At 37.4% G+C, this 72089-nt stretch overlaps 1 protein-coding gene and 1 pseudogene across 2 annotated transcripts; one reads left to right on the forward strand and one right to left on the reverse strand.

The window, feature by feature from the left end:
* Positions 1-16862: 16862 nt before the first annotated feature.
* On the forward strand, positions 16863-58092 carry LOC145266552 (uncharacterized). Of its 2 annotated transcripts, XM_080122334.1 has the most exons (12): positions 16863-17063; positions 21579-21623; positions 23420-23464; positions 24689-24760; positions 38673-38753; positions 45831-46062; positions 47185-47259; positions 49837-49968; positions 51847-51994; positions 54324-54602; positions 55498-55655; positions 57803-58092. In XM_080122334.1, the coding sequence occupies exons 1-12, from the start codon at positions 17034-17036 to the stop codon at positions 57949-57951; spliced, it is 1446 nt and encodes a 481-aa protein (XP_079978460.1). In that variant the 5' UTR covers positions 16863-17033; the 3' UTR covers positions 57952-58092. The 2 variants fall into 2 exon arrangements, with proteins under 2 accessions (XP_079978460.1, XP_079978461.1); XM_080122335.1 differs by lacking the exon at positions 23420-23464 and having other exon boundaries at positions 16907-17063.
* On the reverse strand, positions 48565-48696 carry LOC145266829 (U2 spliceosomal RNA; annotated as a pseudogene).
* Positions 58093-72089: the final 13997 nt, after the last annotated feature.

Here is a 72089-nt window from a genome sequence, read left to right on the forward strand (position 1 = left end):
TGTTGATGCTTGCTGCTGGAGCAGTATTATTATTGACACACTGTTTACTTTCTTCACTATTGCTGTCACTCAGTGAATCATCGTCTGATATATCTTCAAATGATGTTTTATTTTCTGTTACTTGAAAATGAGTCTTTAGATTGAAAGATGAATCTACTGCAGTTGGCGAGTTCACTCTGCTTATCACCGATTTTGTGGGCTTTTCTAGTCAAAGGTGAGAAGGATGTACTCTGACATGTGCTACCATGTATCACCAAAATTTGCTGACCATCCTGACCCAAAACAGTAGCCGGCCCCCTCCACCTCATTCTGTCCAAACGTTTATAACATACAATGTCACCAGTGAAGTACTTGATGTCTCCTGAAGTTCTAACATTGTGTCTAAGCGCTCTCTTCAGTTTTTCTGAATTTTCCGTAGCAATAAATGCTTTCCTAGCTGAATGCAATGCATTTAAATTCTCTCTAATGACATCACTGGAAACCTCTGGGTTCAGTGCAGGGGGTTTATTTGTTAATAGAGATGGTAGTGTAGGATTCCGAGAAAAAACAAGCTGGAATGGGCTGAAACCATGAACATTTATCAGACTGTTCTTTGCACAGAGACACCACATAACAGCAAATTCAAGTGAACAGCCAGAATCAGCAACTGTTTTCCGAATCATTTCCCCCATGATACGATTGTGTCTTTCTACTAAGCCATTTGACCAGGCAGATTCAGCCGCTGTTGTTTTTACATTAATATTCAATTGTTCGCAGAACTCCAAAACTTCTGCATTTGCAAATTCCCCTCCATTGTCAGTAAGTAAACTACAGGGAGTACCATAAATTGAAATCCAAACTTTGAAGAGCTCTCTGACAACTGTAGATGGAGATTTATTTCTTATTACTGTTCCTCCAGAAAGTCTGGTAGCATGGTCAAACAGATGCAACAGATAAACCTTCCCAAATTGTTTGAGGTCCACAGCTACACACTCCTTGAACCTAGTTGCCATGGGTAATCCAACAATTGGCCTTGGAGGAGCTCTTTGATATTCTTTGCAGATCTTACAATTCTTCAATATCTTATAGATTTCATTAATAATTTCTTGATTATCATTTCCCTCACTCTGTAGCAGTTCAATGATTTTCCTCGGAGGACAGTGAGAAAACTGACGGTGCATTTTCGGGGCAGCATCCTTTGGAGACATATGCTTATTACAAAATGTAACCTGGACCTTTGGATTTCTACTTGCGTGAACAAGAATTTGCTTTTGTTTAGACAAAGGAAGACAGTAGTGACCACTACTAGCAAAAAGTTTTTGTCCCATAATTATAGCGGTATCATTTTCACAATCAATTTTTGCTTTTGTAGATTTCAACTCATCTTGAGCCAGCAAAAGGGGAATGTCTGCATCTATAATATCAGTGATGATAGAGGTTTCAATCTTGTCAATAGTGACCGGTATACAGGCAGTCTTTGAAGCAGGAATCCAGTTGCCATCACCAAACTTGAATTTGTTATGGCTATCTTTATATTGTACACTCTTTCTATCATTTTCTGATAAGGAATCTAAATAACATGAGAACCACACTTGTCCACAAACTGTTTTTGTGGCACCACAGTCAAGAACAGCACTATTCATAGCTTCACCAACCAGAGCCTTCATATCTTCAGAGCTGGAAAATACATCCTGAAACAAGGTTATTTCATGATAAGTGTCCTCACTAGGATGATCTTGATAATCACAATCATCAACAACTGATGTTTCTGTTGTGTATGACGTATTTCTGACACTTGAGATTTTATCTGGACAGTTTTGTACCCAGTGATTCTTTGAGACGTCTAGTGATCTGACCATATTGATCTAGGGGATTTTTGAAATGTCTTCTCTCTGTTACTTTATGATGACGACCAACGGAGAAAGAAGAGTCACTTTTAAAATTCTGTGGAGGCCATCTGCCTCTTCCACGTTGGCCTCTACTTCTGCTTTGAAAGTTTCTACCAAAAAATGTACCATGTACAGTGGGTTCTTCTGTGAAATCAGTTTCTACTTTGATATTGAACTTTGAGTCTTGAGGGGCAGTTCCAAATATTTTTTTCATTTGTTCACATATCTTATCATAATTTAATTCAGTGACTGTGGCTCTCTTTAGCTGTTCTTGATGTTGAGGTAAGTTTGCCGATTTCAGCAAATGATAAGCAAGTATATCTGTTGACATAGTCATGCCATGTGTTTTTGCCTTATTCCATCTAAGTTCAAATTCTGTTATATAATTTGGAATAGTAAGAGACTGTGGTCTTTTGTAGAGTTCAAAATTTTCAAAAGCGCTGATAGTTTTGTTGTTTTCAAAGAGTTTAGACAATTCTAAAATAACTTTATCTGAACCTGTATCTGTAGTAATATCAGTATTTCCTTCTTTTTTTTTTTTTTTTTTTTTTTTTTTTTACACGGTGGTCACCACTTATCAAGGCCCGGAAGCCGCTCAGGGATATGGGTTATTGCAAGTACAGTACGTTAGTGTGAAGATTTGATGAAGTGTTTACTTAAGGGAGCGGTTCATTAGGAATTTGTTAACGTTGAACTTGAAGACATCCAAGTTGTAGTCAGGTGGGAAGCAGGCAGATGGAACAGAGTTCCACAGGCGTGCAGTTCTAAGAAAGAAGCTTTGTTCATGGAATCCACGTTTTGATTTAGGCACAGATAAAGAGTGGGGGAAATTTTTCACAGTGGATTCAGCTAGACGGGTGTTTTTCATGAAAGATTGGCGAGGGGGGACCAGAGATTGGAGTTCAGATGAGCACCTGCCATGGAAATAACGATAAAACAAGGATAGGCTCGCAACGTCTCTTCTGTGGGAAAGAGGTTGCTGGGTAGAGAAAAGGGCATCCCTCACTAAGCCAAAAAGTCTATTTTGTACTCTATCAAGGCAAGATAGGCTGTTTTTAGCAGCTCCTGCCCAGATATGGCAGCAGTATTCCATCCTTGGACGTACTTGGCTTTTATATAGATAGAGAATTGCATCAGTAGTGAGATATCTTCTGGAGCGGTAGAAGGATCCCACCATCTTTCCAGCGACCTTGGCAATAGACTTGATGTACGTGTTCCATTTCAGATCAGGAGCAAAGGTCAAACCCAGAAGCTTGTCAAAACACGGGGCCTCTCCCAGACGAGAGCCATCCATCTCAATTGATGCCAGATGGGGATCAGAGCGTTGATGATGTAAGGATAGGAGTTTGGTTTTAGATGCATTAAAGGTAACCCCAGCCACGTCTTCCCCCACTGAACCACGCGCTCGAGATCAGAGGAGAGAGAATCAGAGAGAACTTTGTCATTTACAGCCTTTGATGTGTTGCTGTAGATGGTCGTGTCATCAGCATAGATGTCAACGAATGATTTAAGTATGTATTTAGGGAGATCATTGATGTAGATCAGGAAGATAGTTGGGCCCAGGATTGACCCTTGAGGGACTCCAGCATTAATACTGCAGGCCTCTGATTTTTTTCCATCGACCACTACTCTTATGAGCCTATCGGAGAGAAATGATTTAATGATTGAGAAAACATTTCCAGTTATACCGTAGCTGGAAATCTTGTGAAGTAGACCCTTATGCCATACCTTGTCGAAGGCCTTTGATATGTCAAGAGCAATTGCCCTAGAAAGGAAGCCTAAGACTTTATCTTGAGTCGCTTCATCTAGGCATAAAATCAGCAATCCACCATGTTTCTTTTTGTCGACATCTGTAATTGATTATTAAATATTAAATTTCTTCAACCATTTTTGGTAATCATCCTTCTCTTTATCAAAAGGTGGAGGTGCTTTATCAGTGAATACATGTGCTTGGGCCATTTTTTTTTTTTTTGATCGCTGCTCTGCTACCACTCTTAGACACCTTAGTTCCTTCACTGAGTAAGCAACTGGAATGCTCAGAGACTTCTTCTGTTAACCTCTTGTGATTAAGTTATGTCTTGGAAGAGGCCCACCTGTGCTTCTACACACAAAGCATCTGCAACAAAAGAGAGAATTAGAGACACTTTAACAACCTGAAGCTAACACTTGAACTCTATACGAGATACATAGATATTCGAATGTTCCATTAAAGTTCTTTTTCTCTCAAACACTGAGTTAGTAAAGAAATTGAGAACATAATTTTTCTCTCCCCAATTAACCATTTTCATACTTTGTAGTATATCTTTCATTTTGGTCTCTTGGTCTTACTGGATTCCAGGACAAGAATTTATCTAGTCTGGTGGAGTATCCAGCTTCGTGCTATTACTTGAGGTAATGTCACTTGGAGAAGGTGCACCATTCCTCCTAAAAGCTAATGTGAGTTAGCCATAGTGAGGAGATCTTATTTGTGCAGTGAATACAAAATGTGATTTTGAATATTTGGTCAGGATTTACTTCTATGGAAAAAGTATCGTCATGCCAGGTTGTTCTGACAAACTCCTGTACAGAGAGACCTTAGACACTCGAGGATAGTGTCTAGTAGGCATTCAAGTTCTCTCCAGTAGGCATTCGTGTGCACTGACATTAGTAGTACTTTTGCTCATGGAATTATCAAATACAAGGTGGAACAATAAAATTGTCACCCTAGAAAAGATATGATTTCATTTCCGTTTGATGGAAGGAGATTACATCCTCAGGAGCTTGAGGGGGCATCCTATTTTTTTTTTTTTTTTTTTTTTTTGTAGTAGTAGGGCAAAGAGACCGCTCCTGCTAAGTCAAATACTTTTGTAAGATCAATGCAAGCGAGGTACAGTGATTTCCTCTGCTCTCGACACTTCTGCTGTAGTTATAAATACCATGTCGATAGTTGACCTTTCTGCTCTAAAGTCACATGTCGCCTCTGGGTAAACTCTTTCTGCAAGTGACTGGAGTCTGTTCAATACTACACAAGTGAAAACTTTTCCGATAATGCTGAGCAGGGAGATGCCACGGTAATTATTACAATCGCCGCGATCACTCCCCCCCCCCCCGAAACCGAACCGAACCCTCCTCCCTGCACTGGAGCAGAAGTTGATAGAGATGATCAAGGAGAACTATTTTTGCTACTCTTGATGATTTCAGGTGGTAATGCCACCACCTCCTGGAGCTTTACTGCTAGTGAGAGTGTCAATAGCTTCAGTGAGTTCGTCAGGAGAGGGTGGGTTATCCAGCTGATCAATGGCTGGCGGGGGTGAGATGCCTTCAATTTTTGTGTTAATGACGATATTCTTGTGTGAGTATAGCTGTTGATAGTGCTCAACCCATCTCTCCATTTGCTTTCTGCAGTTTCTGATGATGTTGCCTGATTCTAGCTTCAGTGGTGCAGTCTTAACTACATCTTGTGCAGTCAGCAGAAAGTTCAACCCATATTTGTTGGTGCAGCGTTTTGCAGTCTTCTGGGCATCGCTTTTGGGACAGAGGCTGAAGCTTAGATGCCAGTTCAGGGCCTATCAGATTGGCGAGTCTTTTTTGAATCTTGTCTAGGAGCGAGAGACTAGTAGTAGACGCATGGTTGAAAACTATGTATCTGTGTGCCCCTAATATGGTCTACTTGGAAAGGAAAAGGGAAGAGTAAGCTTAAGAATGAGAAAGAAAGAGGGTAGTAATAGCTATAAAACCATTTTATCAGGTCACATTTGACTAAATTTTTCTTTTTTTGCAAGTATGGACTTCAAAAATTGTATTTGGCCTTTTATTATTATTGGACTATTATTTATAGAATTAAAATAATTGTTTAAGTTTTCAGTTTTCCATTATATTTTTTTCATTTCAATAAATATTCGATTAATAATAATAATAATAATAATATATATATATATATATATATATATATATATGGCTGAGTGCAGAAGAAGGGTCTCTCTTGTACTCAAGCAGCAAAACGCATTTAGCTAAGATAACTGCTTCTAGTTCAGTGATCCCTGCCTCAAACCAGTCTGGATTCTTCTGCTTGCAAAAGGTGTGCATAGCAGAGTTGTAGATGGCCTCACAAACGTGTCCCCCCATCTCTCTTCTGATGTATTGGTCAGTCTTCTAAGGCTTCCTCAAGTCAGTCTGTAAAGCGTGTGCATGTGTTGGCAAAAGAAATGCGGGGTCGTCCTTTTTGCTTGGCATTGTGGATTCTCTTAAGTTCGATACAGACTTTAACTGCAACTTGCGTGTAGTCAGTATCGCAGTCTGTACTGTGGTAGCTCCAAGTATTCCAGACACAATTTAGTGAGTCTCTTCTGGTAATGAGATCCATAAGATAGTATAATTGGATCAGTATCAATGCTTTGGTTTTGATTCAAGCTGATGCACCCAATTCATATAGATATATTTTTTTAGTCTTGAAATTACAAATTCATAATGTATAAGAATGTATAAGAATTGAAAGAAAATTAACTCTATAATAATATATACGAAATCTGCATAAATTAAAATATCATATTTAAGCGTATTTTGTGACTAGGCTACACCAGGTGACCCTGCTAGCTTAGATAAATACTTTTGCATTTTTAACAAAAGAGCTACAATAATATCAGTTAGAATATTCGGTGTGCCTTATATAATATGGGACTAAATTCTTTGCCTGCCAATGTTTCGACTTGACAACGCCGGTTATATACAAGTTACAGCGGGAGCTCTAAAGATAGCTGACTGGAAGAACATGTTTGTCATGTGTTCTGGATAGCTGAGAGTTGAAATTCGGACTTAGAACAGAACGGTTGGGTTGAAGGTTGTCTCTCTACCCCCCCCCTTGGGACGGAGCTGACATGTCTCAAAATGGAGACCTTACATTAACCACCCAAGCAAAGAAATTCACTTCTCATTCTTCTGCAATCAACACCTGGGAAGTAATAAAAACTATGTAAAAACCAACCATCGTCTTGGAGTTGAAATGCGTTCATCCACAGGTTCCAGCTTCCATCCAAGAACAGATGAAATTTCCAGGTGGGCTAAAAGACCAACGACGCAGTTGAAAAGTTGACGAGGTATGTCGAAATACATGCATGTGTTTGTTATGCATGACACACACACGCGCACGCAAAACATTTAGGTGATAACAGAACGTAAATAGATTGCAACACGATAACTTAGGATTCAAATAGTGAGGTAAGCCGATACATTTATATTAACACCACCCCCCACAACGTAACAATTGAACTATCTAAATGTGAACTTACATAGATTTGTTGTTTTTTTGTTTTGTTTTTTTCAACGATAATACGGTTAACTTAGCATCTTCACCTTGAAGATCTTGTTATTAGGAAATCGCCCATATTATTATTTCGACGTAAACAAATATTTTCATTTATAATAAAATAAATATATTGATTGAGATTGTCGGACTGACTTCCTCATCTTGGTTGTTATAGTCACAACGTCTCGGCTGTCCTAGTGACATATGGCCGAGTGGTCCTAGACGTATCAAAGTTTACAGTTACCCAAAGGTGCTGAGTTCAATCCTGAACGAAGGCAGTGAAAAGTAACATTCAAAACAGAATCAGCAACTATGTCCCAGAGCCTAGCTGGAGTTCAAACACGGTACCCGCGTAATAATAATAAAGGGTTGGGCTCGAGACTCCTAACAAACGGTTCCCCAGTTCGATACAAAACACCTGATGAAGGCCGGAGGGCAAAACGGCCAAAATGTTATGACTATAACAACCAAGATGAGGAAGTCAGTCCGACAATCTCAATCAATGAAAACACCATATCTCAAAAATACAGACAATTAAAATAATATAATGAACTCTCCCATCGTGTTTGACGCATGAGAGCCAAAAATTTGCTCTGTTTCACTCTGCCTTCAAGGCTTGTGCCGCATGTGTGACATGAGGCCAGCTCTGCTCCCACAAACCAAGCCGCACGACTCACAGGATACAGGCTGAGAAGGTTCTGTTCCTACTCTTGCTTTATGAAGATTTGTTTGACTTGATAGCCGTGTGTCAATGTATGTGTTAATGCCCGCAAAACATTTTTCCCTCCACAATTTTCTATCCGCAGCATCTTCTTCAAAGGTTTTTGGGTTCAGGTCTGCGTGCTTAAGATTGTCTTTCAGCTTATCCCTGTACCTCAGAAATGGACGACCCACATTTCGATTACCCTCTTTCAATTGACTGTATGCTAGTTGCTTAGGAAGACGGTTTTCATCCATGCGAACAAGGTGACCAGCCCACCGAAGCTAAGACTTCATCAGGAAGGCGTCAATACTTAAAATGTCGCACCTAGCAAACAATCCCGAGTTAGGGGCCTTGTCTTTCCATGTTAATCCACATATACTGCGAAGGTAATGCTTATGGAATGTATCCAGTTGCTCAATCTGCCTACGGTATGGGTTCAGGCTTCCTCTCTCTCTCTCTCTCTCTCTCTCTATATATATATATATATATATATATATATATATACTTTCATTCAAAGTGGCAACATGCCTTGTTTTCACGTTACATTTTATTTCCATTTCTTCGTAAAAAGTCATTTTTTTCTCTTTATTGTTACCTATCCGACTTCATAAAAACCTTGCAGTTAAACATCACGTGGACTCTTCATCTAACTTTCTTCCACCCAACCGGCCCTGTCGGTGGGGCATTAGAATACGCCGACTGCCCCACTGCAGAGGGTAAAAGTCTCTCAATGGGGGTCCTGGATATGACCTTAAACTATATCCAGTGGTGAGGCCCCAGCTTGTGGGCTTTGGGGAGTGTGGAGCCACCCTTTAATTACCATTGCTTCCAGGTCCACTCTGACCCGGAGTGGTAGTACCTGTTAGGGTCCCAACTATGGGTTGAATAGAAACCGATGTGAAAACAACAAATATATTCTATTAAAAAAAATTTTTCTTCAAAATCTTTGGATTCGGCATTAAATAACCCGAAAAGGGTTGATATGCCGTAAAACAAAAACAACCAACCAATCCACCCAACATCATAGCGAAGAAAAAGAGGGTAAAAAAACACAAAAGATTGACAAGGGAGTTTTACTCCGAAATATATTTCTTAAAAAAATAAACACTCGTTTATTTGATAAATTTCGTGTTGCAATTTTTTGGCTTCAAACGTATTTAATACATATTTATTCTTTATATATATATATATATATATATATATATATATATATATATATATATATATATATAGATTTGTTGTTGATTTTTTTTAAATGATAATATGGTTAACTTAGCGTCTTCACCTTCAAGATCTTGTTTCTTAAGAAATCGTCCATATTTTTATTTGGACGTAAACAAATAATATTTTTATTTATTTATTATTAAAACAGTAATCTACGGACATGCATGTTTCGAAGCCCTACTTTTCTTCAGTGTAGCTTGACTGTTTCTAGGATTCAAACTCCGGACCTTATGTATTACAGTCCAGCACATAATCCATTATATCACGAAGCCATTGATAATCTTACTGTTCATTTTTATAGTTTATATATTCACATAGATTTTTTGTTGATTTTTTTTTAAACGCTAATACAGTTAACTTAGTGTCTTCATCTTCAAGATCTTGTTTCTTAGGAAATCGCCCATATTATTATTTGGATGTAAACCAATAATATTCAGCTAGACGGGTGTTTTTCGTGAAAGATTGGCGAGGGGGGACCAGAGATTGGAGTTCAGATGAGCACCTGCCATAGAAATAACGATAAAACAAGGATAGGCTCGCAACGTCTCTTCTGTGGGAGAGAGGTTGCAGGGTAGAGAAAAGGGCATCCCCCACTAAGCCACAAAGTCTATTTTGTACTCTGTCAAGGCAGGATAGACTGTTTTTAGCAGCTCCTGCCCAGATATGGCAGCAGTATTCTATCCTTGGATTTTTAATCTTCTAAAATAAAAAATGCTCTTAAATCTTTATAAATTTTAATTGATCGAAATGTTCTGCACATTGTAGCGGTAGAAGGATCCCACCATCTTACATTATATTCTTCTTATAAACTATGATACCTTTATGTAAATAGAACTGTAATATATCTCCATGTGATAACCTCTCTTATAAAACATGACACAGTTTCTACGTATATATCATATCCTCTTGGCTGATAGCATACGCCTTGAGTTGAAAGCCATATTTAGTTTCAGAACAGTTTCCGACGGTTAGTTGTTCTATACAAGTCCTGGAGGTGACTGGTTCTCAGTAGACAGTTCTTTTGTTCAGGTTGCTGACTTTATAATTTTTGTAGCCACAGAGCAAAAGATTCTTCCCATGTTGATATGCAGAAAACACATGCAAGGTTGCTAAAGAAAGAGGTATAATTTTTATCGAGCAATTCTGATTTCTGATTGGTTGGTAGGAAAACGTGAATTGATTTGTCAGTTCCTAGTAGCAGCGTTTATAAATAGAATCTTCCAACTGTACGGGATCATACCCCTATTATGGATAAAAAATATTGCAATAATACATTCAGTTTATACGTTTATCTAGTGCTGTTCGGTGAACAATATATCATCTTCTTAACAATGTAACAATATTTTGTATGACCTTAAACTATATCCAATGGTGAGGCCCAGCTTGCAGGCTTTGGGGAGTGTGGAGCCACCACTTAATTGCCATTGCTCCCAGGTCCACCCTGACCTGGAGTGGTAGTACCTGTTAGGGTCCCAACTATGAGTTAAATAGAAACCGACTTGGAAAAAAAAACAAATGTATTCTATTAAAAAGTTTTTCTTCAAAATCATTGGATTCGGCATTAAATAACCTGAAAAGGGTTGATATGCTGTAAAATAACCAACCAACCAAAGTAACACAAACACATTAATGCTTATCATTGGAGTTGGATCATAGTAACCTGTAAAGTTTATCTACGTTTGTTATGGTTTGGTATTAGTCACAATGAAAAAATGTACTCACACTTTGAATGAGAATCAAATGGAATAGTTTCAAATACGGAAGACATATTATTATGGTTTGGTATTAGTCACAATGAAAAAATGTACTCACACTTTGAATGAGAATCAAATGGAATAGTTTCAAATACGGAAGACATATTATTATGGTTTGGTATTAGCCACAATGAAAACAGAACAACGGTGTAAGTTTAGACATGTATGAACAAAAGACAAACAAAACGTTACAGCATGAAAAAAGTGTTTTGCGTTCCTCAAGCAGGTGCAGTTAACTCCAGAACTAGAGCCCTATCTGGGATCGTTAAGCATTTCGGTATATAAGAATGGTGGTTGAGTCCATTCAGAGGGTGGTTCCCCACAACATATACATAATTAAATAATCTAAGGACTGCGTAGAAAATGCAAAACTGTTGTATGATCATATGCTTCCAAGACAGGCATAGAAGAAGAAAAATAAAAAAATGCTGTTTCAAACTTTATCACGAGTCCGATCTACCTACAAACATAAAATCTGTTAATGAGTTGTAAATATCTATCTATTTTTCTTCCTGGGTTTTCTCCTTCATCTCCCATTTAGTACTGACCAGGTTCAACGTTGCTTAACTTCGGTGATCCAGCGGGAAATGGTGTGTCAACATAATTATGCCGTATAGTCTTGAAAAGTAAGCCACTAACTTATTGTTAAAAGTGCAATGTAACTCTTCGTGTTTAGTACTTCACTTTGTGTTTAGTACTTCACTTTGTGTTTAGTACTTCACTTCATGTTTAGTACTTCACTTCGTGTTTAGTACTTCACTTCGTGTTTAGTACTTCACTTCGTGTTTAGTACTTCACTTCGTGTTTAGTACTTCACTTTGTGTTTAGTACTTCACTTCATGTTTAGTACTTCACTTCGTGTTTAGTACTTCACTTCGTGTTTAGTACTTCACTTTGTGTTTAGTACTTCACTTCGTGTTAAGTACTTCACTTCGTGTTTAGTACTTCACTTCATGTTTAGTACTTCACTTCATGTTTAGTACTTCACTTCGTGTTTAGTACTTCACTTTGTGTTTAGTACTTCACTTCGTGTTTAGTACTTCACTTCGTGTTTAGTACTTCACTTTGTGTTTAGTACTTCACTTCGTGTTTAGTACTTCACTTCGTGTTAAGTACTTCACTTCGTGTTTAGTACTTCACTTTGTGTTTAGTACTTCACTTCGTGTTAAGTACTTCACTTCGTGTTTAGTACTTCACTTCATGTTTAGTACTTCACTTCATGTTTAGTACTTCACTTCGTGTTTAGTACTTCACTTTGTGTTTAGTACTTCACTTCGTGTTTAGTACTTCACTTCGTGTTTAGTACTTCACTTTGTGTTTAGTACTTCACTTCGTGTTAAGTACTTCACTTCGTGTTTAGTACTTCACTTCATGTTTAGTACTTCACTCCTTACTTTAATGTACGAATTTTATCTTGAATGTATAGTCTCTTAATTTCTGAAATGCAATGTGTCTCAAAAAATGTACTCACACTTCGAATAACAATAAGATCTTTATGGACATAGAGTCAAATGGAATAGTTTCAAATACGGAAGACATATTGTTATGGTTTGGTATTAGCCAGAAAAAACAGAAGAATGGTGTAAGTTTAGATGTGTATGAACAAAATACAAACAAAACGTTACAGCATGAAAAAAGCGTTTTTCGTTCCACCAAGCACGTGAGGTTAACTCCGGAACTAGAGCCCTATCTGGGATCGTTAAGCATTCCGGTGAACAAGGATAGTGCATGAGTCCAATCAGAAGATGGTTCCTCATAGCACATATGTAATTAAAAAATCTAAGGACTGCGTAAAAAATGCGAAACTGTTGTATGGTCATATGCTTCCGAGACACGCATAGAAGAAGAAAAACAAAAAACTTTATCACGAGTCCGATCTACCTACAAACAGATAAAATCTCTCAATGAAATGTAAATATCTATCTTTCTTCCTTGGTTTCCCTCTTCCTCTCCAGTCACCCTCTTCCTTCAGTCCTGGATATGACCTTAAACTATATCCGATGGTGAGGCTCCAGCTTGTAGGCTTTGGGGAGCGTAGAGCCACCCTTTAATTGCCATTGCTCCTAGGTCCACTGTTAGGGTCCCAACTATGGGTTAAATACAAACCGACTTGAAAAAAAATATTTTGTTTTAAAATGTTTTTTTCTTAAATCACTGGATTCTCCCTCTCAGTACAGACCAATAAGTCTCTTGTGTGTCATGAGTAAGTTGCTGGAATTCATCTCTATATAAATAAAATGAACTCAGTTTTTCCCGTCTGATTTTGACATTAATAGGATTAAAAATCAAGATATTTCATGCAAATATAATATGCACAAACGGCAGAACAATATCTGAGGTGTGTTATAGGCTTATTATTTCTCAAATTCCTCGATAATCTTAGATTTCTATACTTTTTCTGCTGAGAAGTCATGGCCAAAATCGGTTAAGATCAATGGAAGTGGTAAAATATTTTCTCTCTAATAAATTCCTCCTCCCCCTGCCACCACTTAACACCGTTTGGGAATCATTCACAAGGAACAGTTGAGAAGAGAACACCGGTTTGGCTTCGTAGTTCTTTCATGTGAAGTTATTTAAAATCACTAAACTAAGCTGCAGTGCTCTGTGGCGTAGTGGTTAGCGTGCTGGACAATTCACATTATATTTTCACGTTCGCGCCGACCTACCGTAGTCGTTTTTTTTTTTTTTCCTAAACAACTGGAATGGACTTTTCTTGGTGGCCGAACTGTTAACGTTGCAGATGTTTTTTTGTTTTTTTTTACACTTTATTTTCCTACTTTTACTCATGACTCCGGGTTTGATCCTTCCTACTTACCTACCATAACATTTTTTAAAACTCCCCCCCCCCGTCCCGGAAACAAACACTCGGGCAACGCCAGGTACCCCTGCTAGTATTAAATAAAGTAGTCAACCACCTAAACAGAAACAACCTTCTTAGTGACATGCAATATGGTTTCCGCTCTGCAGGATCTACAGCAGATGTGCTAACGGTTATATCACATAGGATTAGTGAATCTCTTGACAAAGGTTTCCTTTCCAGGGCAATTGCTCTTGACATATCCGAAGGCCTTCGATAAGGTATGGCATAAGGACCTACTTCACAAGATTTCCAGCTATGGTATTACTGGAAATGTTTTCTCAGTCATTAAATCATTTCTCTCTGATAGGTTCATAAGAGTAGTGGTTGATGGGCAGAAATCAGAGGCCCACAGTATTAATGCTGGAGTCCCCCAGGGGTCCATCCTGGGCCCAACTCTCTCCCTGATCTACATCAATGATCTCCCAAAACACATACTTAAATCATTCGTTGACATCTATGCTGATGACACGACCATCTATGGCAACACATCAAAGGCCGTAAATGACAAAGTTCTCTCTAATTCTCTCTACTCTGATCTTGAGCGCGTGGTGCAATGGGGGAAGAGGTGGCTGGTCACTTTTAATGCATCCAAAACCAAGCTTCTATCTTTACATCATCAACGCTCTGATCCCCTTCTGGCATCAACTGAAATGGATGGCTCTTGTGTTAGGGAGGCTCCATGTTTTGACAAGCTTCTGGGTTTGACAGGTAAGCTTCGTTGTTAACTGAGAGATATTACGATTTATATGTGATATAAAAAGTTTTAAGAAGTTGTGAACCGACCGACCGCTTCTCTGAAAAAACCCTTTTGTTGACATACAGAAAAAGCGAACACACATACAAACATGCATACATTTTCGTTTTTATATTTATAGATAATAACATAAGTTCGGGTGCTTGTTTGCATTGGTGATTTATTTTTAAACCAACAAATTTCAGGCGAAAACATTGTTACATAATCACGTATCATGGTGAAATTTGTATAAATTCCAAAAAGATTACGAAAAATGATCCCGTACTAAAAATAATTACAATAAAAATAGAATGGTACTTGTGTAAATTAGTGATCTTTTAAGCCAACACATTTCAGGTGAAAACATTATTACGTACTTACATGTCATGACAAAATTAGTGTAAATCTCCCAAATTATGAAAAATGATCAACTAGAAAAATAATTACAAGTAAAAATAGAATTGATGGACTTATCGAGTTTTATTGTATTTTTTTTATTTTTAGAAAGGAGTCACCACTTATCAAGGCCCAGAGGCCACTTGAGGACACATGTTAATAAGTGTACAGTGGTCAATAGGACAATGTCATAGTAATTGTTAGTGGTGGAAATTTGGTAAATTGGATTACTTAAGAGGAATGACTCATCAAGAACTTGTTTACATTGAACTTGAAAACGACCATATTATAGTCAGCCAGAAAGCAGGCTAATGGAAGAGAGTTGCACAGGTGTGCGGTTCTAAGAAAGAAGCTTTGTTCATGGAATCTACGTTTAGGTTTAGGCACAGATAAAGAGTGGGGGAAATTATTTATAGTGTTTTCAGCTAGACGGGTGTTTTTCGTGAAAGTTTGGTGAGGGGGGGACCACAGACTGGAGCTCAGACGAGCACTTGCCATGAAAGTAATGATAAAACAGAGTCAGCCGGAAAGCAGCCCCATGATACTCTGTTCCATAGACAGACAGTTCTAGGAAAGAAACTTTGGTCATGGAAGTTCAGCTTAATTCTAGTGAGAAAATATCCTCTTCTTTGCCCTGCTCTTCAGCCACTCTCTCACAGAATAGACGGTATGAGTATTTCTCTATTCTGTCATTATTTTCATCACAGGTGCTCGACTAAGCTTCAGTCTATGCCCCCTCCTAAAATATTCACAACAAAACTCATCTAGCTACAGCCACTATCAATAAATTCCTTTTCTTTCCCTCTCTACCTAGAATTAAGCTGAACTTCCATGACCAAAGTGTCTTTCCTAGAACTGTCTGACTATGGAACACAGTACCATGGGGCTGCTTTCCGGCTGACTATACAGCCACTATTAATAAATTCCTTTTCTTTCTTTCTCTACCTAGAATCAAGCTGAACTTCCATGACCAAAGTTTCTTTCCCAGAACTGTCTGACTATGGAACACAGTACCATGGGGTTGCTCCCGGCTGACTATAACATTGCTGTTTTCAAATCCAATGTAAACAAGTTCTTGCTGAGTCATGCTCTTAAATAGTCAATTTCTAACCAGTTCTCTGTGTTTCATCATTTATTGATCAAAATCAATAACTCTTATCCTCGAGTGGCATGTGGGCCTTGATAAGTAGTGACTAGTTTGTAAAGAAACAAAATTGGGTGCAGTCATTGATTGAGTACAAAAATAGTCAAGGACAAACTAGTTGGTATTCTCTGATAGGGAAGCTCTGGCGATGGGCAAAAAAACAACCCCAACTCCTAAAGGAGGAGATAATGGCTGGGAGGGAGGCAGAATTTGCTTGTGGCGAGTAACTGGCCGGAATTCTCATTTTACATAGCTCTCCCTAAAGGGCAGAGTTAGACACAAGGCCGGTTTTTAATGTGGTGAAAATTCCACAGCTACCTTGAAAGAAGCACTTTGAACTGGATAAAAATAAAAAATTTTTTTAGTCTAGAAAGATTTCTGGTTCACTGACTGAGTGAGAAATGTGACACAAGGGTCGGAAAATGAGAGTGAAAAATCAGTGCCCCCGAGGTGGGGATGGCATTATGACCCTGCAAAAGATGCATGGACAGTCCGTCGGTATTCCCTGGTAGAGGCGCCTTAGGCGATTAGCAATAAACTAATCCCTTTTCAAAGAGAGAAGGCAAAACCAGGAATAGTGGACCTCCTAGAACTGCACCGGGCCAGCAACATATCGCAATTAATAGTGAAAATGTCTTTTCAGAAATTACCTACACAGACACCATGGCTGTCTTGTCTAGACTTTGTTGATTTGGCTGACGAAGGAAAAAATCACGAGAATGATACTGTAATTTCGTCGCAGCTAAAAGGTCGAGTTTTGATCAATTCACTTAAAGAAGAAAAAAACACATTTCGTTCTGTTTTGTTTTGTTTTAAAATTAATTTTATTTTATTTTCATTTTTTTTTTTTGATTCATTATTTATTCTATAAAGCAAGGGGAGATAATTCGTTGCTTTCCGTTACTTGTGCCTTTTGGGTTTTTGAATTTGATGACGTGTCAAGCTGTGGTTGGTCAATTTAACTCTTCTGTCACGCCACCTACCGTCGATCGGCCATTTTTTCACGATTTGTTTAAAAAGCACGTGTCACCAATTTATTCCTGTTATTCGCTTGCTTAAAACGGACAGACATGGATTCGGTCAAGAGTAAAAAAGCAAAGGTAATTTCGATTTTACTTCCTTCTATTTATTATTTCTCATCTCATCATTTATTTGTTCAGCATCTTAGAATATTTTAAGTATCTTGTTGCCCGTTGTAACCAGAAATAGTATTTCATTTCCGTCTTTGCCATCTTCAAACATTCTAGCTTAGATAAAGACATTAAAAACTTTTTTTTATTTATTATTCGTCGGTTAATTTTTTTTAATGTCGATCGTCTATTTAAGTTTGAAATCTTTTAATGTTCCTAATCTGATTTTTTTTTTTTTTTTTTTTTTGCCTTTTGCCTTTTGCTACCTTTTTTATTTAATGTAATTAATACCTGTTTTGTTTGATCGTAAACCTATGATTTTTGAAATTGGAACCCAAGGTCCTTATTTAGAATTACACTTAAAAAGAAAAGTAAATAAATAAAATAAACGTTATGCTGTGCGCACTCGTCACGGCACGAAAACCTCATATTCCAAAAATCACCTAAATTGTTCGAGCATTTTTTTTAAACTAAGAATCAAATTTTTAATCAATCATGATTCATGATCCATTTAAATAATTGTTGAAATAAGACCTCTTCGTTCCGTGACTATTATGTACAAAGAATTATTTGTTTGCTTATTTTGAATTACACGATCTTTAATTTCCAGAAGTAGATTCTCTTTAGACCAACAAGTGGTGCAATAAATGTGAGGTTTGCGCACGTCATTTTGACGATACAACGCAATATAACTCCTGACATTCATTAAAACGAAAAAAAAAACAAAAAAATGTGGGCTTCAAGATACTCCTTTTTACCCTTGTAACACGATCTCTTTTTACTTACCGACAAAGTACTCAATTATGTTAATCGCTTGGATAGCAGAATGACCCGTTATCCTGAACGAGTGTTTTAGTCTAAAGAACCCTAATGATTTCATCGGAGGCCAATCTTTTTTTTTTTTTACTAAATACGTAATGTAAAAAAAAATATTTCCCATTCAATCTCGAGCAACGTCGAGTATCCATGCTAGTTGTGTGTATGGACACACATGCACATATATAGCATGTCTGTATTAAACCCCATAATCGATAAAAAGAATTGATTCTCGTTCAATCAGTGCAATCACGTGTGATTTTTTTTTTTTTTTTTAATAAAACAATTTGCCTTTAATTTATTTTGTCCATATCTAGAGTGCCCCTTTTGGGGAGCCGGATTTTCCCCACATTAAAAACCGATCTTTTGTCTAACTTTACCTCGTGGGGAAAAAAGTAAATAAGAACAATACCCCCCCCCCCGAAAAGTAGTTACTTTAAGAGGACCGCACTCCGCACTCCATGTGTAATGTTTTAGTTGGCCGACCACGTGGTTCTGTTTAATTCGAATTTTCACAGTTTGTTCCATCTATTTCTCTTTCGCTTGAGATTCGATAAATAATGGGTAGAACTATAAAAAAATATATCTGATACCTTAAAGAACATTTATATATTTTTATCTGAAATTTTCTTAAATTTAACGCCAATACGAGTTAAATGCGATTTTCCGTTCCCATTTTCCCCCTCCGTACTGGTGATGTTCCATGCGAGTTCTATTTAAGGTGTAATTTTTAAATTACATTTCAAATATTTAAAAATTAACTTTTTAGCTTATTAAATTACAAGTTATGAATATTTTACTTTGATATTTGATTTTAAAACGAAAAATCGTTACATTGAATTTGAAGTATTTTTAAAAGAATTTGGGACGCTGAAAACGTACGTTAATCTTTTCGACCCGCCTTCCTTCCTCCAATCCAATGGATGGCGTTTTCTATCATTTGCATCCCTCGTATTAAATTAAAGTTTTGGTACTTAGGTGAAATACGAACTGTAATATTTTACTTAGTTGGGATTTTCAACTCAATTTTTACGACCTTTAAGTTGTCTGAAAGTACAGAGCGATTAAGAAAAGCTCCCTTCCCCATGTTAAGAATGGGTTTCTAATTTATAGACGGCCCGGCCCGTATTGTACCAAAATATTTTATTCAGATTAAAATCCAGATGTATTAAAAAAAAAAAGAAAAAAAGGGGGGGGGTGCGATTTTGTTTAAAACAAAAATTGACCTAAATTTAATATTAAAAAAAACAAACTTTATGTTGATGGCAGCTTTGCATAATAAATTGGCCATTTAATTCAATAACTATTTTTATGGGTGCTTAATTATTTCTAATTTTAAATGTTTTCACAAGAAATATCTTCAAATAATTTAACACGTGGTGGGTGAGCGAACAGCAGCAGAACGGAAGTAATGTTAGTTTTAACCACGTGGCGTCATTTTTCCTCAATATATTCCAAATGTGGGACAAGATCACAGTGTAGTATCTGTTCTTCAGATGCTGCACTTCAATTTCTTGTTCTGTCAGTGGAGAAATCCTTCACGACTGAGACAAATTTTATTTTTGTTCCTTTTCTCCACGTTAAAAAACGACCCTGGTGTCTAACTCTGTCCCGTGGGGAGGCATTGTAAATAGGAACAATAAAAACTTATCCAGTTAGGTAGAAAAGTAACTTATCTTTCCTTTGATGGGATTTGACAACTTTTCCAAATCTGTATAGTAAATCAAACCGGTTTTCGGGTATGCTTACAACGGATACACCCCCAACCTCCCCCATGTTAAAAAAACGGATTTCGGAATAGACACCCCAAACCTGGTCAGCATACCCGGAAGCCTATAAAAGTTGACATATCGAATGTAAACGGTGAGTTGGACGTAATGTAAAAATGTACCAAATTTAAAACGGAACGAAATTTAAATTTCCGTTCCATTTTTAAAACAACCGGAAAACAGCATTCTCCGCAAGTTTTACCCTTTTTGGTACTAGTGCAGGGAGTGCCGGACGTAAAATGTTATTTAAAAAGCCATTCTTAACATGGGGAGGGTGTTTGGTACCTATTCTATACTTCAACCTTAAACATCAAAACTTTAATTAAACTTGGAAATACGGTTTAAAAAAAATAGCGCGGATCACTCTCGGCACCCCCTTATGTACTTTCACCTAACAATTTGATAAAAAGATCGTAAAATTTCGATTTAACTTAAATGCTGTTTTTAAAAATAGGGTATTGGGGTTTGTATTACTGTACACATAGATTCGAAAAAGTGGTCAAAAAACAAATATATAACAAATAAATGTTATCAAAGGCAAGATAAGTTACTTTTCTACCAAACTGGATATATTTTTCGTGTTTTTATTCAATGTAACATGTTTATTCAGTTCGAAAAGCATACAATGTTTACCGATGTATTGGAAAATTCAAAATGGCGCCCGACTCTCTTTAGCACGGTAAGTTTGGGAAAAGGTGTTATAAATAATAAACTAGACAAAATACTGTTAGAAATTCGCTCAATATATGTTGCGTGACATAAGTTGACATATATTCGGCGTTTTTTAAATAGTATTTGGCTAGTTTATTATTTATAACACCTTTTCCCAAACTTACCGTGTTAAAGAGTGTCGGGCGTCATTTTGAATTTTCCAATACATCGGTAAACGCTGCAGCTGCATGTTTTTCGAGCTGAATAAACATGTTACATTATATATAAACACAAATATATCCAGTTAGGTAGAAAAGTAACTTATCTTGCCTTTGATAACATTTATTTGTTATATATTTGTTTTTTTGACCACTTTTTCGAATCTGTGTACAGTAATCCAAACCCGGGTATTGTTTTTAGTTTCCCGACCCCTAGGTATTCACCTTTAATTTGTCGACTTCTAAGTTTTCGGGTACGTTGAAAACAAATATCGGGGTTTGTAGTACTGTACACATAGATTCGAAAAAATTGTCAAACAAATATATAACAAATAAATGTTATCAAAGGCAAGGTAAGTTACTTTTCTACCTAACTTGATATGTTTTTAGGGTTTTTATTCAATGTAACATGTTTATTCAGCTCGAAAAACAGTGTTTACCTATGTATTGGAAAATTCAAAATGGCGCCTCACTCCCTCTTTTAACACAGTAAGTTTGGGAAAAGGTGTTACAAATAAAAAACTAGACAAAATACTATTAAAAACCCGCCGAATATGTCAACCTATGTCACGGTAACATATTGAGCGGGTTTTTAACAGTATTTTATCCAGTTTTTTATTTATAACACCTTTTCCTAAACTAACCGTGTTAAAGAGGGAGTCAGACGGCACGCCATCTTGAATTTTTCAATACATCGGTAAACACTGTATGGTTTTCGAGCTGAATAACGTGTTACATTGAATAAAAACGCGAAAAATATATCCAGTTTGGTAGAAAAGTAACTTATCTTGCCTTTGATAACATTTGTTATATATTTGTTTTTTGACAACTTTTTCGAATCTGTGTACAGTAATACAAACCCAAATATCGGTTGGGTCGCCATAAGTTTACTTTTTTTCTGCTAAAACTGTTAAAATAAAATGCTAAAACCAATTTACATTAAATAATTTACGTGACTGAAATAGAAAATAACTATTCTCGCTCATAAAATTTATCAAAAACTGAAGATTTCTCAATTTTTCTCTTTCCAGACCCCAGTGGTACAGAAAACTCCCAAATCAGCCAAGAAAAATGACGTGAGTATTTTTTTTTTTTTTTTTGTAAACGTTAATATTCTGAAGCACTTTTTGGGTTTGTTTTACTGTACACATAGATTCGAAAAAGTTGTCACAAAACAAATATAGAACATGTTATCAAAGGCAAGATAAGTTACTTTTCTACCCAACTGGATATGTTTTTAGTGTTTATATTTAATGTAACATGTTTGTTCAGCTCGAAAAAAATGCAGTGTTTACCTATGTATTGGAAAATTCAAAATGGCGGCCGTCTCTCTTTGAAACGGTAAGTTTGGGAAAAGGAGTTATAAATAAAAACCAGTCAAAATGCTGTTAAAAACACTCCAACTATATATCAGCCTATGTCACGGTAACGTATATTGAGCGAGTTTCTAACAGTATTTTGTCTGTATGTTTATAACTCCTTTTCCCATACTTACCGCCTCAAAGAGAGTCGGCTGCCATTTTAAATTTTCCAATGCATCGATAAACACTGCATGTTTTTCGAGCTGAATAAACATGTTAGATTGAATAAAGACACGAAAAATATATCCAGTTTGGTAGAAAAGTAACTTATCTTGCCTTTGATAACATTTATTTGTTATATATTTGTTTTTTTGACAACTTTTTTGAATCTGTGTACAGTAATACAAACCCAAATATCGCATTTTTTTTTTTTTTTTTTTTTTTTTTTTGCTCAAACAAGTAGTTATCCATAAGGCCGAAATGTTTCCGCTTCTCGATATCGAAACGGACAATTTTTTTTTTTTTTTTTCACTGAATTAATTTTTCTCACTTTCTTAATGAACTGTGCGCAAGCGCGTAGTCACTTGACGTTTCACAAGGTGCATGAATACATGGCGGATATTTTAAATGACAAATATTTTTATAAAATAAAGTTTTCACCTCATTGCTGTCAGTAAGTTTGCACGAGCGGCCGGTTCACAAAAGCATGTTTTTCGTTCTTTTTTGGGGGGTATTCAATTATAGAACTTGTGTAGTTTAACAGGTGCTTCTGCAGTTTAATTAAGCATTTTTCCATAAGTAACGCGCCGACAAAAATTCCGTATTTACATGTGGAGGGGCGGCGTCGGGTGTGTTGTGGTCGATGCAGCAAAGGATTTGGCCGAATTTAACCTCGCTCTCTCCACATAAATTCATAAAGACACGAACGAATTCGTTCTGTTTCACTTGATCTTGGTTTTTAATCCGCAAGGTCAAGGTTGCTCTTTGATCTGACAATTGCAAGTAGCAACCAAATAACCATGTTGACTTTTTAAGAAAAACCCCTTTTTAATGCCTTATTTCTCTCATGCCCCCCACAACCCCTATTTAGAGACCTTATTGAATAAAGGTAGCGTAAAACTTGCTCAATTAAAATAAGTCTAATCTGGATGATAGCTCCAAAATTGAAAAAAATACTGAAGAAACTTTTTCAATAAACGCAACCAAATCATGTGAAAATGATCTATCAGTACTTAATTTTAAGATTACTGAAGATCCATATATGGCTGTAACGAAATCATTGTATTTCCATTTTAAAGTGAATAAACGCTTTAAAATAAGTCAAAACAAAACTTGGTTCTTCTGTAGCTGTTATCTCCCTGATTCTACCTTCGCTTATCGCTCGCATGTTCCTATTCTGAATTTGTGGTAGTGAGTTGGGTCGCCATAAGTTTACTTTTTTTCTGCTAAAACTGTTGAAATAAAATGCTAAAACCAATTTACATTAATTTACGTGACTGAAATAGAAAATAACTATTCTCGCTCACAAAATTTATCAAAAACTGAAGATTTCTCAATTTTTCTCTTTCCAGACCCCAGTGGTACAGAAAACTCCCAAATCAGCCCAGAAAAATGACGTGAGTATTTTTTTTTTTTTTTTTTTTTTTTTTTTGTAAACGTTAATATTCTGAAGCACTTTTTGGGTTTGTTTTACTGTACACATAGATTCGAAAAAGTTGTCACAAAACAAACATAGAACATGTTATCAAAGGCAAGATAAGTTACTTTTCTACCCAACTGGATATGTTTTTAGTGTTTATATTTAATGTAACATGTTTGTTCAGCTCGAAAAACATGCAGTGTTTACCTATGTATTGGAAAATTCAAAATGGCGGCCGTCTCTCTTTGAAACGGTAAGTTTGGGAAAAGGAGTTATAAATAAAAACCAGTCAAAATGCTGTTAAAAACACTCCAACTATATATCAGCCTATGTCACGGTAACGTATATTGAGCGAGTTTCTAACAGTATTTTGTCTGTATGTTTATTTATAACTCATTTTCCCAAACTTACCGCCTCAAAGAGTCAGCTGCCATTTTAAATTTTTCAATACATCGATAAATACTGCATGTTTTTCGAGCTGAATAAACATGTTACATTAAATATATACACTAAAAACATATCCAGTTGGGTAGAAAAGTAACTTATCTTGCATTTGATAACATTTGTTTTTTGACAACTTTTTAGAATCTGTGTACAGTGAAACAAACCCCAATTTAAAAAATTTTTTCATGGTAAATATAGGGTTACATAAAAGAATGCCGACCGCTCTAATTTGTTTTTTAGGGATAATAGAGGTAATTTAATTTTTTTTTTTTTTTTTTTCCTCCTGGAACATAGAATTTTCAAAAAGTAACGCACTGACATTTACTGATTAGAAATCGCCTGTTCCTTTCATCGTATTTTTTTTTTTTTTTTTTTTTTTTTTCGATTATCGATAGTTGAAGATATTCTGATACAAAACCAATCTAAGAACACTGCCAGATACAAATACATTTGTGCATAATTTCATAAAAATTGCCTCCTGTTTTGGAGTCCAGAGGGAACGAACTTGGGTGCGCACACGAACTATTCCTGATGTGATAGATGGTGATTACCCCCTCCCCCCTCGTTCTTTTCATCGACATTTTGTGCACAATGGCTGAAATGAATTTGATTTTAGCCCCCAAAAGTTAAATGTTAGTTTTAAAATTCGAAACCAAGAGAAAAATGTTGCTCTAAAAATAAGATCTAGGGTTTTAGAACTTTCTCTCCAAATCAAGTTCCTTGTTGCAAATGAAATTTTTTTTTTTTCCTTTTACAGAAATCTGTAAATAAAACCCCACTGCCTAAAAACGACACCCCACGCCCACCCAAGAAACAAAATGGCGTTCAGGTAAGTACAATACATTTGATTTTAAAAATTAAAAAAAAAAACAAGACCAAGCTTAGCAAATTAATAGAATTAAGACGTTATTTGTAAATTCAGGAAATTTAAAATGTTTACGTGAAATTTTAAATTCCACAGACAAAAATTTTTGTGCAATTTAAGCACGTCCAATAAATGCTACCAATTGTGCGGAAATGCTTATGACTTATAATTTTATTCTCATTTAACAGTGGGAACTAAAATCTGCTTTAAAATAATTGAAATACAAGGTTTATCCAGGTAGGTGGAAGAGGACGCTTATGTCAACGATCATTAAATCTAAGGGAGATAACTAGCATAAACATAGCAAAAATAAGCATATTTTGCAAGATATAATTTGGGATGCTGAAATAATCAGAACAATGAATGTTGAATGAAAAAGAGAAAAAATAATACACAAATACTATACCTGCAAGCATCGGGTGAAGTTAATTCCGGAAATTTTAATCAACGAACTTAAAATATAACAATGGTAAGTAACAAAATAAACTTATTAATTAACGTACACAAAAGTAAACAACCTGTTACAATGAAACGATGTTAATCAACAAAAAAAAATTAAACTTGTTCATTAATGGAAATGAAAAATCATATCGCATATTGCTCCCTGATGGCAATAATTATATGGGGGGAATATTTCTCCCTTACCATTGTTTCAAACAAGTTCATTTAATTTTTGTTGTGGATTAATTAATATCGTTACATTGTAATAGTTTACTTTTGTTTTGTGTAATACGTTAAGTTTATTTTGTTAACATTATGTTTTAAGTTTGTTGATTGACTTCATTAACTTGTTTCCTTTTTGTAAACTGCTTCAGCAATTTCCGAAACTTGGCTACAGTAATTGTGTAATTTTTTTCATTTAACACTCTTTTATTGTTCTATTGTTTCAGCGTCCCAAATTATATCTTGCAAAATATGCTTATTTTTGCTATGTCTATGCTGGTTATCTCCCTTAGATTTGATCTGTTGACATAAGCACCTAGAAGAGTAACATCTTGCCTTTGGTAATATTTCTTGTACCTATTTACTATGCCTCCCCACAGGACAGTTAGACACAAGGGTCGTTTTTTTAACGTGGAGAAAAGGTACAAAAATAAAAATTGTCAGTCGTAAAAAGGACTGATCCGCCACCGAAGGAGAACAAGAAATGGAAGTGCAGCATCTGAAGAACAGATGGTATTTATTTGCTCCCCCACCGAGCAAATTAGGCACAAGGCCGATTTTTAATGTGAAGGGAGGGGGAAGGGAAAAAGGGGACCAGCTCCTGGGAGATGGGAGCTGGTTAAAGGTCAGGCATGTGGGGTTGCCCCCACATCTGGTCTTTGCTAGTCATAGCTTGCAGTATCTGCCGGAACAGATGGTATTTATTTGCTCCCCCACCGAGCAAATTAGGCACAAGGCCGATTTTTAAAGTGGGGAGTGAAGGGGAAATGGGGACCAACTCCCCGGGGAGTAGGGGAGCTGGATAGTGACAATTGGTATGAAGGGTTGCCCCTACATTGACCAAGGTCTTATATGTGGAGTTGCCCCCACATATGGTCTTTGCTTGCAGTATCTGCCGGAACAGATACTACACTTTGATCTTGTTTATATATTTTATTGAGAAAGAAAAAATTGAACATAAAAAAAAACGTACAAAAAATTCAATTCAACAAAATTAGGCACAAGGCCCTACAAGAAATTGGGAGGGGGAGGGTACAGGGTCTTTTTGACTATGTAACAGAAGAGACTTTGAAGTCTTACTCTTGACTGGCAACATTTACCAAAATACCTCAATCACTCTGTGGATCCTAATCTAACTAATAACCCCAGCGTTCAATGTAAAATTTAACTATGTACAATTTGTATATTCATTTCTGTATGTTGTGTGTGCATTTTTTTTTTTTTTTTTTTTTTTTTTTTTTGTGTGTGTATGTGTGAGAAAATAAAGTTCGATTTCATTAGAAAGAGTTCTTGAATTAATTGGCATAAAATGTTCGTGGAGTGGGAAAAAACTAATGAAAATGTTCATTTCAAAAAAAAAAAAAAAAAAATACTAATGTGTTGTTAGTAAGACCCCCCTGTACTATTCTATGTGGCTAGATCCCCCACTGTTTTCCGGGGAACCGAAAACAAGCAGAGCATCCCTAATGGGGTTTGGGGAAGTCGCCTTAATGGAGGTGGGAGAAAATAAAGCAACGGATGGAGGGGGTAGGAAGGTGACCTCTGAGTAGGGGGATGACCGGGGGCATCAGAAAATAAAGATGAGGAGCAGGGGGGTTGGGCAGACTCAGAGGTTCTCTAATACCAAAAAATAAAATCAGGAACAGGATCTCATTTGTACCACCAGTCAAGAGTTACTTTACTGAACTTATAATGCTAACCTAGGCGGGATGGGTTCCGTAGGACCCAGCACCGCCCATGCCATGCCTAAGGAGGGAACACGTATTGAAACTTGGCTCCTCGACGGATGCACAAACTAGTGCTGTGCACCCACCTCTTGTCAAATTCCACTCTAGGCAACCTCTTCCAATCGCATCTGATCTTTACTTTAAGCAAATGTTTAAAGTAAACGATCAGATCCCGATCAGGAACAGATGTCCCTTCGTGGACCAACTTGAGGCGCGCGATCCAAATGGTCATGCGCGCTACTGCTAGGATCGCCAGGAAAACCAAACTTTCCTCCCTGGGGAACGGCGGCTCCATGTTGTACACAAAAGTTCCTACGTCGAGATCGAGCAGACACTCGGCATCGATGCGAGCTGTTACCCCCTCGACGTACCTTAATAGGGGCTGTATCCGGCTGCAACTAAAAAACGCGTGCTCGATTGTTTCGGGCTCGCGTTCGTCACAGCACGGACAGAAGCGACTGGTATGTTCTTTATACCGGAAAAGTACGTCGAAGAGGGGCAGCGCATTTCGGACCAGTCGCCAAGTCAGGGAGAATTCCGAGTTATTCAGAATCTCCCGTCCCGGCGCCCAACGCCATTGAGAGCGGACAACCTCCATCGACCATCCCATCCGCCTACAAAGTGGATCCTTCGCGGTCCCCTCCACTAAATCCCGATACAGTTTCTTCCTTGGCTGATCGAGGACATTGGTCCCCGGCAAAGCTCTAAGAGCGGTTCGGCATTCGGAGAAGAACTTGGACTCCCCCTTCGGTCTACGACGACCTTCTACCGAAGGGTTGGGTTTGAGGTTGGGAAACGAGTTCTCAACCACAGGGACCCAAGGAGCGTCTCCTTCAAGCGAACGACCCAGGAAAGCCAATCTCTCGGCGTTTCTATGACACAAGAGACTGGGCTGACCCAGGCCTCCCTCGCTCGGATTTTGAACACAGACCTCTCTGCAGACATAATGCTTACCCTCGTTCCACAAAAGTGAATCGAGGCGCCCTTGTAAGCAGGTTAGTCGTTCTGCAGGGAGAGGAAGTACAGACAAACGGTAAAGGATGAGCGGAAAAACGTATGTAGCACACGCCTCCGCCCGACCCTTCAAGGACAATTTCTTTCCAATCCAAGTCTTTACTGACGATTTGACCTTAGACTGTACTTCCGACCAATTCTTTTCCAGCTGAAGTCCCGGTCCAAACCAGACACCGAGAATGCGGACCGGTCCATCGGTCCAGCTGAAAATACCTGGAAGTGAGTTTACCCCGGTCCAGGCCCCCAACCGCAGGCCAACAGACTTGCTACGGTTGAAGATGGCCCCTGTTACTTCTTCGTATCGAGCGAGCGCCTCGACCACCGCTTGAACGTCCGTGAGGCAAGACACGAACACGGTGACGTCATCGGCGAACGCGGAAACCCTGGCTCGTGTGCCTCCAGGGAGAGCTATTCCGCGCAGGACTGGTGTAGCCGCCTCGTCCCTTAACTTGCGAAGGAGGGGTTCCAACGCCAGGACATACAACAGAGGCGACAGCGGACAACCCTGTCGCACCGACCGAGAGACAGCGAATGACTCCGACAGCTTACCGTTGATCTGCACCGCTACCGTCGGCCTGTCATACAGAACAAAGATCCACTTGCGGAAGTCCGGATTAAATCCGGCGGCCTCTAGCACAGATCCTAGGAACCGATGGTCGACCCTATCGAATGCCTTGGACTGATCCAAACTGATCAGCGCGGCTTCGGCGTCGTCTTCTGTCCCCTCTATGATCGAGCGTATCAAGTGCAAATTGTCTTGAATCGATCTCCCCTTCACAGCATAAGTCTGGTCCGGTTCGATCAAGTCAGTGATGACAACCTGCAAGCGATTCGCAAGAATCTTTGCCAAAATCTTTAACTCTGTGTTTAGCAGAGTCAAGGGCCTAAAATCATCAAAGTTTTCCCTCCCACCATGCCGTTGACCTTTCCTCAGCAATGTGATCACACCCTTGGTCACCTGTCCAGGGATGGAACCCTGGGCAAACCAATGGTTGAACATATCCTTCAGAATAGGGACCAACATGGGCGACAGCCTCAAGTAAAACTCGTAGGGTAAACCATCAAGACCCGGGGATTTGTTATAGCCGACCTGCTTCAACGCAGTAATGACCTCATGTTCAGTAATAAGACCATCACAGCTAGCCGCCCGAGCCGCCGTGAGGCGGGGCGAGTCAGCCAAATAGCTGCCAAACTCATCAACCCTGAGTCCGGGTAGTTGGGTGAAGCGCACCGATAGATGCTCCCGAAACCCCTCGCAGATCTCCCGAGTCGATACTAAGGGGTGTCCTTCCAGGTTATGTACTTTACGAATGTACCCATCCGAACCGCGCCTTAAAGCAGCCTTACGCTCAACAGCGTCAACATTCACAGCCTCGTTAGAAACTTTCTTTAACCTAGCCCTAACTACTTGACCTTCATACCGCTCGCTAGCCAAGCGGTTGAGATCTTGTTTAGCTAGTGCTAACTCTAGGGGGTCCCCCCCCCTCCACCGCCCGGGTCAGCTTATCCTCTAAACGCTTCTTTGCCTTAGCCTTATCTATCGCGAGGCGTTGGCTATACTGGACAGAGAAGCGCCTAATTTTGGCCTTGAGACTAACCCACCACTTACTCCCTGTAACCGCCCCCACTAAAGCCCGCTGAATTAGCTCAGTGACCTTCAACCGGTAGTCCTCCAGCTCCAACAAGGTGCTGTTGAACTTCCAGTATCCGGCCAGTTTAGGCCTAGCGCTTAAGCTCAAACGGGCCATAACAAGTTTATGGTCCGAGTGTCCTAGCAAGTGGAACGTGGGGCAAGATAGGAAGTCTACATCGCCTCTTCTAACTAACATCCGATCCAAGTAAGTGCTTGGATGGGAAGGCACTACAGGATGCCACGTCCACATCTCCCGCCCCGGATGATCCAGACGAAATCTGTCGACGAGATCGCACGAGGCCATCAGGTCAGACAGACTGCTGTCACACCACGCCGACCCGCTAGTCCCCCCGACCTTATCTATTTTGGGATCAAGGATTGCATTCCAATCCCCCATTAAAACTAACCGTTCCGGATCCACTAAGAAGCCCTCCAACCGTCGAAAAAAGGTTGCCCTCTCTACAGCAGCATTGGGAGCATAAACAGCAACAATCCGAAAAACACTACAATTAACAGCAACATCAACAACAAGCGCCCGCCCGTCCTCGCCTGCGTGAACAACATTCACCGACGCTGACAGGGTGCGACTCACTAGCAAGGAGATTCCACGACTATAGGTATTGCCATATGCTGAGTAGACATCGTAATCGTTTACCAGCACCTGACAATCCGCGTCACAAACAAAGTGGGTCTCCTGGATAGCGGCAATATCTACCTTGAGGGACACCAAGTCTCTCACAACGCGCGAGGCCTTGCTTCGACACCTGATGCCCCTCACATTCAATGTAGCCAAGTTCAAAGACATGATCACTTACCTCAAGCACTGTCACAGACGGGTCTGAAATCCTGGGCAGTGAGGACATGGCAGGCCTGGCCAAGGCTGCCGGTAAGTAAATCCGATGAAGGTGATCCATCCTTGGCCACGCCCCCCACGTCCAGGGGGAAGGTTAGTTTGAGTGCCCTGTATAGCGATGGGTGTACATACATGGGGATTCTACCCTCACATTTAAAGAAAATGTTGGTCAGTGAAGGATGGTCCCTATCCACCAGCTGCTGGCCTGGGATCGCATTCTTCGCTGCCCTAATCATTGCCCACATTCCTCCAGTCCTAGCGTCCTTGTTGACCCTAACGAAAGTGGTCAACAAGGGAGCGTCCTTGAATTTAGTGGGGTCTGTTACTAGGTCTCCACCGACTTTTTCAAAGTTTTTAAGTTTATTGTACCGGACCTTCTGTTGTCCTTTAAGGTCCGGAGCCGGTTGGAGAGGGTCTGTTTCACAAATCCTGCTTCCTGGCAGGAAGGGGAGCTTTTTGGTCCGTTCAGTGCGGACTTTGGGAGTGGGGGAGGGGATCTCTTTTGGTTGATGGGGAGGCTGAGCGCTTGGGGAGGGGGTAGCCTGCTCGTTTTCTTCTTTTTGGCTCCTGTCACGGGATGAGGGGCGGGAAGAGTTTCTTGGGGCCTTTATAGGAGAGGGGGAAGGTTGTTCAGGTTGCTGGGGTGTTGGGATCACAGGGGGCTCATCCTGTGTTATTGTTGCGAGGGAGTCCGTCTCAGTGGGGGTAGGAGGGTTTGCGCGTGTCTTGCGGCTTTTCCTCCTCCTGGCCCTCCTGATCTCTGTTGCGCTCAGGGCCATAGAGACTGTTGTTGTCTCTTCCTCTGCCTCTGACGCGGCCTCCTCCTCAGATTCTGGTAGTTTCCTCTTGTTTGAGGAGGAGGGTGTCTGTGTGTCCATTTTCTCTGTCTCGCTCTTCGGTTGTTCTTGGTCTTGGGTGACTGTCTGCAAGGATGGCTGTTTGTTGATCTTGCCTTTCTTTACGACCGTCACCCAGCCTGTCGGTGCCTCTGGAGGATTTGCGGCCGGCGCGGGATCCACGGCTTGATTTGTTGTCACGCTTGTTCCCGCCGCTTTTGTGGGCTTCTTCCCTCCATTCCTCTTTGGACAGTCCTTCGCCATATGCCCTTGTTGTGTGCACAGCCAGCAATGAGGCCTCCTCCCTTCCACTATAAGGGAGAGTGTCCACTCTCCGAACTTGAGTGTGGCTGGGATGGCGTAGAATCCAGCCTTGTCCAGGACCATCTGTACTTTGTAGTCCCCGGTCATGATGTTTCTTAATCCGCGGACCGGGGTGACTTCCTCTACGTCTCCATACTGGCTTAGGATAGCCCCCAGTTGTTTGGCCTCCATATAGCAGGGGACGTTTAGAGCAGAAACATTTGCTCTCCTCTTGTTCATATAGATGGGTTGGAGCTTTATGTTCCTGCTCTGATGGCAGGTCCTGGACAGCCTGACTGCGTCTTCGGAGGTGGGGAGCAGAACATCCCACTGTGCGTAACTCCTTCTACAGATGTAGTTGGCGGGAATGTTCTGCTCCAGCAACACGTTCATCATGGTGTCCTTGTTGACGCCCGTCAGACCCCTTGTCTTGGTGTCTGAAGTTATCAGCGAGAGCACTCTTTTCTCCAGAACTTCCACTTGACCCGGGAGGGGTTGGATGTTGTTCCCCTGGGTATACTCCTTGTAAGTTGAGTCGAAGAGTGCTCTGTAGTCTTCGGGCGTCAACTTCCCTTGCTGCTCTTTGGGGCCCCATGCCGGTCCTCCATCCTGGTGGGTGTCAGCTGGACTCGGGTTGGGGGGCGTAGCTGGTGTTGTGGGGCTCTCCATTGTTATGGGCATTTTTGGTTTCGGAACGGGGCCGTTACCAGGCAAAGTAGGCCATTGTGTCTTTGGCGTTGTTTCGTCCTGGCTTGGTTTGCTCTCCGGGCCGCTCCCCTTTCTTATTTTCTTCCTTTGCTGGGTGGCTGTCCCCTTGGGGGATGGAGGTGTCTCCCCTTCTGGTGCCGTGTTCCCAGCTGGAGCGTTGGTGGGTACTGTCAAGGGTGTCTCTCCTTCCAACTTGCTTTTGTTACCACTGGCCGGAGAGTCACCCCTTTTCCGTATTTGGTCCTCTTGGGGAGTGTTGGGGGGCCAATCACTGTCTTCCCCGCCGAATAGTGAGCAGATGGAGGCTATTACGTCTTCATCCAGTGCCTCGGTTTGGTCCGCAGTGCTGTTTTCCTCCTTTTCTGTTGGGGAGTCGCCCTTTGGGGGAGCGGGGGATGGGTTCCCCGGTCTTCCTCCCTTGGTTCTGCCCTCCTGGGGTGCAGCTGGTTGGCTGGGTTCTGCACTTTCCCCAGCTAGTGACTTAACGGCAGCTTTTTCCGCTGGGTTGCCCTCGTGGGGAGCGGTTGCAGGTGCTTTTTGGGGGGTCGCCGCGGGCTGCGGCCCTACTCTCCCGCTTTCTTCCAAGGTCGCCGCGCGCCGGGGCCCTACCTTGTTTCCTGGCGCCGTCTCGCCGGGAGATGCATCAGCTCCCTCACATAGGGAGTCGTTAGCAGTTGAGATGCTGCGCATTTGGGGTGACGTACCCCTCCTGCCTGGCATCGTGGCAGTTGCACTGGCCGCTGGCGCGGACCAAAGTGTAGTGGGGGAAAAGAAAACCCAGGGGAATGGAGGGGGAGGAGGGGGAGGAGCGGACTTTGAAGAAATTAGAGTTTTTGACTTCCCCTCACGGGGATGTCGGGTTAGCAGCTCAGATTCCCCCGCGAGGGGGGAGAGCAGAGAAGAAAGACGCAGTGGGTGCTAGCGGGTCAGAGTGCCGCGTCGCAATTAAGAGAGAGAGGGGATAGGCATCCCTGCCCACAGAGGGGAGCAGAAACGAAGCACCCGCCCTACCCCACGTCACCCTACCCACTAACTTACCCCAACGGAAGCGAGAAAGAGAACCCTGTCTGCTCGATCCACTGGGAGAGCAGCGAAGATAGACAAAGTTTGGGCCTGGCAGGTCAGAGTGCTGCTCAGGCAATTAAGTGTGGAGAAATTAGACCATCCCCTGTCTCTAGAGGGAAGAGACCGGAACGAAGAAAAAACGCATGCAAAACAAAAACAACAAAAGCAGGTCTCAACTACCAGCTAGTGGTGCTGGTCCCGAGATTCCAGTCTCCCAAAAAAGGGGATCGGATTCCGGGTCCAAGCTCCCACAAATGTGGAGTCGGTCCTTTAGGTCCTGACTCCCCAAAGGAGGGGGTCGGTCCTTGCTAAGGCCAAGTTCTTGTATATTTAAGATTTTTGCACTGTTTTGTTGGCTCTTATGAACCACACTTGGTATATTTCTTCAAATACGCTTATCTCCATCTTGTGATGTCATCCATTGTGCTTGGTTATCTCCTCCTCCTCCTCTCTAGAATGACTTAACAAAACTGTAGTGTCATTTCAGTTCTACAGTCATTGAGTTTTAGAAGTATACTAGCTGCATATACCTGGCATTGCCCAGTCGAAACATTGCCGGGCGGAGGGATTAGTCGCATACTTCTGTTTTTGTTTTCTATTCTTTTGTAAAACTTATGTTCTACAAAAACAGCCCCCCCCCCCTTTTTTTCCTTCCCTACCTTAAAAGTATCTCAAAGGAGCCACCTGTTGGCCGTGGGTGGCGACCCGTAATAACTCTGAAAAGGATCTTGGTGGCTGAGCAACTGATATCTAGGGAAATTGAAGATATCTGTTGCAACACTCCACTTTGGCCTCGTACAAGACTAGACGGGCGGTCGGAGGGGTCCGATCCGATCAATCAGCTAGTTACGTCAAGCCCTAACATATCTACTTTCCTATCAGCTTCCTCTAAACTGTAACAAATACAGTTCTACTCTGTACCACTATAAACTATAGACATATTTTCCCCTCTTTTCAATGTGTTGGAAGGCGGTGGCTAGGGTCAAATGGGCCAAATGATTAGTCATGACATGGCTGTATAGTGCTGGAAGTTACCAAAAATGACTTGGATTGTGTAACTAAAGGATTATGGGTGCTCATGGCTCCCATTTGGGACATGGTTACTGTTTATGTAACCTTGGCATGACAAGGCGAATGGGTTTTCCCCCTTAACATGCCCCAATATTGAACTCTGAGGTATAAACAATGAATTATATATATATATATATATATATATATATATATATATGGCCAAGTATAAAATCTCAAAGTGCGAACACGTCGACTCGGATAGTTCAGATAATGAACTACATCAAATATCCTCAAAATTTATTGTATTGGAATCCACCGAAGAAACCAAAATAACTGACTTATCACCGTTTATTATACATAAATTATATCGGCATATATTACCCCCCCCCCCCCCCCCAAATGTAAAAACTTTTAAAAAATAAAAAAATAAACCCCTACTCGTGGAAGTGGAAAGAGAAAAACATGCCACTTTTCTCCTAGGAATGAAAATTTTCCACAACATAAATATCAAAACTTATACATCCAAAGGTGTAGTAAAATCAAAAATCTCAATGTGCACTACTGAAAAAATAACAAGAACTTAAAACCTAAGGAGTAATAAACGTTAAAAGAATTACAATAACAAGAGAATCAGACTATGCATACGAACATTGACATAATGCAGTTCGATAGACATACTATCCCAAAAGAAATCCAAATTGGGTTCAACGTTGAAAACGTTGAACCCTTTATACCAAACCCACTTCGGTACTTTAAATGCCAGAAGTTTGGGCACCATGAGGATGCATGTAGGGGATGAGCAGTGTGTGGCAGATGTGGTCAGAGAGATCCGGACCATACTGTCAATGACTGCAATCTTGATTGCAAATGTGCAAATTGTGGAGAAAACCATCCTGCTTATGCTGGAGCATGCAGAATCTGGAAGAAATAAAAGGAAGTAGTGTCAATAAAACATACGAAAAACATTTCCTTCCTCAAAGCCAGGAAAATAGATGGATACATGAAGGAAAAGATGTACTCTCAAGTCACCTCAAGTTGTATATCATCCAACATCACTAACCAAGACTCCAAATACGAAATACTAATAAACAAATTGTTACAATTTTGGACCAAACGACTGGCCCAAATTTATAAATGAATCAAACCAAACATATCCAAAATTAATCATCCCATAAAATCATTAACTAATGTTACCAATAAAACGAATTCTCAACCAAAATCAGAACATCCAAGAAAACAATCAAAAGAAAGACCGCAAAAATCACCAGTACGTTGTGCAGATCCTGAAAAAGACGAAACTAAGGAAAAACAGAATCAGTTAAAAGAAAGACCACACAGGTCAGGTCACCAATACGTCTTCCCCGTGGTGAAAAAAAAACACTTGGAAAACAAACAAGATACATCTACCAAAAAACAAAATATAAAGAAATTACCACAAATAGAAGCCACTACTACTACTACTACTACTACTACTACAAATCATGGAAACTGAAGTTACTCCTCGAACCAAAAAAAAAAAAAATCATGAATTACAAGATAATTCAATGGAATTGCCGTGGATTGAAGGCAAATTACAATGAAATTTTATTGTTGCAAACCAAATTTAATCCTTTGGTTATTTGTCTCCAAGAAACCTTCCTTAAGAATGAGGACAATTTGAATATAAAGCACTATCAACAATGTAACTACATTCATAATACGGGACTTGGAGCCTCTGGTGGTGTATCAGTATTCATTAAAAATAACATACCACAGAACCAAATTGAATTAAAAACAAATTTGCAAATGGTTGCCATAAGAGCAACTTTACACAAACTGATAAGCATTTGTTCTTTATACATACCTCCACATGAACAAATCAATGAAAATGAATTGGAGAAATTAATAGGGCAAATACCCAAACCCTTTATTTTCCTAGGGTACTTAAATAGTCACAATATTTATGGGGATGCAAGGAAATGGATAGAAAGGGAAAGAAAATGGAAAATCTAATAAATAAAAAATAATCTATGCTTGTTCGACCAACAAGAAGCCACTCCCATCAATCCAACAAATGGAACGCTAAAATAACTGGCTACAACATCAAATACTATTCCCAAAATAACTGCATTCGACATTAAATAACCTACAAAGGGTTGATATGCCGTTTAAGTCCCAGCCAAAGTCGCATACTGTTTAGGATAACCAAGTATCCTAACTTATGAAAAATGACGTGTTGGATTTTGGGGAGCATAAAACCCCTCCATCTTGGTCTATGAAAATTGCAAAGTAACTTTAATACGGGGGGGGGGGTAACTGTCATAGTTTTAATAAGCTTGCTTTTGGTTTTAAACAACTGTTGTCAGATATTAATTGAAAATAAATTCAGTATAAATTAAATTAACTTTAATATTTTTAGATAGAACAATTAAATCTTCTATTATGATAAAGAATGAAATCAAGCTATTGAAATGTTTTTAATGTAATATGCAAATGAGCTTTCCATTGTATGTAGAGTCCTGTTGAATATATATATATATATAATTACTAGCAAAAGCATCTTTTGGTGGTTGTATTTCTTTCACTGACAATCTTCCAAAGATCACTTCTGAGTGAAAAATATCTCAACTTTTTTGCTTTTAATAAAACGAACAAAGTTAAATTATTTAAACAAAAGTTTAATAGAACAAGGCTGTTTTTAAAAAAAAAAACAAAAAAAACTGAAGAAATTATAATGTTTATAGCTTCAAGTATCAACATGAAATTTGTATATGTAGAATTACACTTATTAAAACAATACAGAAAAATATGATGTACATACTTGTCACAGAACTAGGATGTCATATTCTAAAAATCATGTGGGTTTGGCTAGTAAACGAAAAGTTGTCAAAGGTCAACTAAAGATAAATGTTTCTATAGAGCCGTGTAAGTTAGTTTTCAGTATGAAATTTTGTCAAGCTGTAGACCTTTTGTACATATTGATTAGTGAACAGACAAGAATATGACTTCATTATGATACAAGATTCAAGCAAGGACACTCAGTTTGATGACGTTGCTAAATGTTCTACTTAAAATGCTTGAAAACTTTTGTAAATGCGAATCGATCTATTCGGATAAGCATTTATATAGAAATATCTTTTTACTGCTGTTTGTTTTTAAAGTCTGTTTCCAGCTATTGGAGTCGGACACTTGTTTTATTATTGATATTGATGACTGATCTCCAGGCATTATGATCATTGACCACAGCATGGAGGTCAGCCTTGATGTTGGCCAGCTGCGATATTTGCCTGACATCAAAGGACAACATTCTGTCTTAAGGTTGTCATCCAATCTCTTCACATACCAAAACCATCTTCATCTTCCATGCCTCTGCATCCCTTTCAAAGCGGGAATGCCAAGATCAAGATCACCTGGCCGTGGCGTTGTCGTTTCTCATAAGCTTGTTCGTATCAACTATAACAGCCTAAAGTTTTGTATGAAACAGGTTTCCTTGAAGACCAGCAACCCATGTGGAGCGCCCGTCTTCCATCCATCAGATGGCGGATAGCGGCATGGCCTTTAGATATGAAAGTTACCTGTGAATTTTCAATAAGCAGTTCTGGACCAAATAGCAGCCTATTTGAAAGATGGGTGTAGGATGTCCCCTTGTTAGATGAAGTGCACACATACCTGTAAAGTCTGGGCTTAATGAGTGTCAGCCGTCATTGAGTAGAGACTATGCTGTAGTTGATGGCTAATTTAGTGTTTATCATGAATAAAATTCTTGGCATTAAGAAAATTTGCAAAGAAATTCTTTTCAAATCTTTTGTCTTGAATAATCTAAATTGGTGAGTCTGTAGGTTCTGTGTTTAACTGTTGCCGGCAAAACCCAAAAAAAAACAATCATTGGCATTTCTGAATTCTATCGACTTGCATCTGAACCAAACTTGTATTTAATTTTTGAAAACAAAAATATACAAAATGTTATTAAATGGTAAATAAATAAAATGTTAATTTATTCGCTAGAATCGATTTTTATCTCTCCCTCCCGATATCTAGCGTACACAACTTGAATTTCTTTTTTTCTGTAATATTTCTCTTTTAGACGCCAAATAAAAAGGGAAATGCCACTCCAAAAAAGACCCCAAAGACTGACCCCAAGAAAAAGAAAACTCCTCCCAAAAAGGTAAGTTATTTTATAGATTGTCTTTGGAATAAGAATGAAAATGGAAATATTAAATTTCCATTTAAAAAAAAAAAAAAAAAAAAAAAATCTTCTAGGTAGAAGCTGCTAGAAAGGACTTGTCCTGCCTTGATAGAATTCAAAATAAACTTTGTAGCCTCGTAGATGTCCTTTTCTCTTTCCTGCAACCTCTATCTCACAAAAGAGATGTTGCGAGTTTCTCTGCTTTATCGTTATTTTCATGGCAAGTGCTCGACTGAGCTTCAATCTATGGTCCCCCTCGCCAAACTTTCTCAAGAAACGCTCATCTAGCTGTACACACTATCAATAATTCCCCCCCCTCTTTATCTGTGCCTAAACCTAAACATAGATTCCATGAACAAAGCTTCTTTCTTAGAAGTGCACCCCTGTGGAACTGTCTTCGTTTTCCTGCTTTCCAGCTGACTACAATCTAATTTTTTTTTTTTTTTTTTTTTTTTTTTTTTATTACATTTTCACCCCAAACAAGGCAAATTGCCACTTTGGTGTAGGGGGCTACTATCAGGGGCAACAACTACTGGGGTACTATGTAGGGATTTGGGCAGCAAGGTGTCGGTTCACGTTACACTTGAACTTCTGCACGTCAGTACTGTTGGGGAAGCAGGGACCTGGAATGGAATTCCAGAGTCTTGCGGTTCTGGGGAAGAAACTATTGGAGTAAAAAGATCTTTTACATCTAGGGACCTCTACAGTGTGGGGGTGGGATCTAGTAGCCTGTCGGGTTTGTCGAGGGTGCTCGCGTCGTGGGGGCACAAGTGATTGCAGTTCATCAGAGCATTCACCACTAAAATACTTGTAGAACAGGCAGAGGGATGCAACATTTCGTCGATGGGACAGAGGCTGAAGCTTAGATGCCAGTTCAGGGCCTATCAGATTTGCGACTCTCTTTTGAACCTTGTCAAGGAGCGAGAGACTAGTAGCAGATGCACCAGCCCAGATGTGGCAGCAATACTCCATACATGGGCGAATGGTGGCCTTATAGAGGTACAGGATACTTTCGGGTGTTAGTAGTTTTCTAGCACGGTAGAGAGAGCCCACCTTTCTTGCAGCGGCCCTGGCAATGCCTTCAATGTAATTGTTCCAACTCATGTTTCCTGTGAACGTTAGGCCAAGGAGTTTGAAAGATGGACTCTCAGATAAAGAGTCGTTGGCCATTGCTATTGGTGGTAGAGAGGGTTTCTTGTAATTATTGAATGAAACTAGTTTAGTCTTGGCAGCATTGAACGCGACCAACCACTTTTGTCCCCATTCCACCACAGATTGGAGGTCTTCCTCTAGTGTTTCTGCCATTTCTTTAGAAATGTGTTCATTCGTCTTCCTGTCGTGTCTGCCATAGAGTGTAGTGTCATCAGCATATATACCCATCTCAGAGGCAATGTTGTCGGGGAGGTCATTTATGAATATCAGGAACAATAGAGGTCCAAGGATAGAACCCTGGGGCACTCCCGCATTTATATCATATTGTTTAGATGTGCGACCGTCGAGGACTACCTGGATTTTTCTCTTATCTAAGAAGGATTTAATTATGTTAAGTATTCTACCAGTGATACCGTATGATCTGATTTTACTGAGGAGACCCTCATGCCATACCCTGTCAAAAGCCTTAGATATATCTAGAGCTACCGCTCTGCCTTCCCCCGCTTTGTCCAGTGATTGGTATATACGTTCAGAGATCACGGTGAGGATGTCTGCTGTGGAACGGGCTTGTCTAAATCCATATTGTTTGTCAGTCAGTAGTTTAGCATCTGTAAGATGATGGATTAGAGCGTGGTTAATTATGGTCTCAAATATTTTGGCAAAAAGTGGAAGGAGGCTAATGGGGCGATAATTTGATGGGTCTGTCCTTTCACCAGAATTCTTGAATACTGGTACAACAGAAGCAGTTTTCCAACAGCCCGGAAAGCAAGCTTCATTAAGACATTTGTTGTAGAGTTTGGAGAGAACTGGAGCTACTTCGGCTGGGCACTTTTTTAATAGCACAGCTGGGATAAGATCGGGTCCACATGCTTTTGAGGTGTCAAGGTTTTTTATGATAGCATGCACCTGAGCAGGGGTGGTTTTCAGATCGTCTAGTGTGGCGTCTGTCCGCATAGGAAAGTCAGGTAGGGGGTGGTTGGAAGGGTCCAGTGTGGAGTTTGAGGCAAACCGACTGGCAAGCATGTTAGCCTTGTCGGTTGCTGAGGAGACAACCTCGTGATTGTTGGTTAGTGGGGGAATTGTCGATTGCCCATTATTTACTACACTGTTGTAGATTTTCCAGAAGTCTCGAGTTCCTAGTTTTTGTGCTTCGATGCGCTTTTTAGTGGTTTCCGTAAATTCTCTCTTAGCTGTCGCTATTTCTTTCTTAACGTTATTTCTAGCTTCTATATACTTCAGTCTGTTTGAACTGGACTTATGTCGGTTAAACCTACGGTATGCATGCTGCTTTTGAGTAATGGCAGTTGCACAAGTCGACGTAAACCATTGGGCAGAGTGGGGCTTACTATAAAATTTCCGCATGGGAACATGCGCTTCGATTGCAGTTTTGAACCAGTCAGTGGTCTCGTTTGCACACTGTTCAGCAGGGAGAGAGAAAATATTTTTCCATGGAGCATCTCTAATTAGTTCCCTGATGGCTTCCCAGTCAGCCTTATTATAATATCTCGTTGTTTTGAGCACTGGCTCTTCAGTTTTGGGTCTAGAGTTTAGGGCGATTTCAACCATTATCACTGCATGATCAGCGTTCCCGAGTGGGCTGTGGGCCTTCGCTATGCAGTCATCGGGAACTGTGGTCAAAAACAGATCTAGAAGTGATGCGTGTTGTTCTTCCTGGTCAGGGAAACGGGTTGGAAATGTAACAATTTGTGATAGGGAGTGAGATATAGCGAAGCTATGGGTTGTGCTGCCCGCTGCATCTGTGTGAGCAGAGAATCCAAGCCAGTTTTTGTGGTGGACATTAAAGTCACCAAACACATGTATTTGTGCGCTAGTGTCGAGGGACAGTGCCGTGTCTATGCTGTCAGATACTTTGTTTATTATGGAGCAGTCCTGAGTCGAGGGAGAGCGGTAGAGAAAATAATAGTAGCTAATACTGTGTTGCACGTTTAGTCTAAAGCACATAAAGGCTTGATCATCTGTTTCTAGGTTTGTTTCTCTAGTCAAGGGAAGGGTATTACGAATGTAAACTCCAAGTCCGTGCATATGTCTGTCAGAGTCCTTACGGCAGAGTGGGAGATATCCAGGCATGTTAAAGTGGTTAGAGGGAATGGAGGAGTGTAGGTTAGTCTCACTTAGTGCTAAGATATCCGGGGTATTTGTTAAGAGAAATGCTTCAACATCAGCTAAGTTAGTTCTAAGCCCACGGATATTTGTGAATGAGAGCCTCAAGGGAGGAGGCAAGTTGAATTTGTTTGTCCCTAATCCTGGTTTAAGCTTATTTTTAGATTGTACTGTCGTCATATTTTTTTTTAAGAGTTTTGGTAAGGGGGAGCTAAGCAAGAGGTTATGCGGAGCTTCAGACATGCATCACAAGTAGACCATCAGCTGACCTTTCTCCAATTAGGATTGTGGCCTCAGGAAAGCCCACCGGGGATGAGTGCAGGGTCCCTTTCCATGCGCGTCATGGCACTGCAAACAACCCGATATTATTCAACTGTTGATGGAGCAGCCGCTCTAAGCGCTACCAAAGAGTTAGGGCTCCTGTACTACCAGTCGGGAACAGCAGCCAGGAACTGTCAATCCGGTACCCTCAACCCTTTAGGAGAAGGTCAACCCAATCTAACTGCTCAGGCATATCTTATACTCAAGCACTCCCAAATGTTCAGTTTTAGGGGTGGGGCATGCTGGGAATGGGGAAGAACGGCGTTCATTGCCCTAGCCAGGAAACAAGATCTACCGCTGGGTGTTTCTGTCGAATCACTGAGATAGTGTCTCTGCGCTTGTCTAATAGGCAAAGAAGGAGTATGGAAGCCGGGCGATAGACAGAGCCTATCTACTCCTTAAGCAATTTAGGTTTGCAAACCGGTGAATTTGTTTGAGTCACCAGCTCTAGGAAGGTTGTCATCCAAGACTGAAGAGGCCTCTCTCCCCTTTGGTTTAGTTTCAGAGTTTTCCTTCTCCTAGACGGATGATCTGGGAAGATCTACTGGGTCCGTCAGCCCTGAGAGGGTTTTCTCCGCGCCTAGGTTCTAATCCAGGTATTTCTGCGACCCCGCGTTGTTAGTGTTACTGGGTTAGTTTGTTGGGGATTATATCTACTGATTAGTTACACTCCTCATAGTGATTTAGGGACATGCTATTTACTTGTTAATGGATAAAGGGGGTGGGTGAAGTTCATGCAGTGTAAGCGTCTGTGTTTGTAAGAGGGCTTGTTAGGGAGGAGATAATGTGATTTTAGTCGTACCCCTTTTTTTTTTATTTTATTAATGTTAGCTTAGGTCTAGTATAGTGTTACAGTATGAGTAGGTATTAAGAATTGAGCTACGAGTTGTGCCCGAGCTATTTTAGATGATAGGAGGGTTAAGATGTAAGTGCAATATAGCATGGATAAGACAGCAAGTATTGAGTCATGCGTAATTAGGTGAATAGATATATATGGGCAGGTTTTCAGTAGGTGCGAATAGAGTTGGAGTTGTAGGTATTTTTTAGTAAGAGTCATGGGGCGTTTTGCATAACAAGGAGTGTCGTTTCAATATCGTAATTAATCGTTGCAAAACTCGAGACAGTTGTGTAGTGCATATCGCTTTGTTTCTGGGTACTTTGGCTGTTAAGTACCTGCCTTTGTGTGCATAGGCTGTTAAGTCCCTTACTGGATAGGAATGAGCTGTAATGCATGCCTTGGAGGTAGAAATGTATAGATGTTTAGTGATGGTTATTAAAACAGTTTGCATGTGAGGGGCTGGAAGTTAGCGATTCAACTACAGATGCGGAGCACCGGAGCAATGTGGGAGTTTAGTGGCGGATAGGTTGGAAGGAGTAGATTGTTAGCGTTCAAGAGCAGAGGGGTTATTTATTTACAGATGGATTTCCATTAGGATTTTTGAGTTACAGGTAAGGTTTAGTCTGAAGAAGGGAGGAAATTTTTTTTTTTTTTTTTTTTTTTTTTTTTTTTTTTTTTTTTTTTTATGCATGCAGGTAAGACAAACGCAATCGTCTTGGAGGTAAAATGTATAGGATTTCGTAGCTAGCTATTGGGTTTTTCCCTCCCAGTTATAGGGACAGCTAATTCGTTGGGATTTGGGATTGTAGTCATTAAGGTCAGGCGCAGAGTGTTGCATCTATTCAGAAAATTAGCCCTAGTATCTTCAAGTCCAACGTAAACAAGTTCTTGATGAGCCGTTCCACTTAAGTTAACAAATTTACCGAATTTCTATTACTAACGATTACTATGTTGTCCAATTGACTACTGTACACCCTTATCCTCGAGTGGTTTTCTATGGGCCTTGATAAGTGGTGATGCCTATGTAAAAAAAAAAAAAAAAAGGGGGAGGGGGGGGTCAATGTTTTCAATTTTTCATGTCGCAATTATTTAAATATTACATGAAACGCATACTTTCATGATCGAGACGATTTTGCTTCAAATATTGTTGCATACTGAGCTGGACAATATCAGAATTATCACTGGTTTTGCACATGCAGTGGATTCTTGACAAAATTCTAAAACAAAGGGACATTCCATTTGAGAATCAAAGTTTGCAGAACGAATGCGCAGACACTGTAAATCTGCATACTTGATACTGCCCGACTATTCCAATGATCGACAATCAGGAATGTTTGGTCTTGGTTTGGGAATATCAAACAAAATTCCTGACAGAAATTGTCAATATAAACAAATGCCAAACCAGGGCAAGGACAGAACAGAGAGCTGACAGTTGTCATCGCCGTCAGCTGCCACTCGAACCTTCCGCCACCCACTGCTTTCTATATGCAGAGTCTTGTTAAAATAAAACCAGTTTTGTATAAACAACTTGTCAGCTTATTTTTGTAAAAGCAGATTGGTGAACTACGTATATATCCACGTGCACTTGACCAGACGATTTTTTTTTTTTTTTTTTTTTTTTTTTTTAACCATATTTGACAACCTGATATATTATGATTGTTATCAATAAAGCAATAAAACCCAGAAGATGAATTGACATTTTCACTATTGCTTTGGAAGTCTTAAGTTTTATTTGTTTTTTTTTTTCCCCCTTTCTTAAAAGAAGGGCTCTTTCTTCTGAGGAAGTGGGGGATGAAAAACAACTTAGCATATTTTTTAGTTTTTTTTTTTTTTTTTTTTTTTTTTTTTTTTATCGCCCCAGGCAATGCTGTATAGTCCTGCTAGTATTTTGATAAATCTAGTCTTAAATGGAGACAGAAATAATGTCTTTTTTGGTTCCCCTGACAAAGGAGGGATTGAGCCTTTTTAATAATTCGCTCTTGTTTGCAATTTTCTCAACCATGCCTTATTTTATTTATTTTTATTTTATTTTTTTTAAATTTTGCACAAACATTAGTCATGGTGGTAATAAATTTTTGCCGGGAGGGATTTTCTGTGATAACTCTGCGCCCTAGAGGGCATTAGAGATAAAAGTGATCCCAAATTGTGTATCCGTTTATTTGCACTTTTCTCAATAACCACGCCTCGGATTTTTAAAAAAACATTTTGTGCAAATATGTCATGGTGAAAGTTAAAATTTTCACTTGTGGAGGGGGGACCCACATGCTCAGCACTTTTTTTTTTTACTTTGAATATAAAATGAGTGATAATCCCACCCCATTAAAAGAGGAAAAACTAACAGATAATGGATCATAGGAAGTAGTCAAAGACACACAAAAGGAAGCTGAAATAGCTTAATCAAGGTGTGACGCACAAGTGGGACAAAAGATCGGACATTTAAAATTAGTTTACAGTTTTAGCAGTGGCGGGGAATTTTACAACTGTTTAGCCATCAGTTAATGACTTTCCAGTTTGGTACGGTCGGGGTCTCTGACATTTCTTTTACATGTTGGTTAGATACAAAGACTTTTTTTTTTTTTTTTTCTATAAATCAGATTATCTAATAATGCTGATTCTCTTTTAAGGTTGAAGAATCCGAAAATGATGATGATGATGATGAGGAGGAAGATGATTCTGAAATTGAATTAAATCCTGAACTTATGAAAAAGTTAAGTGAAATGCAAGATGATGATGACGATGATGAAGATATGGAAAATGATGATGATGATGAGGCTGAAGATGATGATGATGATGACCAGGAAGATGAAGAGGGGGATGATGATGATGATGACGACGACGAGGAGGAGAGCGAGTTAGGTATGTATTAAAACTTTCTGTAAACTAGTAACTATTGTTTTTTTTTTTTTTTTTTTTTTTTTTTCACATTTAAACAAGATTAGAAAATGCAAAAAAAAAAAAAAAACACTCCATCTAAACAAGTTTATGTAATAACATATCTACGTTATCACTGACAATGGTTAGATCATGATTATATCAGGTTGGTAGTTTTAATTTTTGATTCAAGATATATCCATCTGAATTCAAGTTAAAAAAAAAAAAAAAAAAAAAAAAAACTTTAAACAAAAATTTATTGATGTCAATAAAGATCATTAGGAATGAACACACTTTTTTGCCAACGCAAACCAAGTGTATTTATGCCAATAACGTAAAAAATCTTGGCAATCTGGTGGCGATGAAGTTGCTGAAGGCGGTTTTTGGATATCACTTAGGTTTTTGTAATCAAACGATTAGATAAAACGAAAAACGTTCTTTAAAATGATATATAAAGTAAAGGTATTATCGCGAAAACTTGTTTGAAAATACATCCTTTGAAATCAAAATTAAAAATTCTGTAAGAATCTATATATAATAATAAATCTACAGGGTGGTCAAAAAGTCAGGTAACATGTTAAAGGTAGAAAAAACAATATGATCCATTATAATCTCTATTCGTTTAATATTATTTCTTGGATGAAATTTTTCCGCAACGATGGATTGGTCGCCGTGGCCCAGTTGAATGGCCAGCCAGATCTCCGGATCTTACCCCTCCTGATTTCTGGCTTTGGGGCTATGTAAAGGATAGCGTTTATGGCAAGAAGCCTGATACAATAGCGTCTTTAAAGTTATTTATTGAAGAGGAGATTGCGCGGATATCAGCTGACATGATTACACGTGTTACACAATCAGTGGTTAATTGCTTCCAGCGATTGATAGAGAGAAATGGACGACAATTAACAAAATAAACATTTCATGTTTGTTTCATTTTATATTTCAATGTATGGTACTTAAATATACGTGTATTGCTAATATCGTTTTTCTTTAAAATGTTACCTGACTTTTTGACCACCCTGTAGTTTGCCAACCCCTAATGTACACCATTAAGATTTTTCTCTATTTTAGTACATAAAAATTTTGATTTCTATAAAAATTGTCTTTCAGATGAAGATGAGCTCAAAGTGTTGATCCAATCTCTGAAGGGAAAGAAATCGAAAAAGGAAGCTGCTACAGAATCTGGTAAGAACATTTTTTCTACCCCTAAAAGTCATAAATTCTCACAAAAAAAAAAAGAAAAAAAAAGATCCATAATCCTTTATGACTTAATTGAACTAATTTGTTCAGTTGTAAATAAATAAATACAACTACATAAATAAACTGGGAATTGATTCAAACATGCCTTGTAGATATTAGTTCAGTATTCCGGGCAGATGCCAGATACCTCCAGATTGAAAAAATGCCCATTGCTTACATTCAGTATGCCGCCATCTGTCTCAGGTTTTTTTTAATGATGTAATTCAGGTCACAAGGGGTTAAACATGGTTCTTGTTGCATAATGATTTCGGGAGCTTAAGCTATTGTTTTAAGGGAGGTAACTTTTAACTCCTACTTGGTTGCATTTTGCATTTTTTTTTTTTTCTTGGTAAAATGGTTACCTCCCTTAAAAACAGTGTTCAGCTTTTAAATTGCTAAAATTTCTGATTTTGGTGAAGGCTTCAAATGTGGAAATCAAACGCCTTCTGGCAAATAAAATTACAATTCACGAATTAGCGCAAAAATGACAAACTATTAGAAGTATAAGAGCTGATAATTTTTTTTTTTTTTGGAGTGGTCAAACATGTACGTGCGAAGCAGGGTTGCGGATGGTAAGTCTGACTCCTAGGATGCCGACTTACTCCTTTTGATATCTTTGACTCCTTGACCCCCATATGTGGAAATCTATTCTGCAGATCCATATACCAGCCTCTCACACCTATTTGGTCCTGGATATGACCTTAAAACTATATCCAGTGGTTAGGCCCCAGCTTGTGGGCTTTGGGGAGTATGGAGCCACCCTTTAATTACCATTCCTCCCAGGTCCACTCTGACCCGGAGTGGTAGTACCTGTTAGGGTCCCAACTATGGGTTAAATAGAAACCGACTTGAAAACAAATATTCTATTAAAAAAAATTTCTTAAAAATCTTTGGATTCAGCATTAAATAACCCAAAAAGGGTTGATATGCCGTAAAACAACCTATCACCTGTTCAGCAAGCATTTTATAAATACTTTCCATGTATGTATTTTTACGTTTGGCATTCACTTGTATGATAAATACTCGTACACTCAACTAGCTTTACAAAATAAGATAACCAAGAGATTAAAAAAAAAACAAGGCCAATAGCCATTAGTCGCATGCTCTCGTGTAATGAATGCGTGAATGTAGGATTGACATGAAATTCTTAAAGACCGAAAAATGGGCTGAAATAACTTAAATAAATATAGAGTAAATGACTTTAATAAACTTAAGAATGAATTGAATGGCTATGAGACTGACTGGTTGTAAAGTGGGTGATCATTTTACATTAAATTAATACAGAAAAGTGACCCCCCCCTTTATATCACAGTTACAAACATAAGTACAGCATGTAAGAACAAATACTATACTTTGATCTTGGCCAAAAGGCCAAGAAAAGCTGTATTTATTTGCTCCCCCACCGAGCAAATTAGGCATAAGGCTTTTTTTTTTTTTTTTTTTTATGTGAAGGGGAAACGGGGGGGACAAACTCCCTTGGGAGCTGGATAGTGACAATTACATTGACCAAGGACTCATGTGGAGCTGCCCCCACACACGGTCCCTGCCTGCAGCATCTGCCGGAACACACTACACCCTGGTCCTGGCTAAAAGGCCAAGAAAAGCTAAAAAGCTAAGAATGGCATCTATTAACAGACCTTTGATCTTAACCAAAAAAGGTCAAGCACAAGTGTTACGGACAGACCGACTGACGGACCGACAGTGACTTATAGAGTCGCTTGAACGCTACTAAAAACTTAAAATGAAACTGAATTATTTTACACAGTATTTGATGTGCCATATTTTCATTCCATCATTGGTTTGTACATCATACAGATTTTTTATTTTATTAGTCCCCTGAAAAAAGAAGGGTGGGCCTGTAAATTCACCCTTGTCCGTTCGTCTGTCTGCACTTTTCTCAATAACTACACCTTGGAATTTTTTGAAATTTTGCGCAAACATTAAACATGATGTGAGTAAAAAAAAAAAAATAAATAAAATAAGTAACAATGTATTTTCCGGAAGAGTCTAAAACTGTACCAGTTGTTCATTTTCACCAGGATTTGATGTCCTCTGGGGACTTTAGGGGCGGGGGGGGGGGGGCTGCTGAACTTAATGCTTTGTTCACTGTGCACTCATGGGGGGACCATACATGCTTCACTTGTTTTAATGTGTGTGAATTCTGAACAAAGGCAAAAAAAATTTTTTTTTTTTTTTTCTTTATTTAAATTTTCTTTTCTTTATTTAAATTTTCTTTTCTTTATTTAAATTTTCTTTTCTTTATTTAAATTTTCTTTTCTTTATTTAAATTTTCTTTTCTTTATTTAAATTTTCTTTTCTTTATTTAAATTTTCTTTTCTTTATTTAAATTTTCTTTTCTTTATTTAAATTTTCTTTTCTTTATTTAAATTTTCTTTTCTTTATTTAAATTTTCTTTTCTTTATTTAAATTTTCTTTTCTTTATTTAAATTTTCTTTTCTTTATTTAAATTTTCTTTTCTTTATTTAAATTTTCTTTTCTTTATTTAAATTTTCTTTTCTTCAGCCAAAGGAGGCAAAAAAACTGAAAAGCCGGAAGCTAAAAAACCTGCACCCAAAGAATTCCCTAAGCCAAAGCAACCAAAGGAGGCTGACAAAACTGAGCCTGCTGTTCAAGTTGACAAAAGCGATTATCTCAGTAAGTGAAGATCGTCTTTCATTAATCTTGCTTGTTGACACACACACACACACACACAGTTGCGGTAGCATTGTGCATGTTCGACAAAGTTTATTTACAACTGTAGACTTTATTTATAACAATATTTTTTATGGCGGAAATGACCCTCCCTCCTCCCGCTTTAAAAAAAAAAAAAAAAAAAAAAAATTCCTTCTGCAGACAATTGTGCCCCCACCCCTCCCCTCCCCTCCCAATTGTGATAACCTAAAATGAAGCTGGACGGACCACATATAAAATGGACAAGACTAGTCATATTGGTAGGAAATTTAGAAGCCATAAGTTAATATTTGAGATGAAACAAAACTAATTAAAAACTTTTAAAAATAGCAAAAATGATAAAAGTAGGTTCCCAAGTAACTTTCGTTGGCTATTTATTATCATTGTGGACCCCCTCCCTGTCCAATTTACAATTTGGTTTTGAAAACTTTGGAGAAAGCCTTGAAAAATCTGTATGAAGCCTGAGGGATATTGTCACTTAGGAACATTATTTATGGGAGTTGGACAGTGATTCTATTTTTTTTTTTTTTTTTTTTTTTTTTTTTTTTCCCACATTACACTTAAACTTCTGCATTTCAGTACAGTCAGTGAAGCAGGAAATAGGTAGGGATTACTTAAGTCTGGCAACTCAAGAGAAGAAACTATTAGGATTTTTTTATATCTAGGAGTCTCAACAGTGAAGGGGTGGAATTTTGCTACTTGTCAGTTTACGGTGGGGCAACAAAAGTTTGGAGCTTGGTTGATAGGATGGTATCTAATTAGATTTGACTTTTTTTTCTTTAAAAAAACTTAACCACTCTAATAGTGGTTAGTGGAGAAATCCTTCATGACTAAGACAATTTTTTTTTTCCTTCCACGTTAAAAAAACAAACTTTGTGTCTAACTCTGTCCTTGTGGGAAGGTAAAGTAAACGGACCCTTTCTAAGAGCAAGAGATGAGTGTTAGATGCACCAGCCCAAAATGTGGTGGCAATACTCTATGCATGGGTGAATTGTTGCTATTTAAAGATATAGGATACTTAACTTTATTTTATTTTTTTAAAGCCTGGTAACTGTATTATTTCCAGAAATGTTTTATACAGAAGTGAAACCTGGCCAGTGAGGATAAAGGACACCTCTTGGATATAATAAGAATGATACGATGGATGTGTAGTATGAGTTTTAAAGATAGGGTTAGAACAGATGACTTCTGCCGAACTACATTGTTGTGTTGTGTACACCTGTGTTGAAAGAACAGATGGACGTTCTTTGGTTAGATGTGTAGCAACTAAATATCAAGGAAGAGACTGGAGGAAATGATAAAAAATCGTGAAGAGATTAGTTGGGAAGTTTATATATATATATATATATATATATATATAAAACTAGTGGCGATACTTGGCATTGCCCGGGTGTGGAGAGGATTTATAAGGGTATTAGGAACCTGTAACGTGAAAGGGAAAAGGAGGTGAAAAAAAAAAAGGGGCAACTGCGTTAGCAGACGTTAAATTGATAATTTCAAATGGGATGCTTCTATTATCAGTATTTTTGTCTAATAATTGAAACTTACTTGCTAGAATTAGATTTTTGGTTGAGATAATCCTATACATCCAAGCATCAGGAGTAATATGGCTTTTGGGCGGCTTTAGTTTTGAATTGCAGGCTTGATACTGAACTATTGTTGAAATAAGATTATTTTTATTTTATTTATTTTATTTTTTTTATCTAACAGTGAATTCTGTTGAACATTTCAGACGATAATAAACAAGACTTATGCAATATTTGGTCCGTTGCTTTGTCTCTAGATTTCTTGATTTTGACGCATAAATATTTTCTAAAAAATTTTTTGTTTTTTAAACTCCAGAATCTATTAAAGAGAGGGATTGCCGGACTTTATTCATGAAGGGTTTGCCAATTGACATTAAGGAGGAAACTATTATGAAATTGTCAAAAGATATACAAAGTGTCAGAATCCGGAAACGTGCTCGAAAGGATGAAAGGAGAACTTTATGGTGAGTTTCTTTCTAATCGGATGTTGTATTGATGCGTTTTTTTACGTTTTTGATTTCGGTTTTTGTTTCTGGCTATTATTCTTATCTTTTATATATAAGTTAATATATACAATGCTCATCTAAAAAAATTATTTCTAATTAAGGAATAATATATATACCCATCGGTACGGACCCGACTATGGAAGATCAGATAATAAATAAACATGGATTTATAAGATCAAAGAATCCAACCTTGATCAGCCTTCGGGGCTCGTGGCGCAGTTGATAGACGTTGAATCTCTACGGTTCCAGATGGACATTGTCTGAAGATATGTTTCAATCTTACCCAAAGCCAGCCAGAGGCTTACTTGGTCAAAACGTGGTAAGACGACAACTATGGATGGCAGTGATTGTTGAGAATGCAGTTAGGAGATTCGAAGTTCCTATCCGTCGCGGTTATCACCTGACGAAGGCGAGAGGAATGGTTGGCCGAAACATCGTGAAAAACAACAACCAATAAAAGATAAAAACAACTAATAAAGATGAGAATAATAGTCCGAAATAAAAATAAATTAATATATAATGTTCATCTTAAAAATGAATTCCAATTAAGGAATGATATATATATACCAATCGGTGTGGTTTTTTACGTTTTTGATTTCGAAAGATTAGTCATATCATCTGGTGGAAATTCCATAGTGCTTCACACATCAATCTGTAATTAATATATATTTCTACTTTCTTTAAATTTCCTTTTAAAAGATAAAGTTTCAAATTTATTGCTTGAATAAAAGAATACAAATTTAAATTAATGTCCTTAACCCGTGACTTTTCAATGTAAGCAGGAAAATTTCTAGCAAAATACTAATATTGGTTAATAATTTTGCTAAATAGCACATACAAAGAAACATTGTTGACCAATATTTTGCTAGAATGTGCTTACATTGGAAACTCAAAGGTAAAGGACATTAATTAAAAAAATTTTTTTTATTCAAACAATAAATTTGAATTTTATTTGAAAATTGATCCTTTTAAATAATTTAAACAAACTAGAATATTTTTGTGTAATCTAGTATATTGAGCACTTTTATTTGGCTGGAATTGTTTATGAAAATTTCCTTTTTAATATTCTATAGTACTAGGAACCATTCGATTCACTAACCTGTAATCTAATTTACTTCAGTACTTTGAAATATGTATTCCTTCGAATACGGTCCTGGATATGACCTAAAACTATATCCGATGGTGAGGCCCCAGCTTGCGGGCCTTGGGGAGTGTGAAACCACTCTTTAATTGCCATTGCTCCCAGGTCCACTCTGACCCGGAGTGGTAGTACCTGTTAGGGTCCCAACTATGGGTTAAATAGAAACGGACTTGAAAAAACAAATATACTCCATTAAAAAAATCGTTCCTCAAAATAACTAAATTCGGCATTAAATAACCTGAAAAGGTTGATATGCCATAAAACAAAAATAACCAACCAATCTTTCGAATACCACGGTAGATAGGGACTTAAACCACCCGTGATATTCAAAAAATCTGCAAAGTAGGACTAAAACCCAAATTTTTTACTTTATTGATTTGATTATAGGTTGTTTAAAATTATCCCTGTAATATTTATAACTCGTCCGTTACTATATTAATAATAGAAGGATTGTAAACTTGTCTGGGTTGTGCTGTATATAAATATTCGATTCTCACAGTTATGGGCTTATTTCTTGTAATAAATAATTTTACCAAGAATTCTTCATAAGTTTTGGTTTCAATTAAAGCTGATGGCATTCCAGTAATTTTTTATTGATAGTTTTAAGTTTTGTTTTGGATTTCGATTATAGCTGAAGGAACTCCAGTCACACACACACACGCGTTATGGTTTCAGTTTTGATTCAAGGTGATGCACCGAAGTCATTAAAATATATATATATATATATATATAATGTTTGTTTTTGCGATTCTTGCAATCTAAAGTTTATAATGTATAAAAATCGATAGAACATTAACTCTATAATATATAAGAAATCTGCAAGAATTAGTATATTTCAATATACTTTGAGTGGGCTATGCTGGGCGTCCTTGCTAGCTTACATAAGCTCTTCTGCAGTTTTAACAAAAGAGCTACAATATCAGAGCATCTTATTTACGCTGAATGTCTACAGAATGCCAAAATCAATGTTACGAGTCCTCTGTGGCATTTCCACTGGTCCCACTAGTTATAATTAAGAAATTAAAAAAGGTATTTATTCAGAATCTAATCCAACTTTGCATCCACATCTTCCAAAAAAAAAAAAAATTTAAACATTTATTTTATTTTTTATTGACTTTTTTAAAAGTATTTCTTTCTATTTTACAGTTACGCCTTTGTCGAATTTGTAAATGAGGCAATGGCAGAGAAAAACTTCAAAATCCTTAGTGAAACAAAGATTGATGGTAAAACTGTAATGGTTGACTATACGGGGGATAAGAGCCTCGCCCGACCCACCAAAGAAAGGGTCATCAAAGAACTTGATCCCAGCAAATTGTACATCACAGGGTTTCCATATTCGACCACAGAACTTGAATTGAAACAGTTAATGCCAAAAGCAGAGACTGTCACTTTGCCGATAAAGCGTGCAGAGAACAGACCTTTAGGGTAAGTTTGACTTGATAACCAATTGCATCATTTTCAGTCAATGTAGGTACAATAGTTGTCTCTTTAGCACAATGTTTGCCAGTACTTTACAGATGTAGGCGAAGTGAAATTCAAAATGGAAATAAATACTTGGATTTTTTTAAATATTAATTAAAAAATTTTTCAAAATTTTTTTTTTTTAGTTTTGATTGATCACTATATTTTTGTTGGTCCTTTCCCCCTCCCCTCCCACTTATCGGAGAGGGACCTATGATTTCAGTGGCGTCCGTTAGTCCTGACAATGTCAGATAACTGTCCATGAGTTTTTCCTGAAATTTTTTGCCACAATTGTATTTCATAAAATAGATGTGCACAAAAAAAAAAAAAAAAAATTGTATCCCCAGTTAAGGCATGAAACTGCACCATTATCCATTTACACTGGGATTCGGCATTCCTAGGAGCTCAAAAGGGTGTGGGAGGTCACAAATCCTTCAAAATTGCAAAAAATGACTTTTTTTTTTTTTTTTTTTTTTTTTTTTTTTTACTCACATAACTTTTGCCCCATGCCATTAACTTTTTCTGAAACTTGGCGAAAATGTGAAGGAAACGTTGGCCCTTCACACTTCCCACATTAATCATTTCTTAACTTTTTTTTTTTTTTTTTTTTTTTTTTTTTTTTTGTGGCGTCATCACATGTGCAGCTTGTTTAAAAAAAATTTTGTCTGGGGGAAAGTCTTTGAAACTGGGCATAAAAAATTTAAACTCTGATAGCTTTTTTTTTTTCTTTTTGTCACTTAAAGAGTGTACACATTTTATTGAGACACCCCGTATTATCTTGATTAATTTTTTTTTTTTTTTTTTTTTTCTGTTTTAATTTTTTATTTATTTATTGTTTTATTTTTTTTTTTTTTTGTAGTTTTGCGTTTGCAAAATTTGCTGATCCTGAGGTTTGCTCTCAGGAACTGAAACGGTTAAATGGAAAGACATTCAAAGATTGTACATTGGTTGTCCTTCATGCAAATCTAACACGAAAACCAAAGGAGCCTACCAAAAGAAAAGCAACTGATGACAAAGGTAAGTTTGTGTTTATACTAATGTGTTGATGCGTCATCCATGTTTGCACCAGTCATATATATATATATATATATATATATATATATATATATGAAGGCAAAATGTTTGTATTTTTTGTATGTCTGACAAAGGCTTTTGGAGGGGGTGGGGCTGGTCACCCATTCTTATGACTTTTTATATACTGTCTAGATTATAATGTCTGATTTACGACGGGAGGTTGCGTCTATCTTTTATTTGAACGACTTTTACACGTTTTTTGCGATATTTCGCGTGTGTCTTTGGCTTTTCAGTATAAAAGCGAAACTGAATCCCTAGCTTAAGCAATGAGGCTTGATCAATGTGGGGGGGGGGTATATTAGACAATTGCTAACTAAGCTGATTTTTCTCCCATCGAAAAAAACAAAAAAAAACTACCGCACAGCCAAAGTTGGTGAAAAGTGCGTGATTTCATTCCATTGGATGGCATGATGTTTGACCTCATTGAATTGACGCACCTGTCTTAACTTTTTAATTATTGAATTAAAGTGGCTTTCGTTCTTCTCCCGTCTTAGTCAAGCGGGTGATATGCCAGGTATTTTCCCTTTTCCACCTTTACATCAAGGCTTCGGGTACAAGCCTACCTTCCTACCAAAACTTTTTTTCCCTTTTACACCTCCAAACACACGGGCAACGCTAGACATCCCCGCTAGTCTATAATATAAATCTCACCTGTCTGTTTAAATGTATGTATATGTTTATGTCTGCCTAAAACTTTTGCAGAGGTGACAGATTTTTAGAAGATCAATATTGTTTTCAAGCTCAACACTTCAGACGATAAATAAATATCAAAAAAATTCCTTAAAAAAACGTTTTTTCCTTAACCCTTGACTGGGCACTTTTCTACAAGGAGGGGGTCGCTCATTCCCTCAATATTTTCAAGTTATTCCCTCTTTTCGATTGACTAGCCTTAATTTAAACCTTTGCCATTTCCGGTGTAGCGATGGATGCCATTTTTTTTAAGAAATTTTTTTTATTTTTAACACCTGGACACCCAAGCTAGTATAAGATAAATTATTTCTGATTGGGGTGAGGGGTGAAACCAACTTTAGAGTTGACATATTAACAAAATTATGCTGGGGAGGGGGATAGCAAAAATTAAAAGACAATTTGCTTAAATTGTCACCTTTTTTTCTTAAATTGGGGTAAGAGTTGTGTAAAGCGGGATATTGTATCCTGGCTCATGGTGAGCTCAATACAAATGGCCGCACCCGTATTAATTTAATGAAGTCAGGGGAGGTTACTCTGGTTGCCCTCTTCATTTAGGGGAGATCACTCTAGTTGCCTCCTATTGTCCTATACCTTTACAATTGTCATTCTGAAAACATTTTCTTCTCGTGTGTGAAGGGGATTTCAAATTGGAACATTAAAAGTATGTAAAAAAAAAAAAAAAAAAAAAAAAAAATTTTAATAAAGAAAACGCCTCATTATCGAAGTTACATTCTCCATTCGTGTTGTTTTTTTTTGTTTTTTAATATAAAGTACAGGATGGTGAGTCTGGTTTTGAATCCGAAGTTCAGATGCTTTATTGATGTGCCCAAATGAGGACAAAATTGGAATTTAGCACTTCCTGTGAGCTGCTGTATTGTTTTATTGTAGAAATAATAAATCATCGTAAAAAAATCTGACGGTGATTCCCAAATTTTTCCAGATTCTGATACAATTACTAATTCAGATTTTTATTTATTTTTTTATTCCCTTAGATATTTAACTATAGCACTGTTTTTATTGTAAAAATCCAGACGATATCTCCACGTATTTTAGCAATCATAAAAATACACTAGCAGGGAATTATAGATTTTAGTTACGGGTAGTTTAAAATTAGCGATTATCATTTAGTACCAGCAATTGAAAACAATTTTAAAAACAAATTTAAAATAAAAAGAGAAGAAAAAAAAAAAAAGATCAAGAGTCCTTTTTGGCATTAGAAAAGGGATATATTTCTTGATTTCGATGTGTTTGGTGGGGGTTTGAAAATTACAAAAATTGCTTGGATGAATTTTTTTTTTTTTTTTTTTTTTTTTTTTTTTCCCTTCTTTCCAAATTTTGATTGTGTCCACACTTGAACATTTTTTTAATGAAATTCTCTTTTTTTTTTTTTTTTTATTTAGGAAAGGCAAAGAAAATAAAATTAGATAAATCCAAGAAAGCAAAGAAGGAAGAAAAGATGGAGGAGGAAGAGGATGATGACGATGATGAGGAAGATGATGATGACGACGATGAAGACGATGAAGAGGATGATGATAGTGATGAAGAATAAATGTATGATAAAAAAAAATAAACTTTTTTTTTTTTTTTTTTTTTTTAAATCCTAGGTCATTGTCATTTTGAATCTTCGGTCTTTAATCATAAAAGCTGAAAAAAATTATCACAATTAAAATAATTTTTTAAGAAAATGAAATGAGTTTATTTTATTTTTGTGATTCTTCTGTATACTCGTGTGTCTATATGATAGATATAGATAGATGTTTTTATTTGTTTTTGTTAGCGATACTTTTGAATGAATTCAATTAATACAAAAGTGCATTTTTATCTAAATGCGTTGGGAATAATTTTCCTTTTGACTAATTTGGTACCCCCTAAATGGGGGAGATTTTTTTATTTTTTAATATAATTATCCACTGACATGTTTAGTCATGACTCCTCAGAGTGGCTGAATCTAGCGAGATTCAAAATCAGGAACCCATGATAAGAAGCCTAAACCTCTACTACGTAGCTCTCTCGCATGACTACTGAAGGTATCAGGTTTTTATGTAGATATTTATATTGGTTTTTGTTAACAATACATTTTGGAATGAACTCAATTATTTATAAGAAAGTACGCACACACATACATAAGTCTCTTTATCGTATCGTACGTAATGTCTTTCAATGCTTTATTGTATAGATTGACGTGTGCATGATAGGTAGTTGTTTGTATTACTAAGTTTACAGACAGGACGGATAAATCTTGGATTTATTCTGAACCAAGAACGACACCTTGAATGACAACCATTTTTGTCTGCTCTGATACGTTCCTGAAATATAACCATGTCTCCTGCGAAAAATTCAAAACGACCAAGTTTTTCCTATTTACATTTATTGCGGTTGTTGGATCCAAGGTGGCACTTAATTTTCTTCACACAGCTACACACGTTAGTCGCTGACCTCTGTTGCTAGCAGGGATCAAAGGCAATATTCACTATCGGGGAATACTGCTTCATATCAGACAATTGCTATTCATTAAGACACTGCCAGAACTCCCCACTCTTGGGAGCTGATTTCCCCCACCCCGGTGGAAAGCCAAAGTTAAATGTGATTTAATTTCTCCTGCATTAATTCCTTCACTTTCTGCATTTGAACTTTTTAATCGTTAAATTATAAAACTTTTTCACTTGTGGCCCAATTTTTTTTCTTTTTTTTTTTTTTTTTTCTCCCACTTCCACCTTAGCGCCAAGGCTACGGGTTCAAACCTACCTGCCTAGTACCACACCTACAAACACCCTGGTAACACCGGCCACCCTCGCTTGTGTATGTATGTGTTTGTATGTCTGAAAAGGGCTTTTTCTTTGCCGGTGTTCTCGGGGTGTGTATTGTCTTAGAATTGTTTTATATACCCCTTGAATAATAATATCTAGGATTTGTGACCGCGTCGCGTCTATATTTATTTACATCAGCGTTTACACAGTTGTTGCTATTTTGGGCCTCTTGTGTTGATTTGGCTTTTTTGTATAAAAGCGAAACTAAGCAAAACGCAATCAGCTTTTGGTCAATGTGAGGGGGGAACCCTCTTATATCAGACAGTTGCTATTCAATTGGGCACTCCCTTTTTATAGGGAGCTGGGAAAACAAACAGCTAAAGTTGGAAAGAAAAACTGCCTCGCAGTAAAAAATGCACTGCGGTATTTCTATTTGACCTTATTTTATTCATGCATGCAGTTTGTGTAAACAAAGTCTCCAGTAAAAGTAACTGCGCGATTTCTATGGCGTGATATTTGGACCTCAATTTTTTAATGTTTAAATAAATTCAAACGTTTTCTGTTACTCTCCCTGGCTGGCGCAGTGGGTAAACATGTCAGGTTTTTTTTTTTTTTTTTTAATTTGCACAATTTCGGAAGATAAATATTCAACATTTGTCGCTCGCCACATGTGGGTTAGTCTTTTTCCTATAACATTTTGGGAAAATAAAAAAAAAATAAATGCGTTCCGCAGTAAATGAAATACTATCCCGCAGTCAAACTTGACCTCATTAAAACGTGCACCTGCCAAATCCAAGTAATTAAATAAATTCAAACGTGTTTCCGTTAGCATCTCGCGGTGGGGCAATGGTTAACGTCGCACTTTTTTTTTTTTTTTTTTTTTTTTTTTCTCTCACACTTTAATTTACAACTTTGCTTCAACGGTTCGGGTTTGATCCTCATACTTACTTTTTTTCTGGAGTTTCCACAGACACCTACAAACACCCGGCCAACGCCGGGTACCCCCTCGCTAGTCTATAAAAAAGCAAAAATGTATGTACGCTTTTCCTTGATGTCCACAAAAGGCTTCTTTCAGAGAAGCGCTCGCTCGCTTCACAACTTAAAACTTTTTATATCATCTATAAATCTCAGTTAACCACGGAGCTCGCCTGTCAATTTAATTTTATTGACTTTCAAACGTTAATTATTCCACATTTCCTGCATCGGCACGCGTTACATTCGGTTTTCGGTATAAACAAAAAGCGAAACTCGGCTCTAATCACAGGCCCAGAGCTAAGTAACGTTTGGTCAATGTCGACTTCGTCATATCAGACGGTAGCTTTCATTTGGAGACGAGGGAGTGGGTTTTTAAAAACAAACAAACCGATTTATTGACCTCATTAAAAACTGTCCAGCACAAAATGCTAACTGCTGAATACCTATCGCCGTCACGTCAATCAAAAATGCGCACCTGTTTTTTACTTTATTTATTTTTTTCTTTCCAAGCGCGCACGCACACACACACCTACAAACATCCGGGCAATGCCGGGTACCCCTCGCTAGTCTATAATAAATCTCATCTGTTTGTTTAAATGTATGTATGCTTGTATGTCTCGCAAAAACTTTTGACAGAGGCAACAGATTTTCACAAGATCCTTATCGTTTTGAAGCGCGACCCTTTAGACAACAAATATCTAAAAATTGGCCAAAAACATTAATTTCTTCACCCTCGACTGGGCAATTTTTTTTTTTTTTCCACGATATTTTCGATTGTCTAACTTCAATTTAAATCTTTGGCGATGGACGCAACAGCAAAGACGTCTCTATATCTCGCACACAATTATTTGCCATTAATTTACTAATTCTCTCAACACCAACCTTATTTACTACTTGTATTTCTGCCCGCCTTTGATTAGGTCCTATGTACTGTTCCTAACTTGCCCTACGTGTGAATAAACTTTATGGAAGCCCCAAAACCTTAAAATGCTTGCCAAATGTCTGAATACTCATAAATTTCAAATGTTTAGATACAAAATTGGCTGAGTAGTTTGCTAGACACCGCAAAGGTCAAATTTTCGACTCAAAAAGCTTGTCCTATCTCTGAATACCCTTTATGTAAAATTTCAAATGTTTAGATCAGAAATTGGCTGAGTAATTTGGTAGACAGTTTTCAAAGGTCAAATCATTGAACTGTGACCCCCCCCCCCCATTTGACAGCCAAATTTCTGTTCGAAAACCGATTAAAGATTTTTTTTTTCTTTTGGTAGGGAAATGTACACATATCTTTCACTTTTCTAGATAGATAAATTCACTATTAATCTCAAACCCAAATTTATTTGCTATTAATTTACTATTACTCTCAAACCCAAATTTATTTGCTATTAATTTACTATTACTCTCAAACCCAAATTTATTTGCTATTAATTTACTATTACTCTCAAACCAAATTTATTTACTATTACTCTCAAACCCAAATTTATTTGCTATTAATTTACTATTACTCTCAACCCAAATTTATTTGCTATTAATTTACTATTACTCTCAAACCCAAATTTATTTGCTATTAATTTACTATTACTCTCAAACCCAATATATTTGCTATTAATTTACTATTACTCTCAAAACCAACCTTATTTACTACTTGTATTTCTGCCCGTCTTTGCTCGAGCCCTTTATGTGTGAATATACTTTTATGTAAAATTTCAAATGTTATACCAAAAATTGTCTGAGTAATTTGGTAGACAGATAAATATTTTTTAAAAACTTTGACCTCAATCTTTTTTTTTTTTTTTTTTTTTTTTTTTTTTTTTTAACTTTGACCTCAATTTTGACCCTTTAACATTTATTGTTTTGGTTTTAAATCAAAATGTTTAACCTATGTCCAAGTTACCTACATTTAAAATTGCAAGTGTTAGGCCCAAAATTGGCAGAGGAGTTAGGTAGAATCTGCAAAGATCAACTCTTTAAACTTTTAGCAACCAAATCTTTGCCGCATTTCTCAAGACCCGTTATAGACAATTTCAAATGTTTAGACCACAAATTAGCTGGACACCGCAAAGGTCAAATTCTTCCGAACTTTGACGCCTTGGTAACTCAAATTTTTTACTCAAACTGACTGAAAAGCTTACCCTATCTTTGTATACCCTTTATGTAAAATTTCAAATGTTTAGACCAGAAATTTGCAGAGTAATTTTGTAGACACTGCAAAAGTCAAATTTTATTTTAACTTTGACCCCAATTTTGCACCATTTACAGTTTTTTGGGCTTTACAGTTTTTGGGCAAATTATAAAGTTAGATCCATGTCCAAGTAACCTACATCTTAAATTTCAAGTGTTTGGACCCAAAATTGGAGTTTGGTAGATTCTCCAGCATTTATTATAACTAGAAGTATATGCGATTGTAAGACCGGTTATTGATTCGTACACCAAAAGGAAAGGGATGCAAAATTGGCAACCTTTAACTCCGGCCACAATCGATAACTGAAATAATCTCTGGTCGTAAAAATACGCAAACTGAACATCAAGCCAAACAAACCACAACGGACAACATTGGTAAATACAGATTTTGCTGAATTTTTATAGTGACCAAAGTGAAATATATCTGAAAGTTATTTTAGTATTTCTTACTTAGAGTAATAACTAAAACCTTTTTATTATTTCCCTTAAATCATTTATTTCATGTAAAATAGTTTTACTTTTTACAAATTTCTTTTTTTTTTTTTTTTTTTTTTTTCCTTCCTCTTCTCAACACCTCTTTAAACACCTGGGCAATACCGGACACTGATGCTAGTTCTTAAATATAAGATTGAAAACTTTAAAGTGTGCAGGGGACATAATGAGGGTACATGCACAGGGAAGATAGAAAAATGCAAAGGAACTGACTTGCCTCGTCACGGCTTCTGGTAGCAGCGATGCCAGAAGTTAGGAAGTAACCTCATTTTGTTATTGTTTGTGTTTGCAGACTTACAAGGTGTGTGGGGGAGGGACCACCTTTCAAATAACTATTCAGCCTAATTAAAAAAAATAATGTTCCAAAAACTAACTTTTTTCTAGGTACCCCCCCCCCCTTTTTTTTTTTAAATAGTAAAATATAATCATTGCAAAACCTTTTTGATCTAGTTAAAAAATCAGTAGCCTCTCTTTGGATTAGACACGGCGAATCGAGAACAACCTTTTTTTTCTCCCCGCCCCCAATTTGAGTTGAAAAAAGATTCAATTCTTAGGATTGAATTTTTAATCCTCAGTGCAATCGACATTCAGAATAAAATTACAAATTATTTGGAGCCTCTCTGTCTGTCTGTCTGTCTCTCTCTCTGTCTCTGTCTCTCTCTCTGTCTCTCTCTCTCTCTCTCTCTCTCTCTCTCTCTCTCTGTGTGTGTAAGGACCCCCCCCCCCTGATCTTGAAAACTTCGGCTCTTGTCATCTAAAATCCCCAAGAGGCGGTCACATCAAATTCCTGGTATGCTGAAAGTGAATATTGAAGCTGCATATGGCAGAAAGAAAAACAAAACAATAGAAATTCTATTCTACTGAAGGTTAATTTCACAAAATATATTACAGACTTTTTTACAAGATATTGTTCAGTTTTAAGTCTCAAATCTCTTTTTCTCAGACGGGTAGGAGTAAGGTATGTGTTGGTCACATCTTCAGGGAGCAGTGTTGTTACTTCGAGTTTTGTGCAAAAAAAAAAAAAACTGGTTAATCTCGAGCGACATTAGCACTATATAGTAAGGTCAGGCGTGCGGGAGATGGTCTCCCAAGCCAATTGAATCATGTCACGCATCTGGGGAATCCAAATTTGCGGGTGTGCAATTCAGCCATATCACTAGCTTTGCAATATGAGACCAAAATATATCTATTTTCATGACCCCAAAGGTCAAACCATGTCATTCAGAATCCTTGGTACTGAGTTCGTCAGGCCAGATAATGTCAACGCCATTGTTCTAATATTTCCTGCCATCCATTTTTCGAATACAAATATATCTCTGGTTTTTAAACAATAAAGCAAATTATATCTATTTTGACAATGAAATAAAGTAGAAGATATAAATATATATTTTAAGTCTTTGGGATATCCGCCGTTGCCCGGGATCTATTAAAGCTATCTTAGCATAGTTACTCGGCCTTTTTTGGTCCCTGGAAAGTTTGAAGCTCCCCAATGAGGGGTAAATCACTCCTTCAGGTTGATCACGTTACAACTTCTATCCAGTTATGGCTGACGAAATGACTTTTTTTTAAAAATAATTTTCTAAGCATATATACTGTAAAATATCAATTATTTCCTTAGTTTTGTCTCTTTATAAGGATTAAAATCCAAATATGATACTTGTGTTGAATCTTTGTTTCAATTTTGATTGAAATTCATTACATCATTTTAATACATTCTAATTTAAGACATTTTTCTGTAAGGAGTCTTAAGAAATTCAAATTTAGGGAATTTTGCTTAATTAGATCCGATCCAATGTAAATCAAATATATTTGAAGTTGTGAATATATATATATATATATATATATATATATATAATTTAAAGGAGATTAGAATAATAGTCTAAAGAGCTAAGTGTATTTTAATGTAATAGTGAAATTACTAGTTTAATTAAAATACAGGAAATGCTCGTTGTAATTTAGATATATAATAAGCTCGATAGTTAAATGTCCTAGAGCTAATTCAATATTAAGTAATGTGATTTATAATTTAAAAGTTTTAAAATTTTTAAAATTTAAAAATCAAAATTTAATTAAATTAAAAATCAGTTTCATAAGAAGGAACAACAACAAAGTCAATTATCTGTACGATCGTTTCGGAAATCCGTGCTTTTTATTTGTGGTATACATGAAGTCACGTAGAATAATTATACATAGTTTTTTTGGTAAGCACGGTCTCCTCATCAGCAAATTTAGGAGGATTTCTATTGAATTGAAAAGACACCAAAAATTAACCTAGCATTAGAAGTAAGGCAGATGAATCTGAAAAATTGAAGTAAAAGGTTTGGATATAAAATTTATAAGAAAATTAATAAGAAAATTGGTATAGGTTAGAGATAGAAATGAGTAGAAAATATATATATATTTTTGAATTTACATAATAAATTTGATTTAAAAATATATAGATATATAATTTACCTTTTGGTTTTTCTTTTTTTGAAATCAGGAACTGTATTTAAAGTAGTCATTTAGATGTTTGCTATAGCTTTTTATTTTATTGAATGATGAATTTTAAAAGGGCGACGCTCGTGCAGTAAATTGTTTCCGTTAGCGTATTTTGATTTAGAGACGCTACAGTTAATATCTATAGAGAGAAAGTTTTTTTGTTTTTTTTTTTTTTTTTTTGCAAGTTTTTAAGGGGAGATAATTGTCATGGCTTTATTTATTATTTGATTTACGAGTCTAAGGGCGGTAATTGGTTTAACTTAATTTATTAAAAAAAAAAAAAAAAAAAAAATCTATTTTTACTAATGAGTAATTTTTAATGATTTAAGGTGGTTTATATTTATTAAATTTAAACCAACGTTTATGATTACACGATAGAAGCTCGTGTCTTGAACTTACTAGTTTGGTTGTGCTTTTTATATCTTCATATTTTAAAATTTTTAGGGTTTCTTTTGTACATAATGTACAAAATTTATCTCCTGGTTTATATGATTTGCAAGTCTCAATTATTTGCCATTTTAAGTTGAAAGAAATATTGCTATTTTTTAGTTGCCAAATATAGTTGGATAGAGTAGTTTGGTTTGATAGAGAGTTATTTTTAAAAGAATGTTTGTGCGTTGAAATTCTATGTTTTATTGGGCCAGATGTGGAACCAATATATATTACCTCTTGATTATTATGATTATTTTCCGTTAGGTCTATTGTTTGATTATAATGTGGTGGGTTGGTTAATAATTGATCGGTAGATTGATTTAAGTTGGTGTTATTATTTAATCTGGTAGTTGAGTTATGGCTGTTGATAGGTTCTTGTATATTTGGAGTTTTTGATACTGTGCAGCTATAGATAACATTTTTAATTTTACATGAGCCTTGTAGGGGACATTTATTTTTTCTTCTACAGTTACAGTCCGATGTATTTTGTATAGTTGCATTTTGTAGTTTATTAATTTTATTATTATTAGAGCTAATTATTTTCTGATGAAGGTTAGGCGTAGTAGAGTAAGAGACTTTAATTGTGTTCTTATTGAAAATCTTATTATATCTATGGGGGGCTTTAAAGTTCTTATCTAATATTTTAAAAAATTCTCTAGCTATGTTTGTTTCTAGGTTTTTGGAATACGGGGGGTTGAACCATAGGATCTCCTTGTGTCTATTCTTACGTTTGCGGGTTTTAGTTTGTTGTTTATTTATATTATTATCTAATATTTGTAGTTTGGTTTTATCTTTTTTTGTCTCCTGGTTATTTTTCTTAACTCGTATACGGGAAGACATTGCCATATTATATGTTATTACGCTCTTAATAGGTTTATTTTTAATGCAGTTTATGTTTCTATCATTTTCATTTATGAATTTAATTTGTGAATTATATCCAGAGTTTTTAAGGGCTTCATTATAGTATTTTTCATTTTTGGTAAATATTGATTTAGTAGAAGACAGTCTAGAAATTCTTTGATTTTTCCTGGTCAATAGAAATTGACCAGGAAAAATACCCCTAACCACTTCAACATTTTAATGGGATCGACGGACTCGACTCAGGTCACTGGTCTAGTTGGCCTTTTCCTTTTAAATGAAATACATTGTATACTCCATAAACAATTCAAACTTGAAGGAGGGCTATATAGAGATGATGCACTTTTCATAACGAATTCTACTAATAAAAATTATGAAAATGCAATTAAAGCTCTACATAAATTATTTAAAAATTATGGACTTAGTATAAAAATCGACCCTAATAGAAAAATTGTTAATTTCTTAGACATAACCTTAAATCTTGAAAATTCTACCTTTGAACCATACCATAAACCTAACCAATCACTTCTATATGTCCACAATCAATCAAACCACCCTAAATCAATATTAAAATCAATAGTTCCCAATATCGCTCTAAGAATTTGATCTCTTGCCAACAAAATTTTCGCTCAAAACTGATTGAATATGTAAAATTTCAAATGTTTAGACCCAAAATTGGCTGAGTAATTTTGTGGAGACCACAGAGGTCAATTTTTCCAAACTTTGACCCCAATTATGATCCCTTAACATTTATTGTTTTGGGCTCAAATTCAATTATAAAGTTTGTCATGTCCAAGTAACCTATTTCAAGTGTTTGGACCCAAAATTGGTGGAGGAGTTTGGTAGAGTTCTCAAAGGTCAGATTGTTGAACTTTGACCCCTTAACAGCCAAATTTCTGTCTGAAAACCGATTTTTCCCAAATCTCAATACCCATTATGTCAAATCTCGAGTCTGTACACCAAAAATTGAGTTATTTCGTAGGGGAAGTGCACACACACACTTTCACTTGTATAGATATATAGATGTACACTAGCAGGATCACACGACGTTGCCTGGGATTAAATGATAGTCAACAAATGTTTCACTCATTTTTTATCAAAATCTGAACCCCCCCCCTTTTTTTTTAAATTTATTTTTTCTCTCTCTCTCTATCTCTATCTGTCTCTGTGTGTCTGTTATAGTTGGGGACTCAATATGGTGCACCGAGAGGAAGTCTCACATGCCCTAGTTCCACAATACATTGTAATCTACACTGTGCTGTAGAGAACCTACTGTTGATTTTATGAAAATATATTTTATATAGCATAGAAATTAGGAACCTTTTTTTTTTTTCTTCTTCTTGAAAATCTACAACAGTGTAGTAAATATTTGGCAGACAACCTATCCCCCCCCCAAAAAAAAATCAAACAATCATGAGGTTGTTTGCACGGCCACCAAGAAGGCTAACCTGCTTGCTAGTCGGTTTTCCACAAACTCCACATTAGACCCGCACACTACCCCCTTCCTGACTTTCCTTTGCGGACAGACGCTACACTAGATGGTTTGAAAATCAACCCTTCTCATGTACATGGTATCATAAAAAAACCTAGACACCTCACAAGCATGTGGATCCGATCTCATCCCGGCTGTGCTATTAAAAAAAATGCTCTGCTGAGGTTGCTCCAGTTCTCTCCAAACTTTACAACAAATGCCTTAACAGATCTTGCTTTCCTGACTGCTGAAAAAGCGCTTCTGTGATACCAGTTTTCAAGAATTCTGGCAAAAGAACTGACCCAGTAAATTATCGCCCCATTGTCCTTTTGCCAAAATATTTGAGTCCTTAATTAATCAAGCTCTAGTCCATCACCTTACAACTGCTAAACTCCTGACCGACAATCAATATGGATTTAGGCAAGCCCCTTCCACAGTGGATATCCTAACTGTAATCTCTGAACGTATGTACTGTTCACTGGACAAAACAAGGGAGAGTAGAGTGGTAGCCCTTGATATATCTAAGGCTTTTGACAGGGTATGGCACTATGGTCTTCTAAGGAAAATTAGATCCTATGGTATCACTGGAAGAATACATAATGTAATTAAATCCTTCTTAAGAGAAAAATCCAAGTTGTCCTCGACAGTCGTACATCTAAACAATATGATATGAATGCGGGAGTACCTCAGGGATCTATCCTTGGACCATTATTATACCTGATCTTCATGAATGACCTCCCTGATAAAATTGTCTCTGAGATGGGTATATTTGCTGATGACACCATGCTCTATAACAGGCATGGGGGGGGGGACAAATGAACACGTATCTAAGGAAATGGCAGACACACTAGAGGATGACCTCCAATCTGTAGTGAAATGGGGGACAAAAAAGGATGGTCACATTCAATGCTGCCAAGACTAAGCTTATTTCCTTCAAAGGAAAAACAAAATGGTGGGATACTGCCATGTTATAAGGACAACAATGGCCATAGTCAAGGCTCAATAATCACTCAAAAATCGAAAATTAAACAAAAATACTGATAGAAACTCACTCAATACACATCACCAATCATGTGAAAATATAATGTTCTACCAGTATTTTTATTTCATTTTTGAGTGTTGAGTGATCATTGAGACTCAACTACGGCTCTAATGAGACCATCATTTTGCTTTTTTGAAAACAACAAATATACAACAAATAAATGTTACCAAAGGCAAGAAGAGTTACTCATGAATGATGCTCAACAACAGCGATATTGATTTATCAAAAGGGGTGTCGGGTGATAACGTAGTGTTAGATATTGAATGAGCAATGCTGAAATGTGTGTTGGTCCACAATTATTATGATTATTCAAGCCAAAAATTTCTGTCAGCTAAAGTATGTTTTAAAATAATCAAAATATTTAGAATAAATATTTATTTACATTAATTCAGGAATGTTAACTTAAAGTTATCATAATTTAGTTAACAATTTAGAAATAATGACATGTATAAACATCAGGTGATTATCTTAGCAACGTATACGAATGACGTCGTTTAGAGCAGGAGATGATCTTTTTGAGATGCATGGAAATTAGTAATTAGTGTTTAGAGTTTAAAGGAGACAGGCAGAGTTAAGGAGCCAACGGGGGGGGGGGGGGGCAAGGGGTCAAATAGTTTTTGAATGTAAAAATCTCGAATCGGGGTTGCAACTTTCTAAAAGGAAAAAAAACACCCTGAAATAAAAAGTTGCTGAAAATAAAACTCGAGGCTCTGTCACTCTTAGGATGAATCTTCTTTGGAGCTTCCCAGCGAGCAAATCGTAAGATGAACCAGATATGTTCCCGATTGGCCAGAGCAGAGAGTCTCTTCCGTTGGAAACAGGTTGCAGGGAAGAGAAAAGAGCATTACCTACAAGGTTTGGAAGGTGGTATCGTGCTATATCAAGGCAGGATAGGGTGCGCTGACCAGCTCCAACCTAGATGTGGCAACAGTACTCCATTTTAAGATGTGCTTCACTCTTATACAGATAGAGGATTGGGTCGGCAGTGAGATACCTTCTGGAGCGGTAAAGTGATCCAACCAATATTCCAGCGATCTTGACAATAGATTTGGTGGATGCGTTCCATTTCAGATCAGGAGTGAAAGTCTGGCCCAAACGCTTATCAAGTCATAGTGCTTTCCCAAGACGAGCGATTCATTTGATTGGGTCCTGATGTGTCCGTGTGGTTTAATGAATATGTATTCGCTATGCTGCACGGCGAGATGTTGAAACCCCAAATACATGTTCTTCATCCTTTGTATTACAAAGGCATTAAGTATATCCTTGTCTTATCACGAACTGTAATTAAATATATACATACACACACAACCAACTTTGGTTGATGAATTTCAAAACTGCAGCCTGGACGTGAGGACAATTTAGAAGAACGGTATGCAGTAAAATTCTGCTTTAAACTTAGAAAAAATGCCACAGAAACGTATGGAATGCTTCCGACTGCTTTTGGGCGATCTTGCATGAATTAAGCATCAGATCTTCAGTGGCATAAGAGATTCAAAAAAGGCAGGGAGTCTGTGAGGGATAATGAGAGGTGTGGGAGAAGTAAAGAAGTCAGAACACTGGAGTTGATTGGCCAAATAAAGAATTTCATGGATAAGGATCGTCATGTTTCTATAGAGATAATAAGTGCGCAGTTTGATGTCAGTGTGGGAACTGTACACACAATTATTCATGAGGAAGTGAAGATGCGGAAGATTTATGCAAAGTTTGTCCCAAGGTTGGTCAAAAGAGTTAAAAAATGAATGATGCTGTCGTGGGCATCAAGACAGTTCCTCACCCTCTCTATAGTCCAGACCTTGCTCCCTGTGACTTTTGGTTATTCCCTAAGCTCAAGGAAAACCTTAGAGACTCGTTATGAGCCAATTGATGAAATGAAAGAGGCTGTAGCAAGGGTTATTGACATTTTCATACAAGTGCATTGCAGCCGGAGGAGATTACTTCGAAGGGGACTAGAGTTTCATGTGTGTACTATCAATAAAAGTTCACATACGAAAAAGTCTGGAAACTTATTGAAGGCACCTTGTATCATCCCATTGACTAAAACTACAATTTTAGGTACTGATCTAGAATCTGAACCAAAGCCATGTCAGCATCTTCCAGCAGTTTATGGTAAGCTTCCAGAAAAGTTGAAAAAATAAAAAATAAATAAAAGGCCGATACTAACACTTCCAGATGATAAATTCAAAACACTGAAAATAAAACGTTAACACAAGAAGACATATCATAAGTTTAATTATAACAAAATCAAATCCAAGTTGTTCTCGATGGTCATACGTCAAAACAATCTAATTAATTTACTTGCTGGACATCTGGTGTCACAAAAAAAAAAAAAAAAAAATCATCGCAAGCATTAATTTATGAGAAACGAATTACCTCCCTTTATAGTCGCTTTTTATCAGTTAAAAAATCATTAAAACCACTTCCTCTTCAAAAATTTTCAAAACAAAAAAAAACATAGCTGTTTGTTTACGGTTTCAAATTGGCTTTTTTATTTTATAATTAAAAAAAAAGTCATGTTAAGAGAAGAGTGTAATCTTTTTTATTATTATAGATTCTTTTTAAAATTAAAAAAAAAATGTGCAAGTGAATTGACATCTGTTTCTTTATTATTTATATTAAAACTTATTCAGAAATAAAAAAACAAAATGTGTTGGGAGTTGAATTTTCATAAAAAAAAATGTAAATTTTTAAAATTAATTCTTTTTAGCTTTAAAAGGTTAAAAAAGAATTCATTAAAAAAATTGTTTAGATTTGTTGTTATTTGTTTTATTATATTTTTTCATTCATTTTTTTTGTTTAAATCTGTTGTTATTTGTTTTTATTTTATTTTTTTGTTCATTTTTTTTTGTTTAAATCTTGTTATTTGTTTTATTTTATTTTTCTGTTCATTTTTTTTTGTTTAAATCTGTTGTTATTTGTTTTTATTTTTTTTTCGTTCATTTTATTATTTATGTGTTTAAAAATTTTTCAACTACTATGGAATTTTCACGGTTTCTGTTAGTATGATATAA

The sequence above is a fragment of the Euprymna scolopes genome, chromosome 41, assembly GCF_053919585.1.
Source record: "Euprymna scolopes isolate OS-2025 chromosome 41, ASM5391958v1, whole genome shotgun sequence".
Taxonomy (NCBI): Eukaryota; Metazoa; Mollusca; class Cephalopoda; order Sepiida; family Sepiolidae; genus Euprymna; species Euprymna scolopes.

Bases quoted from the DNA above. Each gene is read 5' to 3' on its own strand.
- LOC145266552 (XM_080122334.1), top strand. From the start codon at position 17,034: ATGGATTCGGTCAAGAGTAAAAAAGCAAAG. The intron at 38,754-45,830 runs GTAAGTTATTTT...TTCTCTTTTAAG, and splicing joins AGAAAACTCCTCCCAAAAAG to GTTGAAGAATCCGAAAATGA. The intron at 47,260-49,836 runs GTAAGAACATTT...TCTTTTCTTCAG, and splicing joins GGAAGCTGCTACAGAATCTG to CCAAAGGAGGCAAAAAAACT.